This window comes from Solanum pennellii, chromosome 1 (genome assembly GCF_001406875.1).
Source record: "Solanum pennellii chromosome 1, SPENNV200".
In the NCBI taxonomy this organism is placed as follows: Eukaryota; Viridiplantae; Streptophyta; class Magnoliopsida; order Solanales; family Solanaceae; genus Solanum; species Solanum pennellii.
In genome coordinates, this window is record NC_028637.1 from 48,163,758 (window position 1) to 48,235,846 (window position 72,089).

General features: G+C 35.6%; 2 protein-coding genes across 2 annotated transcripts; both read right to left on the bottom strand.

Annotated features, from left to right (window-relative positions):
• Window positions 1-8,178: 8,178 nt before the first annotated feature.
• LOC107020879 lies at window positions 8,179-9,180 on the bottom strand. The gene has a single exon (XM_015221410.1). It carries the CDS (start codon window positions 9,178-9,180, stop codon window positions 8,179-8,181), a length of 1,002 nt encoding a protein of 333 aa, XP_015076896.1.
• Window positions 9,181-31,810: 22,630 nt separating this feature from the next.
• Window positions 31,811-43,922, bottom strand: LOC107007839 (TATA-box-binding protein). The gene is made up of 10 exons (XM_015206647.2): window positions 43,708-43,922; window positions 43,109-43,221; window positions 42,162-42,249; window positions 36,566-36,637; window positions 36,309-36,359; window positions 35,728-35,772; window positions 34,842-34,934; window positions 32,631-32,732; window positions 32,463-32,536; window positions 31,811-32,120 (listed from the first exon to the last, which is right to left on the bottom strand). Coding segments are annotated over exons 2-10 (603 nt in total). The 5' UTR covers window positions 43,186-43,221; window positions 43,708-43,922; the 3' UTR covers window positions 31,811-32,119.
• Window positions 43,923-72,089: the final 28,167 nt, after the last annotated feature.

The window sequence follows — 72,089 nt, forward strand, 5'->3', positions numbered from 1 at the left end:
CTCTAGTGGTTGATCTAAAGTCTAAGCAACATATTGATCCTATATTGATGGATTTGAAGGAATTGGGTCTTAGTAAGCATAATGAGTCATTCTCCCAAGGTAGGGGGGATGGTGTGCTTAGGTATCATGGTATGTTGTGTGTGCCGGATGTTGATGACTTGAGAAGGCAAATTTTGGAAGAGACTCATGGTTCCCAATATTCCATTCATCCGGGTGACACCAAAATATATCGTGATCTTCAAGAGGTCTATTTGGTGGAACGGTTTGAAGAAGGATATAGCGGAGTTTGTGGCTAAATGTCTGAATTGTCAACAAGTCAAAGTTGAACATCAAAGATTGAGAGGGTTAACTCAAGATATAGCCATTCCTACTTGGAAATGGGAAGATGTCAGTATGGATTTTGTTGTGTGTTTGCCTTGTACCAGGAGGCAAAATTACTCAATATCGATTATTGTGGATAGATTGACAAAATCTGCCCATTTTATCCCCATCAAAACCACTTATTCAGCGAAGGAATATGAATTGTATCTTAAGGAGATTGTGAGAATGCATGGAGTCCCGTTGTTGTCAAAACTGGAGTCTAGACCCTAGCCGAAACCAGCATCGTTGACCTCTAAGAGGTTGCAGACAAGCCTACATACGTCATCGTTACACCATCTAGGTTAATTTTAGCGGAAAATTTGAAACTTTTAGTTACTTGAAACTTTTAGTAGGATACTTTATACTCCTATAAGATTTATCTACATCAGTTCAGAATCATTCACAACAACCATCTAATACCAAGATACTCAACTGAATGAAATAGTCATATCTGCATAAAATATAAAGTTGCCAGAATGGCACCAATACAATGTCTGAAAATAATTGAGAAAGAAACTCTAGTGGAACATGCTCCACTAGATCTAGCCTACATCTAAGCTAGAATATAACGGCCAAGCGTCCTCGAAAGCATGAGGGCCTACCGTGTCCGGATAGCTTCAGCGTCATCTCGTAAACTCTAGCGTCTACCTGTGCCTGCACCTAAAACTAAAGAGTTGTATGTGATTCATTCATTCATACGTACTTCATTTCATTTCATTCATAGGCTAGTGTAAACATCAGCTATGCCTATAATGTAGTTTAAGACTCTCATTGGGTTCACTATGCAATGACTAAGAATGACCTAGTGTCATTACATAAGTCTAGTTCACCTCTTCATTATCCAAACCAAACACCTTTGTTATCGTTCATTTCATTGTGTGAATTACATGAGGCGGCCTCATTCTTTCTTTGAGAACTTTAACTTTAACCGACATAGATCATGTGAGCTCCATGAAATTCTGTGTTTACCCCACACCAATAAGAGGGTGGAATCACCGGCCAAAGTGAAACCAAAAACTTGCTAGCGTATATAGGGGATTGAACCCTGCTAGATCCCTATGTTAGCTGCATATGTTCAAAGACTAGGAGATATAAGGAGACTCATACCTGTCTGGATGGACAGTCTCATCTCATGAGAATTACACTAACCTCTGCCTTCCCAAAAGAAGAAATCGCCACTCATAGCTAGCCTATCGGTGCTCAGTATAAAGTACATTCATCTCATACATCATAGAAGGTGGCATCTAGCATGAGAACATCATTGCTCATTAGATGATTTCTCATCTGATCATTTGTATTAAGTATGCATTAACTTTAACACTTTCATTAGAGTGTTCATAGAGACTGTCTCTTTATTAACTTTACACTCTCATAGGTGAGTATATTTTGGTAACATTTACTTAGGCTTATTTGAGATTGCTCTCATATTTCATATTATCCTCTTATCATGTTGTCACCACATTCATTTGTCTTAGCACACTTGCCCTTCATAATTACTCACCCCTTTTTATGTGAATGTTCATTTCATCATATTGCAATGCACTTGGCCTTTTAGTGTATTTCACACTCTTACTTAACCCTTCTGGGGTCTCATCATTCATCACATAACATCTTAGGTTTAGTTACTTTATAAACGTATGCTGGACTTATGAGTACACACACACAAGCCATGAGGCTTCATTCACAGTTCATTTAAGTGATTCATATTGCCCAAGATTATGCGGTACAAGATTTATGCATCTTTTAAGTATGCCAAGGTCTCAATTTGATTCTTATAGCCAGCATTCATTAATAATTTAATCACGTAAGACTTATGTGTCAATACGGAATTGGGCAAGGGAACCCTATTTCAAATCCTTTGTATAAAACTTAGTTAATTATCTTTATGATTTTCGTTGTCATAAACTTCTTGGCTAGGGACCCGAGATCGATTCCCCAAGCTTACACTTTCTTTCCTTTTCTTTTTTTTTATTTTTGCCGTGAACATTTCGGCCTGGGGGACCCAACATTGAACCCCCACGCCCACATTCTTTTCTTTTTCCTTTATTTACTTGATTCATTCATATAGATTAAGAGGGTGTGGGATCGAACCCCCACACCTTTATCTTATTTTAATTGCATTTTCTCCTTACCTTCTCATTCTGCCAAGAGGTTGTGGGTTCGAATCCCATATACCTCATTTTTATTATTTTTTTATTTCATTTTTCTCATCTCTCGTTCATCCGTCCAAGAGGTTGTGGGTTCGAACCCCACACGCCTCACTTATTTTCTTTCATTTTTTCCTTAACTTTTCACTTGAGCTTTACCCCTTCTCGAATCCCCCTTACCACATTTTATTATTTATTTTTTTATAACATGTATATGGTGAGGTCTTGGGTTCCATCTCCACTGACCTCATGCATTTAAAAAAATATTTTTTAACGTGACTTTTTTACAGTAAGCTGCCAAAAACAAATTTCCAGAATGCTGGAAATTTGTTCACCCTCTTTGCAGTCCATTTTCTCAAATTTTAAGTGTTAGATTTAGGACAAATTTTCGTGTAGCATCTAGTTCATCTTTAGGTGAGTTTCCTTGTTACATTCGGGAATTTGATCACCTTTTTGCAGTCCATTTTCTCACCCTCTTTCACGTTAAACATTAAGATATTTCGAGTAGTTTTTAGGGAGATCTTTAGGTGCATTTTCAAGGTTACTTTCAATCAAGAATTATCATTAAATTCAGCAACTTTGAACTCATATGAACATCATGTTTTTAACATATTCATACACATAAAATACAACAATTTAACATGTCAAATTCCATGCTTCAAGTTGAGACCAAAATCGCAGTACACACGTGCACCCACAAGTTAACATATCACACATTTTCGGGAACACTTCTTTCATTTACATATAATTCCGAATACACATTCAAACACGTAATCACAACCAGCCCTAAAATCATGTACCACAAGTCATACCAACGCATACTTGAATCTTTCAAAGGATCTAATGACAGGGGCATGCAACGGGGACAACCTTAGTTTTTGATTGTGAATAATATGAACCTTAGGGGTCTCTTGGAAAGGGAACAAGAGGGAATAAAACCCATACCTAAAGTCATTCAAAGTGTTCTTACGTGCAACAAAAATCCCCCCACTAAGACAACATCTCACTACCGAAATCACAAGCACAATCCTTAGAGAACTTGGTTTTTGCTTTTCGTTTTGAAGCTTATTTTCTTTTTGAGTTTGAGCGTTCAAGTTCTTGATGAACTTTAGGACTTCTCTTAATTGAGTTAGCTTAGTATTAGGAGATTAGGTGGAGACTTTGTCAAATTAGGACTTCTCTTAATTGTTTAAAAATCTGATTTTTTTATGGGTAAGTGAAATTACCATCAAGCCCCTACAAAATCAGATTATAATCACCAATTAATCGACCTAAATGTTTCTTCCACCATGGTTCGAGCCTGGGTGAAGCCTTACATGCAAAAAAAGTCAATTTCGGCCAATCCCTACCCGAATTGCCCCTCCTCTTTAAATTAATTAATTAAATATTTAGGGTAATTACAATACTACCCCTAGCTTGGAAAAGATCATTTTAACCCTAGACCCTACAAACCTAAAATTACCTCTTTTAAGTCGGTAAATCTCATCCAGGTGAATCTCTTCAATTCTGGTGCCCTATGGTGGTTCTCACCTTGCCTAGATCAACTAACTCACCATGTTGGTTGGCTTGGATATTGAATAGGCTCTGAGGTCTGGTTCTACACGCAACAAGCCGTGTGAACTCGGTCTAATCCATCCATTCTAGGTACGTTTAAGCATTACTTAGCATAGTCATTTTCAGGTTGTTACGTTATCCCCCCCCCCCAGGAACATTCGTCCCCGAATGACACTTCTAATTATCTAGTACAATGCCAATCATCTATAGAACATATGCATACCTAACTAATTCAATGATTTTTATTGATGAAAATCTGATTCACATATTAGCAGGTTGGCGCACATCCTTGAAACCTACTAGAAGTTTCACACGAATAGACTAAGGAACTCTTTCCTAAACTAGTCTCATCAAAGCATACAACATAAATAAACACATAAGTAAGATAAATCAGCTACCAACATGATGACTCCAACACATGAACTTCATACTAGTGCATAAAACCATACACATGAAAAATGAATTAAGGCTACGCACCCGAGACATCACCATAGGTGTCTTCCCCTACACCCCTAGTCTAGAGTCCGAAGAATTGTTTCCTTTTTGGAGCCTCTTCACTTGGACCATTCGACTGAACTTTCTCCTTCCCTTTTTCTCGACCTCTCATATACGGACAATCCTTCATCATTTGACCCGATTTTCCATAACTGTAACAAGCGTTAGAAACCATCAAACACTCTCCTCCATGTAGTTTGCCACACTTCCTACAAGGTGGCCTCTACGAAGGTCTATCTACTTCATTGTTTCTCTTAACTCTGGGATCAGAATCTTTATCACAGCGACCCTTGGACTCCCCTTGGTGGGAGAGTCCCTTCTTAAACTTGGGCTTATTCCTCATTTCAGTACTTCTCTTCCTTGAAAAATTCTCCTCAGCTTGCCTTGACCTGTTCCCTGCCCTATGTTACGACCCGATTTCAAAAACTGAAGGGTTTCGAAGCCGATTTCGCAACTTTGGCCAATTTGTTATATTTTGAAAAAAAAAATTGTAATTTAGGGAGTCGCCACTTTGCGTATTGGAAAGTCTGGAAAAAAAGTTGTGAGTGAAAAATGTAACGCCTATACAAATATAATTTGTGCAAACCTGGTATAACATGTCATACTGAAGGAAATGACGATCCAATTATAATTTTAGTGTGTCATGTTGAACGAAGTGACGCTCCAATAATAATTTAACGTGTCACGTTGAAGGAAGTGACGCTCCAATAATAAATTAACATGTCACATTGAAGGAAGTGACTCTCCATTAATAACTTAACGTGTCACATTGAAGGAAGTGACTCTCCAATAATAATTTAACGTGTCACGTTGAAGGAAGTGACTCTCCAATAATAATTTAACTTGTCACGTTGAAGAAAGTGACTCTCCAATGATAATTTAACGGGTCACGTTGAAGGAAGTGACTATCCAATAATAATTCAACTTGTCACGTTGAAGTACGTGGCTCTCCAATAATAATTTAATGTGTCACGTTGAAGGAAGTGACTCTCCAATAATAATTTAATTTGTCACGTTGAAGGAAGTGACTCTCCATTAATAACTTAACGTGTCACGTTGAAGGATATGACGCTCCAATAATATAATGTGTCACGTTGAAGGAAGTGACGCTCCAAAATCAGAGAATCAGGTTGTGACAGAGTAATCTGAGCAACTTTTGTAGTTTGTGAAGTTGGTGATTTCTTTAGTTGTCATTACAAATCTGTTGTCGCTGCACTCATAAAAAATTATTAGACAAGAACAGGAAACTTAATAAATGTCAGGACTTTTGAATGAGTCACGGCAATCTGGCATCCATAGAGAACGCGAGATTCTGGAAGAACAAATCGAGAACTTTTAACTTTTGAAAGGAGACTTTAAATACCAACTAGGGATCTCAGGCGAGATGTGTCCCTACTTTGAATCTGGAATTTCGTGTAAAGAGAAGATTGGTTTGATAAAAGTCATCTTTGAAACTTGAAGTTGAACGAAGATTTGGATAACTTTAAACTATTTCAAAAAGTTGCCCCTGTTTCCAGTCCAAGAGTACTTAATTGAAAATTTTTTACGACACCAGAATGACTAATTCAAAAACATGCCTCAGTTTCCTCTGGGGCATGTAATTTGAAACATTAGGAAGACCGAATCCTTATATAGGATTGCCTACGTATCTTGCTGGAATAAGAAATCAGGTCTGACGTAGTTCGAACTTGAAACTTAAAGAAAACTTTTTTGAAAGAATGAAAATTTTGCCTTTAAAAGGGACGAGAGATTTGAAAAAAAAAACTCTTCAAATAAAATAGAGGATAAAAGTCAGTTTGGATTGGTTCCTTGGTGTCAGGAATCCTTCATAATAAAATTTTTGGATAAGGACTAGTGTGTGTCCTTTGTCTGGTGAATGTCTGGTTGAAAGGATCTCTTGAAATTTCGACTCCAATTTTGACGACACCTGCAAAGCTCAGATGTAATTAGTAGCAAAAATTATCAAAGTAAAAGATAAGTTTTCAAATGAAGTTTTTCATCTTATATTGATTTGAATAACGTTTTATGATCATCACCCTTGCGCCAAGCTATCCCATCTGGTAAAAATATAAAATGTGTAAGTCACAGTGAATTCAAATGAAAACTTTAAAATATGAGCAAGAGTAGAAATCATCTGAGTCATGATGAGGACACTGTGGGTCTAATGATATGTTGTAACTTTATAGTTCCTGCATCCAAAGAAAAATTCTTAGTTTTGAGAGACTGATCCGAGTTGGCTTTGTCTTGCCATCCTGATGCTCTTTTGCCTTCTGGATTACAAACTTGTTTGGCCTTGAAATGCCACTTGATGGAATTTTTTAGGACCTCCTCAAAAATTCTGTCACGGTTTAAAAGATAACATAAACTTTGAAATTCTATAGTTTTCAGTTGAATTTTTGAGTGAATCTCGAAAATTCTGCCCCAGTTGCAACTCTGAAGTGATCCTTGATTCTGGACTAAATAAATTTCTCTTTCTCATGAATTTTGAGATCCTCTCAAAATCTGCCCCAGTTTTCATTATAAAGGGAAATGAAAAATTTACGGGGAACAAGACCGAGCCGGCGCGACGCTTACGTATCCCGTTGAGCAGGAATCAGGCCAAACGTAGTTCCAACTCTCGAGGATTAACAGGATTAGAAAAATTTTAACTAAGAAAACGACCGAGGCCAACATAGGCCGCCTACGTATCTCATTCTTGAGAATTCAGGTCAGACGTAGTTCATGTACAAGAAAACATTAAAAAGGGATAAAGGGGTGACCGAAGCCGACATAGGCCGCCTAGTATCTCATTTTTGAGAATTCAGGTTAGACGTAGTTCATTACAAGTGAAAGATGCTTAAAAGGGAAATCAAAACCAAACAAAAGATTACAATGTAACAAAGCGATAAAAGTGTGATTATAGAGAAATAAAATAACAAACTCTAAATGCTAGACTAAAAGCTGACAAAAGTGCGACCTTCAGGAAACTTGCTTCTTCTTTGAAACTGGTCATGTTAACCACTACTCCTTATGCTTGGGTAACGTATTGGTATTCACATTCGGTGGAGCTTGAGCGAGTTTTACCACCTCATTATCAATTAGATCTTGAATTTTGTGTTTGAGAGTGATACACTTCTCGGTATCATGACCAACAACCCCTGAATGATAAGCACAACGCTTACTTGGGTCATACCACTCGGCTGAAGTATTCACGGTCTTGGCTTCCACTTGATGAAGTATTCCTGCCTTTCATTCTCTCAAAAAGTTGACTCCGTGTCTCGCTCAATTTAGAGAAGATACTAGCAGGTTTTTTCTCAAAATTAGGACGACGTGCATTGTTTCGAGAATTTTGCATCGGTCATGGAGAACGAAATGTTGCTTGATTGTTGCAAACATAGTATTGTGAATTAGGATAGCCTGGAGGTGGTTGACGGTTATATGATGAAGCTCCTCGGGTCGTTATCATCAGAACTTCTTTCTCCCTTTTCTTTCCAAAAGAACCAGTTTGATAGGTTCTATTAGAAAATTGAGATGAAGCGTAACTCATTATTCTTCCAGTTTTGAGACTGCCTTCAATCATTTCTCCAGCCTTAATAACTTCAGCAAATGCCTTTCCACCCATAGTCACCATTCACTCATAATATTATGATTCTTGAGCTTGAATGAAGTAGGTGATCATTTCTGATTCCTCCATAGGTGGGTGCACCCTAGCAGCCTCTTCTCTCCAACGAATGGCATATTCTCGAAAGCATTCAGTCGACTTGAGTTTCATCTTGGTAATAGAAATTCTATCGGGAGCAATTTCAATATGAAACTTGTAGTGATCCACAAAAGCATTCGCCAGATCATCCCAAGTACGCCATTTGGTCACATCTTGCTTAGAGTACCACTCCAATGCTTTTCTAGTTAGGCTTTGATTGAACAACTTGATTTCTATCCCTTCATTGTTTCCAATGCCAATCAACTTTTCACAGTAAATTTTCAAGTAAAAGAATGGATTTCCTGATCCACTAAACTTCTCAAACTTTGGAATCTTGTAATCGGGTGGCAACTCAACCTCAGAAAATGTGCACAATTCTTCGTATCTAACACTCTGGCTACTATCGGACCCACGAAAACCTCTCATAGCATCCTCCAAACTTTTCATCTTCTTATTCATCATTTCAGCATCAATTGATTTTCCATCCCCCTCAATTTTAACATAGTGATTTACATATGGGCGGTGAAACTCTGGAGTCTTGGTAACGGGTGGAGCAGTGACATAAGTGTACACTGGCGGAGTGTGATGTGTTACCGTTGGAGCTTTTGGAGGGGAAAATGTGTATACAAGAGGAGTATCCTGAGTTGAATTAGTGAGTGAGGCGCTTTGAGTTTGTTGAAAGGTGGCAAAGTGATCTCCTTGATGAAACTCAGTCGAAGTAGGATATACAGGTGGCATGGACCCCCTTGCGCGAGCATCAGGTGGTTGATTCGGAGAAGCAGCTTGGTATTGAGCTACCAGGAGATTCAATGTGCTAATTTGTCGCTCTAGACGAGCAATGACCTCCGTAGGTGATTCTGTCGCTAGTGAGGCACTAGGATTGGCCGCGATCGATGAAGTGGGGATCATTTCGGACGAAGCAACAGTGTGAATAGTGGGATCCATTTTTGAACGAGTCCTTTTAGTAGTCCAAGTAAGAAGTGAAGAGTCTGTAGAGATTCCCTTGACCTTAGACCGTGTAAAATATGAATGTTCTGCCAGCGGATACTTTGGTGAAGTGAGCAAGTTTGATTACCAACACAAATCAATTTCTCCTTCTGAAACAACTCAAAAATAAAAAAGTTAGTCCATTAATCATAATAATCAACCAAAGTAACATATAAAACAAATAACATGTGTTTTTTTTAAACAAACTAGTCCAAAATTCAAAGAAAAGGTGAGTTTCTAGAAAATGATCAAATGAAAAAGAAATGTTTATTGTGAACTGAAATTTTAACGAGAAAAAAGGGTTTGGTTCAATTGGAAATCTCTTTCGGAGAAACAAGCATCTTGATATTTGCTTGAAATTGGAGGAATGTTTAGTAACGCCTGCTAGTAGGTGTGGAAAATAATTTTCAAGAAATAACGAGGTCAACGTGAATTTGAATGATGACCTAATAATTTTTTAAAGTTCTGGAGTAATTTTGAACGTATTTTGGTAATGGAGTTATAGTATTTTGGAAGGTTTGAAAATTGGATTGATGTTCTAGAACATTGTAACAGAATAATGGACCAATTATGCTTAAAGCAAAAACATATGTATATAAACACATAGGCCAAACAAGCACGAATGAAACAAAATTTGTAACAATTAACACGCAAACAATATATAACACCTCCTAACATACATGTGACCTTTTAAGCCAAAGGTAAGCCTAACGTTTGAAGGATGTGTATATCATTTGTAAATCGTTCCATTGCCCAAAATATTTATACAAAACTTATGAATAAAATAAATAGGGATACACAATAGAGGAAAGGGAAATAAATATTAGTCCCACGTAGGGGTACAATGTTAACTAAGCTAAGCTTCCATATGAATCGTCATTACCGAACTTCTTGATGCATTTGAATTACTTCCTGATGAGGAGTATCTTCACTTGAATTAAACAAAGAAACTACCTAATAAAATAAAAAAAACCAACCCAAAAGGAAAATGGTACTTACAAATCAACATACATATCCTTCAAATTTAACAAATAGTTGGATGTTCGTCTTATATTGACCGAAGGTCAATTAAACACAAGGTGATCTTCTAATGGACCCAATACACCATGGGTATTGGATCATCTTAGGTAAATGAACCTATAAAAGGATTTTGGCTTAGAGCTAACTTAGTTGACTAAGAGTGAGCTTTCTTTATTGTGGATAGGTGACCCGAGCGGACTACTTGGGTTGGGACAATTAACGACCGTTGACTATACAGTAGTCAACTACATTCGCCAGGGTGCCCCTAGAAAAGTTTGGTTGACGAATGATGTGAACCCGCATAATCATCCTTTAAGTAAAAAATAAAAAGAAGTGTCGTTTGACGGAATAAATGTTATGCATGCAATGACAGTAATATTCAAAATTTAAACACATACTTGCATAAAGCAACATTTAATTCAAATAATGGTTAGCCAAACAATAAAATACTTTTGGTTAGAACCTAGATGAATCCCCAGCGGAGTCAGCATTTCTGTTACGACCCGATTTTGAAAACTGAATGGTTTCGAAGCCGATTTCGCAACTTTGGCCAAGTTGTTATATTTTGAAAAAAAATTGTAATTTAGGGAGTCGCCGCTTAATCTTTTAGGAAAAATTAAGAAAACCATAAAAATATTTTTTATAGAAAACATTTTCAAAAAAAAAAAACAAAAAAAAAACCAGAGTCGGGTAAGAGTTCAATTAATTCTATAAGGAAGGGTTTAGGCACCCTAGAGAACCCGCTAACACGCGGTTGACCGACGGATTTTAAAGTGGGCTAATTTTTTAAGAAAAACTTCAGAATAGTTGAAAAATCTTATTTATTTATTTATTTTACTATTATATATGAAAATGAGAAATCTTTTGATCCTTGTATATATCTGTATTATCCCAAACAATGAATAATCCAAATATTGAAGCGTCAAAAAATAAAATTCTAACTTAACAATTTATCCGAGTCGAGTTTTTGAGTTGAATAATCAACACAGTCACTTAGACGTGGATTTGAAAGCTAAATACTAACTATGAAAGAATATGGATAATTCTCAAGTTAATCTTGAATCTTAGGTTATGTAACTTAAAAGAGGTTTTGAAGATTTACATATTTAAATAAACAAACAACAAAATAGAAAAACCATAAAAAAAACCTCCAAGGATTCATCTAAGCTAAAAAAAAAAAAAGTTAACCACGAAAAAAAAGGGTTAGCATTCACAATGACCAAAATAATAACGAGGAAACAAACTTAAATAAAAAATTATAAAACTGAAATTTCCATCCCCTACTCGACCATTTCGGGGGCTGAAATGTCGATTTGTTACTTCGTCGATTTTGGATTTTAACCCCATTTCATGCTTCTTGCTTAGCTGCTGCCGGGATTACTATATAAATTGGACTTGTTAAAGTCCGAGAAATCATCAATTTGTGTCCCTTTGGGGACCTGTAGTTGCTGCTTCAGGTTTGGGGGTTTAAACCCAATTTTTGCTCTCCGTTTTAGCTCTTTGGAAGTGTTGTTGCTGCTGATTTTTGGGTGTTTAACCCAATAACATGACTCCCTTTCACGACTCCGAAGAAGGTTGACTCAAGAAGAGGAATAATGAAAGAGAAGGGAGTCCGGATGGACTCAAATAAGATAGAGGTACATGCACAGAATGAAATAAAAATTAGCAACTAATCGAGAAATTTTCAGAAATATTCTGCAAGTTATTTGGATGAAAAGAATAATCAAATCATCTACCTTAGTGACAATAATATGTCAAATCTCATAGGTGAACCACTTCAAATGGGCATGAAATTTTCAAAGGAAGATAAGCATGGATATGCCAAACCCCAAAACTTTAATCACACAAATCAAATAGACACATAATATCTAAAATTCAACCACAGAGCTTAAACCCACTCCTAATATAAGAGACAAATTGCTATGCATTAAGTTAAATATCTTAAGATATGCACTACGGAAGTGTATTATAACAGAGAATTGATAAGTAATGTTAGATTATTAGCATTTTAATATTAATATTTAACATATTAAATTGCTTTATTTTGGAGTTATAAGAATGACCATTGGTAGGCATTTGAGTTTTAAACTACCAATTTAATCATGCTATTCATCTTTGACTTGGTAGCCATGCAATGCCATTACTTTGGCTTTATTGGTTGAATTCATCGTAGAGATAAAAACATTCCAATAAACATTGGAATGGATAACTCTACATCATCCATTAGCATTGGTTGTCCATCACTTTATTTCATTCTTAATTCCTCCATTATTCTTTGTAACCTATGTAACTCCTATTGTAACCTATGTAACCTACGTAACTCCTATTGTAACCTATGAAACTCCTAAGGCCATCATCTTCACTATTTACTACCTCCATTATCTTCCTATTCATTGCTAGGAAGACTTCTTGTAGTATAGATAGTGGTGGTCTTCATTTGGTTTGTACACACAAAACACAAGAGAAAACAAAGAGTGAAAGAGTTAGTCTAAAAGAGAGTTCTTATTAGTTGAAGGGAGGTGTTCTTTTTTGTGGAGCTTTGGACTCAACTCTTGTCCAGAATTGTTGAGTTATACTTTGTGAAGGCTGTTGTATCCTAGAGGGGACAAGTCAAAGAGGACTACTGCTGGACCGGTGAAAACATTTGCTGCAGTGGGCTTGAATCTCCTTAAAGAGAGCGAGATATCCGCGCCTCAGCCTGAAGAAATTAATTTCTTCATTTTATTTTCAATTGTAATCTTGCAATTTTATTATCTTGTAAGTTTTTCACTAACAAGTAACAATACAAATATGCATTCTTGGTAAAAGAGCAACTAGTAATTTTAAAGGTACATGAATATTAACAAATAATCATCCTCATTGATATGAAATGATAAAGCATTAGCAGCAACACTAACGAGATTTATACAAAAAAAAAACAATTCCTATGTTCAAGGCTATAATCGGATATATATATATATATAAAGAAAAACTAGCTCAATAAATCCTAATTTATTACTAACTAGAAAGCTACACTTGATAAAGGAACACTAAAAAAAACGAAGAACGCAAAGGCATATGGAGTCATAAGGGTACTAGAAAACATCTTGGAAAATCAGTGAAGAGTCAAACCACAACTAATTCCATTATTTTTTTTGAAGCAACACTCCTTATGGATAAGCGAATTTTAGAGACGTCAATACAACAACTACGAAATCAGGGACTAGAGATTGGAAGGATCTAAACTGCTCATGGAATTAAGTTTAAACTAGAGCGAGCTCCCTTATGCTAAGGACGAAGCAGTAACCCGACTTAGATGAGAAGAAAATCAAGCTAAATGCGGACAATTACTAAAACGGACTAAAAAAAACTATATAAAAAGATCTTGAACAGTAACTATGAAGAACACGATCAAAAGAACCATCAAGCCACGAAATGTTAAAGAAAACATAACGCAAAACTAGAGGCTTTAGCAGTCAACCCAAACGAACAACGCTTAAGAAGTGCGTTTACTAAACTTTAATAAGCATTAGCTCGCTAGATCAAAACTAGATTAAATGACTATTAAGGAATAAACAACAATTAATCCTAAAATGTAAATTCGCCTGTCGATTTTAAAGTAAGAAACGAGCTTAGAGAGAAAAACAAATGTCGCAGTAACTCGAACAACAGAAGGTTAATGGCTACTTCTAATTTTAGATAAGACCATAGCTAAAATTCACTAAACAAGGCGAAAGAAAAGAAGTCACAATTAGTTGATCAATTCTATCACAGCTAAGAACCAAACAACACTATAATATTTAAGCTCGACTTAAACAACCATAATAAAATCTAACTATGCTAAACATATTACTACAAACTACTCTAAATAAAATTTATGAACACACATAATGGAAATTGTAGAAACAAAGAAATATTACCTGGTTTTGGGTAGCGAACCGGATGATGACTTTACGGAGACGATTACACCACCCCTCTAAACTCGAACAGTAACAAAAGCCACAAAATTTTAAACTATGGAATCAAGAATTCCCAAAATCTTTAGGGTACTCTTTTTTCCGCGAATCCCCCCTTGAACAGTGAATGGAGTGGATTGATATAGAAACCCAAAAATCCCAAAAAGGATGAAATATCGATGTGGGATTGCTGCCAATTGAAAATTTGCTTGAGAAGCGATGTGGGAGAGGCCGAATTCTCCAATTTTCGCAGAGAATAAAGTGTACGATCTAAAAAGAGCACACCGAACGGATCGATTTGCTGTCAGGTCGCGCTGTTTTGGGTAATACGCAAGTTTTCGGTCTCACATCTGATTCTCTCAACGAAGAGAAGTAACAGGGGTCGGTGGATCACTGCATTGCTGTTGGAAATGGGTAAATATGGAATAAAGTTGACTTGGGTTATTGAAAACTTACAGAAAGGTCTCAAAAAAAAATTTTATTTTATTTTTTTAAAAAAAAAATGGGTTAGGGTTAAAGTTAGATTTTTTAGATTTCAGAACTTAAGAAATATCAAAATTGAGTTAATTAACGGCTAAAACCCAAATAAGACGAATTAACGTTAATTAATTAACAAGTTTCCAAAACTTGACGAGATGAAATAATCAAGCTAATTATAAACTAAATAATTCAAATTTATAACCATAATCTAAACTACACTAATTTTAAAAAAATGCTTACTAAAAATTAAAAAAAATATATGATTTTTGAAATATTTATAAAATATGCTAATTTTATATACAAAATTATATAAAACTTATATAATTTTTAAAATTATAAAAATGTTAAAAACTTTTTAAAATATCTTTACAACATTTTGAATTTATAATACCAATTATTTCAAGTCGTTTGAAATTCTAGAAACCCAAAATTCAATTCCAAACATGCAGGGTCAAAATTGGGTGTCAACACCCTATTGTGCTTCCTCTTCCTACTTTCCTCCACTTGCTGGACATGGACCATAAGCCTGGAAAGGTCCATGCTGTCATGCAGCATAGCTGCCCTACACTCATCCTCCGAATCCTCTGAGATCCCTGTAAGGAACCTGCTCATCTCGTCCCTGCTGTTCGACACAAGGGAAGTGGCATGCCTGGACAACCTCACAAATTTCAAGGAATACTCCCTGACAAACATCGATCCCTGCTTAAGGTTGATGAACTCCTCAACCTTAGCCTCTTTCATCTCCCTAGGGAAGAATCTCTCAAGCAAGGTTGTCTTAAAAAGCTCCCATGTGACCGAACCTCCGCCAAAAGACCTGCTATCCTGCCACATCTTGCACCAAGCATGTGCAACATCCTTGAGATGATACGAGGCCAGCTCAGCTTTCTCAATTCCCGTGGCCCCCATCGCCACCAGAATCTTCTGGACCTTCTCCAAAAACTCCTGAGGATCCTCTGCAGTCTTAGATCCTGTAAATATTGGAGGATTCATCCTCGTAAAATCTCGCAACCTGTTTGCCATGTTGTGGGCTAGTGGGTTCTCCCGCTGAACCTCCTGCCTGTTGGCCAGGGCCGTCATATCTTGGGTGTCACAACCCGAAACCATACCCTAGAAATTAGGGTACAATCTCAGATTATAACCGGCTTACTCGACCTCCAGGAGGTCTTATATAATCCCTTACATATCATTCATTGCATCAATATAGTGAAAAGTAATGCAGAATTAAAACCTTTCACAAAACATAATATAGTCGTCAAAATATCTTTCATATAAAAGTAATAGGAAATACTAAGTCTCAATCTCATCATCTTATGACACTAGAATACTTGGTACACGGCCCATACATCAAAATACGAATATAAAAATACTTATTCTATTACAATACTTTGAATGAAAACATAAAAGACATATATGCCCTCGAGTCAAGTGAGGATATACTTCAACTTCTCTTGGACGATCTTCTAAGTCCAAGTATTAACTTTTCAAATCTCCTCACATACCAAGAACAATATAATAGATAAAAGTATGGAGTTAGTACAACCACATGTACTAAGTATGGCTTTATGCATAAAAATCATGAAAACGGACATTTATTGGAAATATGCATCTTTTTCTTCAAAAATCATATTTTAATCATAAGGACAATATTTAGCAACTTAGAAACACATAAGAAAACATTTAAACAACAAATCAGAATTTTTAACTCACATAACAGTGAGGTGCATTCATTGTACAGTGACTAAATTCACTGTTACAGAATTGCTTAAACCTCACTTTACACACCCTTTAGCATGTAATCTTCTCACTCAAAGCTATCCTAAAATTCACTTAAGTCACACAAAGAGAGACAGCCCATACACCCTCTCTAGATGTGCCTAAACGACCCTTAAGATTACTTATAATGAGTCACATACATACTTAGAAAGTATCATAAACATCAAGGTAAGATTCTTCTACCAAAGGTGAACTCTAAGTCTCACTTGAATGAGTTGGGAAGAGACGCCAATACAATCACTCTCACACACACTTAATAGTTCCTATAGACTCCCTAAGATAAAATCATGCTCACATAATACATCAACACATAGGTGATATGACATTCTCCTTCCAAAGTCTATCAAAACACCTACTTACGTATATCAAGAAGATAACGTCCATAGTGACCTCTTCGAGATTACCTAAATATTCCTTAAGACTACCTAACGCTTAGATCATTTCCACAAAATCAACCAACTTCCCTAACTAGAGTCATCCTAAAGACTTCCAAAGATATGACATAAAGAGATCATCCTTTATGCCCTCTTGATACTTAAGCTAAGGAATTCTTAAGTCACTTTAGATGAGGTACTCATTTATTTAAATACTCCTTAACATAAGTCATTAGTTCATTAGTTCATTCAGACTTATACATCACATAAAGGACATTCATGTAATGGTCTTAGACAAAACCTAGGAACTCCACATAACACCTTCAAATTCTATTGTGCAATGTCTAGATAGAGTCCAATACCACCACCTAAACTCCATTAAGTCCTACAATGCTAAAAGGTAATCCATATGATGAGAATAGGCAATACCCAACATAGACCATGATATCTAGACATGGAATCCGGAGTTCTATCCTACTCCGATAATGTTGTTCTACTTGCCGATGGTAGAACTTAGATACATCCCATGTAGGCACATGATTAAGGAATATGAAGGGCATACTTTGTAATCTAGTCTCATACTTAACTACAACTACTTTCCCTTACCATACTCACTCGGTGCTAAGCCTTCGTTCACATAGAGTAAATCATACAATAGGTTCACATAAAAGGGTTCCATAACAAGTTGATAGCCCAATCACATTTACCCTACAATGGAAGGTCCACTAGGGCTACCTCATAATGGCGACAAGAAGCTCATGATGACTTTCCTAAGGATTAATATGATTCCATTCCAGCAAACTAACCTAAGTCCATCATTCCTTTACTTTTGAAGGATACCATTACGGCTTACACTTCAACAATCTTAACCTTACCCTTAAGTCAAGGTTTTTACATAATAGACTCTCATATCATTATTTAAAGTCACATGTCATTCATATATTCAAGACTAAGAGTTCTAACATCCTAAATCAATACATCACTATTCATAATCATATATACATCAAGCAAGGGACACAAATCAACCAAGACAAGATACCACATACTTCACTTTTAACTCATAATGCAAGTCATTCTAGAAACACCTAGAAACAATCGAATATCTTCAATTCATCCTATATATCTTCATAACATCATTAATGTACTCCACATACACTCACAAATCCAAGTAGGAATAACCAAGACTTAACCCTAACACTATACTCATAATGTCAAAGTCATTGTCTGACATGATCACTTAAGGCAACATAAGTAGAAGAAAACAGATATGACTTTACATGTAGATAGATTATATCATTCTTCACATAATCAACTACACAAATCGCCACATTACTTCAAGTAGTTGCCAATAAGGCCATGCTCATCATATTGCATAAAGTAACACCGACAAAGCCACGTCTATTGCAAGTGAAACATTTAACACCACCACCATAAGTGGACCATACCAATCACAATAGAATTGAAATATAATTATCATCAAATTAAATAAAATGGGGCAGCATACCTTCAAACCCTCTTCCACACTTCAGTTCAATGCAAAATCAACCAATTCAACATCACAAGGCCCTTACCCATGGCCATGAACAATAATTCAAAGCAATAACCATAAAACTCAATGAATCTACATCAATTCAATCTAGGTTTAAGAATCTAAGATCAATTAGATATCAGTTGAATACAATTCTTATATCAGTAGAAAGCCCATAAGAAACTACATAACAATTCAACGATATTAGCTTAATATCAAGTGACCCAATAAGTAGTCAAACTAGGGTTCATCAATTTACATGGGTTCATAGGTTTTAGGTTGAAATCATAAATACAATATCAATTAGATCATAATGCAATGCTTAGATATCATTTATGCAAGAACCCATGGTACAATCCCAAAATTGGACAATTCACTTTAGAAAACTTTGAAAAACATCTTGAGAGTTGGGCTCCTTGATGAAACGAGTTTCAAGGATCAAAATCCATACCTCAAGGATGATACTCATTACTTTGATGAAGAATTTCCACTCAAAATATCACCTCCAAGCTTTTTCTTTAATTTGGACTTCAATGAGGTCTTTGGGATTTCTTAAGGGATTTGGGGTTTTCAATTCGGAAGATGAAGTCTTTAAGGTGTTTACCCTTTCTATACATAATTAAAATATCCAAACGACCCTTAATAAACCTTCAATGACTTAATTTAGAAGTGGGGTGAATTTACCAATTCACCCCTAACTTGGCAGCAGCCTGCGCAGGAAGACAGGTCGCTCGACGCCTGCCCTGATGGGGCGTCACCACCACGACGGGCCGTCACTGTCCACGTCGGTGGTTACAGTAGCCTGCCAAGGCTTAAATCTTCACCCATGTCAAATTCCCCCATGATGAAACCCTTCGACGGGGCGTCAACAGGCCTACGAGCCGTTGACTGCTTCGTCGTCTGGGCCTGCCTGGGACTGTTTTGGCAACAGTTTTGGATCCTTCCTCAAGGACCCTTAGATGGTCCTTGGGGATAATTTCCCGGACGTTTCTAATCCAATTAAAATTTTATATAAGTTTAACACCTCTCACTTGAATTTCATAAGAAAAGAACACATAAAACTAGACGAAACACGCCTAGACATACAAGGTCACTTCAATGTATATCTTTCGAACGTCACCAAACTTCATGAAACTTTAAACACTGACTATACATGCTATATTAACTCAATTAAGAACCTTAAAATATCATTAAACAAACATAATCACATAGAACCATATAAGAGACATTAAGGTGACTTAGTCGTCGAACGTCTTAGTCGTCCCTTGACGTTTGACTTCCAACTCACCTAATACTATAGCTACTGCCTCTATACCATATATTAGACATATTTAGGACCTTAGACCATCAATAGAAACATTGTAGGCTCTATTTAACCTAGGTCATCTTCAGGGTCTTACAATCTCCCCCACTTGGACAACGTTCATCCTCGAATGACACTTGCCACTCTCCGAACACTTCCATGATTAGAGACTCAACTAACAGCTAAGAACCATTCCATACAACACATATCCAAGAAGTAAACATCAACTTCACATAGTCAAGATATTCACAACACAAGAAGGAACTAGAAAAGAATTATATAACTCATTATGCTACTAAACTCACATTCTTCAATCCAAATAATAAAACTCATTTTATATTCAATACCATGCTTATATATATCAGTTCTAACCACATTACAACATTTTTAGACCAAAGAATCAAATAGTCATTTTTACAAAAATATTACAGTAAACTATTTCTACATGCTACAGTGATTTTATGCAATTTTCAAATATCCAAATTTTAGGCAATTCATTATATAAACATGCTAATATACAAAGTAACACCATATAAACACATCTTAAAAGATAATCAAGGCTTCATAAAACACACAATGCAAGAAGTTAATGAAATTTAATTTCAACCAAACTCCAAAACATCTTGCACAAGAAACAATTTCAAGGACTTCTACCCATGTACAAACCATACTCCACCACTTAGAAAGAATTCATATCACAACAAAAGAAAGAGAACTTACCAACATCATCATCGCTCTCCTTCTCATCCGGCTTCTCAACCCTAGAACGGAGTGCATAGAAACACCTCTTTGTTGAAGTATCATCCTTTGGATCACTAGGAGAAACATGCTTACCCTCTCTACCTCTAGAAGCAATCATAGGACAATCTCTCACTTTGTGCCCATCTTTACCACAACCAAAGCAACTCTTGGTACCCAATAGACACTCACCATAATGTTTCTTGCCAAAATTTGCACAAGTAGGCTTGCCATCCTTGGAACCACCTCCTTTCTCAACCTTGAACTTAGCACTCCTAGATTCTCCTTGATATTGAACCTTCTTCTTAAACCTAGTTTTCTCTTGATCACTAGCACCACTCCTTTTCAAACTTCTAGCCATCCTCCTAAGTTTAGAATCTTCAATTGATTGTGCATACACCATGAGTCTAGCTAAGGTCATATCATAATGCAACATAGTGGTACGACATTCTTCAACCACTAAGTCGGCTACCCCTGTCTTAAAACGACTCATTTCATCTCTTGGATTGGACATAGGAGAAGGGGAATACCTAGACAAAGTTGAGAATTTCAAAGAGTACTCCTCAACACTCATATTACCTTGCTTGAGATTGATAAACTCCTCCACCTTAATTTCTCTCCCCTCTCGGGGAAAGTTCATACCAAGAAAAGCTTCCTTAAATTCTTCCCATTCAATAGGACCCGATCCTTCCGGCCTATTATCCTTCGATTGAGTGTACCAAATTTGAGAAACATCCCCCAATTGGTACGAAGCCAACTCCGCCTTCTCCCTAGATGTAACCCCCATAGCACTCAAAACATTGTACACTTTATCAAGAAACTCTTGGGGATCCTCATTTAATTTAGAGCCAAGAAATATAGGAGGATTCATCCTCAAAAAATCTCTCAACCTAGATGTGATAGTTCTATCCACAACCCTAGGCATCATATTCAAATTAGCTCGCATAGTCACTACTCGGGCTATAACAATCAAAGCCTCTCTAATCTCCCTATTAGACATCTCCGAAACCTCAATACCTCCTTACACATTAGGAATAGGATCACCTTGGTGAGGCACTTGGGCATCTTAATCACCTTGAACTCCTTGCCCACCTTGAGGTACTTGCTCAACTTTCTCAACTTGAGGGGGAACCTCCTCATTCACCCTCTCCTCTTCAAACCTTCTAGAGGCAATCCTTCTAGTATTCATCCCCTAGAAAACACAAGGAAACTCATAAGAAGGATAATCATAACATTTACTCTACCGCACGATATAGGAGTAAAAAAGAAAGGAAACTCTATCGTCCTATAGCCTCTAGCCCATAGATGTGTCGCAACTCACACCGATGGTCAAGACTCTACTAGACGTGACTTGATGAGACTTCTTGATTCCTAATAATACTTTCACCAACCAATGCTCTGAGACCAAGATTTTCACATCCTAAAACCATACCCTAGAAGTTAGGGTACAATCTTGGATTGTAACCGGCATCGTCGAACTCTCGGAGTTCTTAGACAAGCCTCTTTCATATCATTCATCGCATATACATAGTGAAAAGTAGTGCAGAATTAAAACTTTTCACAAAACATAATATAGTCTTCCAAATCTCTTTCATATAAAAGTAATAGGAAATACAAAGTCTCAATCTCATCATCTTAAGAAACAAGAATACTTGGGACACGGCCCATACTTCAAAATACGAATATAGAAATACTTAGTCTATTACAATAGTTGAATAAAATCAATACTTTGAATAAAAACATTAAAGACATATATGCCCTCGAGTCAAGTGAGGAGATACTTCAAATTCTCTTGAACGATCTTCTAAGTCCAAGTCTTCACTTCTCAAAGCTCCTCACCTACCAAGAACTTTATAGATATATAAAAGCATGGAGTTAGTACAACCACATGTACTAAGTATGGCTTTATAAATAAAAATCATGAAAACAGACTTTATTGGAAATATGCATCTTTTCGTTTTTCAAAATATGTTTTAATCATAATAACATCATAAATCAATATAGAAACACATAAGATACTTTTAACATGTAATTTCCTCACTTATATTCATCTTAAGATTCACTTAAGTCTCACAAAGAGAGACCGCCCATACACCCTCTCTAGATGTGCCTAAACGACCCTCAAGATTACCTATAATGAGTCACATACATACTTACAAAACAATCATAAACATAAAGGTAAGATTCTTCTACCAAAAGTGAACTCTAAGTCTCAGTTGAGTGAGTTGTGAAGTGACCGCCCATACAATCCCTTACCACACACTTAAGAGATCCTGTAGACTCCCTAAGATAGAATCATTCTCACATAATACATCAACACATAGTTTACATGACATTATCCTTCCAAATGCTATCAAAAGACCTACTTAAGTAAATCAAGACGATAACGTCCATACTGACCTCTTTGAGATTACTTAAATAGTCCTTAAGACTACCTAAGGTTTCGATCATGTCCACAAAATCAACCATCTTCCCTAACTAGAGTCATTCTCAATACTTCCATAGATAAGACATGAAGAAATCATCCCTTATGCCCTCTTCACATTTTAGCTAAGGAATCCTTAAGTCACTTTAGATTAGGTACTCATTTATTTACATACTCCTCAACATAAGTCATTATTTCATTAGTTCATTAAGACTCATACATCACATAAAGGACATTCAAATAATGGTCTTGGACATGACCTAGGAACTCCACATAACACCTTCAATGTCTATGGTGCAATGTCTAGATAGCGTCCCATACCACCACCAAAACTTCATAAACTCATCTAATGCTAATAGGTATTCCATATGATGAGAATAGGCAATAACCGACATAGAACATCATAGCTAGACATGGAATCCGGAGTTTTATCCTACTCCGATGAGGTTGTTCTACTTGCCAATGGTAGAACTTGGACACATCCCATATAGGCACATGGTTAATGAATATGAAGGGCATACTTTGTAATATAGTCTCATACTTAACTTGAACTAATTTCCTTACCATACTCACTCAGTTCTAGACTTAGTTCTCATAGATCAATTCTCATTAAGGTTCATACAAATTGGTTCCATAACAAGCTCACAACCCAATCACATTTACCCTACCAAGGAAGGTCCACTAGAGCTACCTCATAATGGCGACAAGAAGATCATGATGACTTCCCTAAGTATTAATATGATGCCGTTCCATCCAACTAACCTTAATTCCATCATTCCTTTACTTTGAAGGATACCATTAGGGCTTACGCTTCAACAATCTTAACCTTACCCTTAAGTCACGTTTTCACATAATAGACTCTCATATCATCATTTAAAGTCACATGTCATTCATATATTTAATACTAAAAGTTCTAACATCTTAAATCAATACATCACATATTCATAATCATATATACATCAAGCAAGTGATACAAGTCAACCAAGACAAGATACCACATACTTCACTTTTAACTCATAATGCAACTCATTGTAGAAACACCTAGAAACAATCTAATATCTTCAAGTCATCCTATATATCATCATAACATCATTAATATACTCCACATAGACTCATAAAGTCAATTAGGAATAACCAAGATTTAACCTAACACTATACTCATAATGTCAAGTCCAAGTCAAACATGATCACTTAAGGCAACATAACTAGAAGAATACATATATGACTATATAACTTCACATGTAGATAGATAATGTCATGCTTCAGATAATAAAACTACACAAGTATCCACATAACTTCAAGTAGTTTCCAATAAGGTCATGCTCATAATATTGCATAAAGCCACGTCATTTGCAAGTAAAACACATAACACCGCCACCATAAGTGGACCATACCAATTACAATAGAATCGAAGTATAAATAATATCAAATTAAGGAAAACCGGTCAGCATACCTTTACTCCCTTATCCACACTTCAATTCAATGCTAAATCGACCATTTTATCATCACAAGGCCCTTACCATGGCCATAAACAACAATTCAAGCAATAATCATAAAATCCAATGAAATCTCTATCAATTCAATCTAGGTTTAAAAATCTAGGATCAATTAGATAACAATTTAATATAATTCTTATAAAGCCCATAAGAAACTACATAACAATTCAACAATATTAGCTTAATATCAAGTAACCCACATTATAGTCAAAAACTAAGGTTCATCAATTTACATATGTTCATAGGTAATTTAGATTGAAATCATCAATACAATCAATTATATCATAATTCAATGTTTAGAAATCATTTATGCAAGAACCCATGGTAGAATCATGAAATTGGACAATTCACTTTCGAAAACTTTGAAAAACATGTTGAGAATTGGGCTCCTTGATGAAACGAGTTTCAAGGATCAAAAATCATACCTCAAGGATGATAATTCTTCACTTTTATGAAGAATTTCGACACAAAAACCCCTCACCAATCTTCCTCTTCAAGTTGGACTTCAATGGAGGTTTTGGGATATTTTCTAAGTGTTTTGGGTTTATGATTTTGAAGAATGAAGTCTTCCATATGATTACCCTTTATATACTTAATTAAAATATCCAAAAGACCCTTAATAAACCGTCCAACACTTAATTCAGAAGTGGGGTGGATTTACAATTCACCCTTTGACATGGCAGCAGACCTGCGCAGGAGAACAGGTCGCGCGATGACTTGCCCTTGACGTGGCGTCACCACCTCGATGGGCCGTCACAGGCCTCCATCGGTTGCAACAGTGGCTGGCCAAACTTCCATTCTTCACACAAGGATAAGTACCTCACGACGGTACCCTTTTACGGGGCGTTAAAGCCATGAATGGCCGTTGACTGCTCCATTGCCAGGGTCTTCATGGGATAACATGCACACTGATTTTGGGTCCTTCCTCAAGGACCTTTAATGGTCCTTGGGGATAATTTACCGGACGTTTCCAACCCAAATATGATATCCTATAATTTTAACACCTCTCACATGAATTTCATACAAAACGAACATGTAAAACTCGACGAGACACGCCTAGACGTACAAGGTCGACTCAAGACATATCTTTTGAATACCTTGGACGTTCTTGGTCGTTTGACCTCCAAACTTCACAAAACTTTAACCACTGCCTATGCATGCTATATTAATTCTATTAATAATCTTAAAACACCATGAAACATACATAAACACATAGAACCACATTTTAGATATTTAGGTAACTTAGTCGTCAAACATCTTAGTCGTCCTTTGACGTTTGACTTCCAACATCTCTAATATTTTAGCTACTGCCTATATACCATATATTAGACATATTTATTACCTTAGAACATCAATACCAACATTTTAGGCTCTAGATAACCTAGGTCATTTTCGGGTTTTTACAAGAAATTTGTGGGTTAATTGTGACGAATTGTGATTACTTAGGGCTAACTAAGTACATATTGGTGGTTAATTGATGTTGCTAATTGATATTTCGTTTGATCAATATTCCTTTCCCAATTTTTCCCAAATCTTGGATCTTGCTTATGAATTGTTTGGGAGTGATGACTGTATTGATTGTTAGACTTGTGTTAACTATGTTATTCATGGACTGCCTATTGTCATGTATTGTTGGGTTTGGATCGACTTCTTGAATAATTCATGGATGTCTCCCTAACCCTAACCCTAAATATTGTTATTATGTTGGCTTATCATTGGTTATGTTGGTTAATTGGATTTGCATGATGAAGTTATGAAAGTATGAACATGTTATGAATGTAATGATTTGGGAGATGATGATAGGGGTGTTAATATGAGTAATTGAAGGTAATTCTCTTGTACACCTTAGTTACTATGTTATGAAGTTCTCACATGATGTTGGTTTTGATGAATGGATATTCTCATCACATACCCTATGAGCTATGTATATGCTATACAAGGGGTTAATCCCCTAGGACCTATCTTATGAACTAATGTTTAATAAAAACTTAACGGTCCTATAAAAAGGGAATATAGCTTAGCACTGAGTGAACATGACAATGTGAAGTGTTCCTTCACAAAGGAAGGGAGGTATACACTATTTTCTCTCATGAGGTGAAAACTACAATGCTATTTAGCATAATAAGGGTTTCTAGTAACAATCTCCTAGTTCCTTAACTATGTGTCCCCATAGGAAGACTAGCTAGTGGATGCACCTAGATGATATTATGATATATATGTCCTACCTTGGCAAGTATGATTCCCTCCTTTTGGTGTGAGAGGATAACACCGAATTCTATGTTTATCTCACATGGTATATTGTCGGTTATGGCAAAGTTTCGCGAAAGTAAATTGAATTGATAAATTATAATGCTAATATCAACACTAACTAGGACTACTTAAGGGGTATCACTTAGTGTAGGTAGGGGAATGGGACTTTATCTATACATTGCACAAGTGGACCTTGAAGGGAAATATAGGAAGGGTTCTTTATGTAAATATGATATATGTGATGTTGTTCTTACATGATGATGGTTTCACTTGTTATACATGATGGTCTAAATTGCTATATATGATGTTTGACTACACTTTTTTATGAGGTTATATGATGGAAATACAATGCTTATGTTCTCTTTTCTACTTGACTTGGTTTATGTGGGGTTATGGGGCTTCATATAGACATTGCACTAGTTGGGTTGGATTGAGATTGTAAGGTATTATGACATGGTGATGGAAGGTATTATAAATATGAATTGTGGATTATGGTTCCCTAATGATGTACTTTTGAACATGAATATTGGTATGGTTCATTGTTGTTGTGTTATGGACTTGAAAAGGCTTAAATGTGCATAAAGGCTTTTCAAAAGTGTATTTAGCATGTTTATACTAAAAGGTCCTTTTGTGCATATTTCCTAATGTTTTACTTGCATATATCCATACTTAGTACATATGGTTTGTACAAAACCATATTCTCTCTATTTCTACAATTATGTAGGTTCGGGCCATTGAAGAGTTTCAAGGCCAAGGTTCAAGAAACTTTAATAGATTCCGATGTTGGTGAGTCACCAAGTCCGAGGATGAAACCTACTATTCTAGTTTAGCTATTTGACTATGCCTAAGACAATGTTCTATTTTCTTAGTTTGAGACTTTACTATAAGTTTATGAGACATATTGTAATAGTGACTTTATTGTAAGTTCTATATGAGACATATTGTAATAGGGTAAGGGCTATGTCCCAAACATTGTATTTCCGATATTAGATGGTTATGTGTGAGACAATAGTAGACTATGTGGATGAATTTGACTAAGTTGATAAATGAGAAGTCTATTTAAACTTCATATCTAGATAAATGAGAAGTCTATGTATACATCATAAGTAAAGTTTTAATTTTTTCATGTTTTTTTACTTATGAAATGCGATGATGCATGATGTGGGATTGTCTAAGGCCTCTAAGAGGATGAATATGCTGGTTACAACTAGGGGGTGCTCCCCGATCGTGACAAACTTGGAATCAGAGCACGAGGTTGAATAATCTTAGGATTGATGTCTCACAAACCACATCTATGAAGAGTCTTGTTCATGATTGTGAAGCGCGCCACACTTATAAGCCTAGATAAAGTCATGCCACCATGGAGCATTGTCGTACGACACTCTTCCTTCACATCGGAAACAGCGGTCAAGAACCTACTCATCTCATCTCTAGGGTTAGCCACCAAAGATGGAGCATACTTAGATGATAGGGTAAATTTCAAGGAATAATCTTCAACACTCATGTTACCTTTCCTAAGGTTTATAAACTTCTCAACCTTAACCTCCCTCTTCTCACGGGGAAAGTATCTCCCTAAGAATGCTTCCTTAAACTCTTCTCATTCTATAGGACCCGATTCCACCGCCCTATTGTCTTTCCATTGAGTGTACCACACTTTGAGCGACATCTTTTAATTAATTTAAAACCAACTCTGCCTTCTCCCTAGAAGTCACCCCCATAGCATGCACTATCTTATACACCTCATCCAAGAAGCCTTGGGATCCTCTCCCACCTTAGAGCCAAGGAAGGTAGGCGGATTCATTCTAACAAAGTCCCTCAACCATAAGGTCATGGTACTCTCAAGATCATTCATCCTAGGCCCTATTTCTCTATTTGCTTGAGCCGTCATGGCTCGAGCTATGGTAACAAAGGCTCCTCTACCCTCCTCATCAGTCATGTTCGGGGGAACCACCGAAACCTCATTCCCTTAATTACCTATAGGGACTTGTTCACCTTGAGGAACTTGAACACCTTGTGGAACTTGTCCACCTTTGGGAGAAACTCCCTCATTCACCACTTCCTCATCCACTCTTCTTGCGGGCGTCCTTCTTGTATCCATATCCTATAAACACAAGAGAAGAGATTAGAAGAAGACATTTATAACCTCAACTCTATGGCATGACACAAGAGTAATGAAGACAATGAAAAATCTATCGTCCTATGGCCTCTTTCTCATAGATGTGTCGCGACTCACACTGAAGAACAAAGCTCTACTAGAGGTGGATTTTACTAGACTTTGAATCCTAAAGACTACTCCATAACCTTATGCTCTGACAACAAGTTTGTAATGACCCAAGGGTATATCCTAGAAGTTACATGGCGTATTCGACCTCTCGGAGGTCTTATACAAGACCTTAGACATCATTCATCGCATATATATGAAAAGTAGTTCGGAATTAGAACTTTTCACAACAATAGTCCAAATCTTTATAGAATATAAGAAACAACTAACTCTCAACATATCCATGTTAGACACATATAATATCTTAGGGTCACAGCCCTTATATCAATTTTGAAAAGAACCTATAGTATATTACGAAGTCTTTTAGAAAAAGAAATAAGTCTTGTCCTCGAACATATGAGGACATACCAATCTTGAGAAAATGTTATTTCCCAAGCTTCAAATTCTAAGAGAATCCTCACTTGACACCTACACTTATAGAAATAGAAACATATGGAATTAGCGCATTTAATGCACTAAGTATGATGAAGATGCAAGAAAACCATGCTAAAACGGACATTTACTTTATAACATACTTTTCATTCTCTTTTGGTAGAAACTTCATAAAATATATATAAGAACCATTTTCAAGTCAATATTCACATATAAGACATATTCAAGTGATTCATAAGAGACAACCATATTCATACACATAAACATTTAAACTACCTACCAAGAGTTATCCTAAGGCCCACCTAAGTAAGGTATGAAGAGACCGCCCATACAACCCCTTCACACCCTCCTAAGTGATTCTCAAGACTTCACAAAGTAAGATTATTACTTTTTTATCATTTAGACTCTCCATCTAAGGTTTCTCTAAGACTCACCTAAGTAAGACATGAAGAGACCGCCCATACACTCTTTCAAGCCTACCTAAGCAATCCTCAAAATTACCCTACATAAGAACCTTTCTATTCAACATGCATTGACTAAGTCAACCATATTCATTACGCCATTTAAGAGACCATCAAACGAATAGATGACTTCACATAATGATCTTGGAAGAGACCTAGGGAACTCATCCTAGCAACTTCAAGGCCTACTCGTGTCATGTATAGATATCGTCCTATTTCACTACCTACACATTGTAGAACCTATCAATACTAGAGTGTACATCCCATATGATGAGACTAGGAATTAACCGACATACATACTAGCTTGGTATGGAATTTGGTGTCATAAGAACCCCACATCGGGGTTCTTATTTATCTAATATATTTATGCATTTAAGATTTTTAGTCGATTAAATAATTTTTTTTGAATTTTTTTTATTTCATTTTAATAGTTCATATTTATTAGAATCTACAAATCCATTCATATGTTTATTTTGTTTGATTTTTAATACATTTATGTTTGTTTTTAGGGTTTTATGTTCGGGAAAAGCATTTTTATGTCTACAATGTCTTAATCCAGAATTTATTTGTGTATTCATTCTATCTATATATCAAAAAGTTCTATATTTTTTTCTTTTCACATTGTATTTCAATCTTAATTAGTACCAACATGTTTGCATTCATCCTAACTGTATGTTAACAATTTTGTATTTTATTAGGTATTCATTCGGTATTTCAATCTCAATTTATATATGAACAAGTTTGTATTTCTCTTTTATTTTGTATTCAACCTAATTTTATACCAACGGGTTTTGTTTTTATGTGCCTACTTTACCTTTCAAAGTCACTTTGTATTTCAAATGAAGAAAGTATTTCTTTTGTATTCACAATTTAATATTCAGTCTCACTTTGTATTTATAACTTTGTATTTTCATCTCACATTTGTATTCATATATTGTTGTATTCAACATATAGTTCATGATCGCTTAGTTTGTATTTATCTTTCAAAGTCACTTTGTATTTCAAATGAAGAAAGTATTTTTTTTATTATATTCAGTCTCACATTGTATTTATAATTTTATATTTTCTTCTCACTTTTGTATTCATATATTGTATTATTCAACATATAGCCAATGATCGTTTAGTTGCATTAACTTAATGGGATAATATTATTGTATGCATTCAAACAGAAAAAACAACTACTAAACTAAAAAAATAATTTCATTTGTTATACATCATAATTTGGATATAAAAAAAAACTATAAATCCCAATACATACAAATATTTCACTGTTTAACAACACTCTTACACTCGACAAATGCAAATATCTCATCCAAAAAAAAAAAGAATTGTTATTCTATTGTGCACTGGATGGGACAAATTTATAATCGTCAATTTTGAAAAATTCCGTTTCAAAAATATGTTGTATTCAAATTGAAAAAGCTTTTAAAGTTATCATATGAATGATTCAGAAGACAAACCAAATTATTTTTAAAAAATTTTTGTTGTTATTAAGAAGAAAGCAAAAAAAAAAAGCTCAACAGAAAGATGGCTATTTATGTTCTTTTCAAAAAGTAATTAATTTGTATTTAAAATCTTTTTTTGTTTCATGATTTTCTTATTAATTATTTGTATTCTTTCAAATTAAAATAAATACATAACTAATTCCTTAACAAACTAAAATAATGACATTTTAATAAATAATGAAAGAGTTGCTACTAAAAGGTAAAGTATTGTTATTTAGAAAAATTTTGTATAAATAAATGAAAAATCCGCAAGAAAACAATTTCCTTAGTAGCAAAGACACCCCAAATGTTATATATTATGCGGATGAAATTGATGAAGTAGTAATAATTTGATGTTAATCATCAAACCGGAGATGCCGCTTTGCTTTCGGAAGAATCTTTGGAAATGATCGAGGCAAGTGGTTCATGGGATATTGAAATGAAATGAAGCCTACTTGAAGTCTGATGACATAACTATGCAGCATCATAGAGGGGTTGAAATTAGCAAAGGAAATGAGATGCAAAGATCTGAAAGTAGTGGATACAAAACAACGTAGAACAAAACTCAACTTGTTCATACACCGAGAGATTCATATATCCTCGTTTCACAGATTTTGTAAACAAATCTGGCATGGTAAAACCTTCAGCATATAAGGCACAGGTTAAACTGAGGAGAAGTAAACCAAAAGGCCGCTATCAAGCATTATAGACTCAACAAGTACAATAAATTTGGAACCAATGGACCAGTTTGGCATTTTTCTTTTGGACCTAAATTTTGAAATTTTATGATATGCTACAGGTGAAGTATCCCTCCATCTTGCTAATCTATCAATTGTAACTTAAACAAACTTTCCACAAAAGCCGATGCCTGATTTTATAGAATATCTACAATTAAGAAAAAAACAAACAAGTCTCCAAATTTTGAACCACACCCTGCAGTTAGTCATAGCAGATGCTCCACAGTCCATCAAATCAATTCTGCAACCAACCAATAGTAATAATATATAAGGATTGAGGATTAGTTGTAGAAACAAACTACATTTACTTGTATAAAATAGCAATACGCCACGCTAAAACAAGAATATCCTGCCCCCTCATTTTTAAAACTGTTAATCATCTTCTTTCTCCCCACAAACTATTTTTCCTTTTCTTTCAAAGCTCTAAAAGTTTGACACAACACTAGCTTCAGTGTTGCATGAGTCTTCATGCATGTTAAGTAACCACCCACGAGTACTCATCCCTCTCCCAGGTTGATTAACGGACTAATATTTTTATCATGCCAAACAAAAAATTGCATATATAAACAACCCATCATCATACCATTGCTGATTCTTCCTGAACTCAGTAAGAACTGGGTATATGTTCTCAAAGGCAGTATATGTCTCATCTCTAACCTGAAATACAATAAAATCCCTAGTAAGATAAAATGGTAAATCGCCACATAATATACAGTAATTTAGTGAAGAATATTTAACAGGCAGATACTACCTTGGCTCCTGTGATGACAATTTTCCCAGAAACAAAAATAAGAAGCACTATTTTTGGTTGTTTCATGCGATATATTAATCCAGGAAATAGTTCTGGCTCGTACTGTACAAAGAAAATGAAAGATCATAAATACAAGGAAGAATATTAACAATCAAGTCAACATACTGGTTTTATCTGTCAGAAATCCCACTAAACAGTTCTTTTGATTTTCTATTTACGACGTCCTGATTCGAATGAACATATCACGGTACTGAAGCTCAAGCATCCCCACCTGGACCAATCACTTACCAGTTGCATTAGGGGGGAAATCATTTTAAATTACAAATCATAAATGAAGCACGGGGATTGGTTATACAATCATACCACTCTCCTATTACGGAACAACTTAACCCTACAAAACAATTATTCAATTTAATTTAGTACATGCTCACGATATTGCAAAAGGGTGGGGTGGACCGGGGGGGAATCAAAATGTCACAAGAACGATGCCTACAAGATTCTGACATAAGGCTGATATGCTGGAGTATGAAGCAGACCATGAGACACACTAAGAACTGCATGATTTGGCAAGAGTACTTTGACCACAAAGGATGAAGGGAAGCAAGTGTACTGAACGGCCAGAGTTGAGGCGCCAGATTTTATTTATCTTCTCGTATTTCACACTTTTTCTCACCCCCCCCCCAACCCCCCAAACCCACCAAGGTGGCCAGGAGGGAGATATTCAATCAGCGACAAGGTCATTCAACCAGGAAGGTTGTACACTTTTGATAGGTAACAAGTAATAACAGACTGCATGACAAGAAGATACAAAAAACATGCCGACAAGTTCTTTGTTCTTTGCCAGACACTGGTGTCACACATCACAATCTAAGTTGAGCCTTTGTCCATCTGTATCAAATTCAGTTAAATAATTGGTTTCTCTATAACTGAGTGATAATACGCATACCAAAATTTGTAATATTAAATTGACCTTAAAAATAATATTTTAGGAAAAACTTATTATAGTAGGTACAAGGAGAGGTAGACCGAAGAAATACTAGAGAGATGATTAGATAGGACATGACTAAAATTCAGGTTACCGAGGACATGACCTTAGATAGGAGAGCGTGGAAGACGCATATCGGGGTAGAAGGTCAGTAGATAGTGGAATGTTCTCTTGCTTTCCGAGGGTTTAGGCTTGTTGGTGTTTGTCGTGGTACTAGCTGTAATATTGTTGTTCTTGCTTTTGATATCTATAATAGTTTGTTGTGTATTGTGTTTCGAGTGTCGCACTATGTTGTTGTTCTTATTCCTTTCTTGCAGGATTTGCACTGATTCCCTTGTTCATTGCTATATTTTTTTCCTCACTGTTTCTTACTCATTGTACTTGGACTTGCTACAATTAAAGGGAGGTCTTTCGGAAAGAGCCTCTCTACCTCCACGAGGTAGTGGTAAGGTCTGCGTATACTCTACCTTCCTCATACCCCACTTGTGAAATTCCACCGGGTATGTTGTTTTTGTTGTATATTATAGTAGTAATTGATAAACAATAGTGATAAGGAACATCAAATCATGGTTTAAGTTTGAAGTGTTGATAAATATAAATAGTAGGTCTGAAGTACTACAGTGTGTTTAATATTTCAGACCAGTCAAAGCAGGAGATGTCAATTGGATAGGTAATCAAAAGTTCAACGAAAACCATGACCTAGTTGTTTCTCTGATTAATGGTCCAACCACTTTGAGGAAAAGATTTACATTTCCATGCTTGCTTATACTGTGCTACCAAAAGCTTCTGTTAACCACGCATAAGGTACCAGAGCCTACAAAGTTCTGTGTATTCCTAATAGACATCATGTGCAAGACAATTGACATAAAGGAAAACAGGTCAACAATATCTAATATCTAAAACCAACAACAAATCAATTTTGGAATTTTATCTGTTACTAATGAAGACTAATAAGTAGGAAGACGTAATGAGGAAAAAGGTGAATATTACCTCCAACAATATAATTCAAAAGGAATGATATATTGAAATTTTAAAATTTGTTCTGATATACATACAAATACAGGATTATACATATGAAGACTGAACAGAAAGAAGGCAAATAAATGCTGAATTTTGTTGGCCAGTAGCATAATCAAATAATCAAAATTCCATGAAGGGCTTATAGGTACAATAGACATCACAATTACAATATAAAATTATGGACACTGATATATGTCAATACTTACACTTGAGAAAGCACCGTGGGCATAAGCAAGGCCTTCAAGTCGAATAGGAAATTTAACATCACAAGAACCAACTATATTCTGGATCTTAAAATCCTGCAATGGAGCAAAATCCATATAAATAACTTAAACATATAGCAGAAACAACAAAAAGAACAAAGTTACAGACTAGGGATTGTTTGGAAACAAGTGTTCCTTTATTAGTGTATTGCTTCCACAATACTAGAACCAAATAAGAAAGGAATGTCTAAAAGAGTTCTAAATCATTTTGAAGCATTTCAAAACAAGTGCTAATTCTTGAAATAAAAGAAATATTTCTTCGCCGCGTCTGGAACATTGCAAAATGAGTACTGCATGCTTTCAATCACATCCCAGCACGGAAGCAGCTAGAGGGTTTCTTCTGCACAACTTGTTGATAGAGGTAGTGAGTTTACTTTTTTCCTTGATTCTAGGGAATACAAAGCACCAGAGCAGTTGCATCGGTCACCTCCTCCAGGCTCAAAGCAGTATTCTGGTTCGTCTTTTGTGCTGGAATCCTAATACTTGAAAGTCCTCTAATTTATTTATGCGCGGCTCAAGTGGAAATAGGTACCAGCATTGAACGGTTGGATCCAGATATAGTGGAATATATCCATTAGGTGTAGTTCTGAAGTAGAACCTTAGAAAAGGGTTTGCACTCATGGAAAAAACATCTAAAACTGTAAATAATGTAGTAATAAGGATGGGAACATAAAAAGTTCTTTTCTTCTCTTTCCAATTTTTTTGATGAAGAGGCAGGTTTCTTCTACCGATCTGTTATTTTCATTTCACATTCAGGATGAGGGAAGGGATGTGTCAATATTTGCCTATAAAATGTCAAGAAACTGAATAACTGAGCGATGGTGGTTACCTTAAACTTGGCTGGAAAACCAAGCTTTTGAATGATTCTAGCATACTGAAAAAGATTAGGAACATCAAAATAAGAAAGATAAGTACTTGAAAAATAAAAAGAAATTTGAGAACTTGACAATTTCTTAAAATAACCACTACTCCCTCCATTTTATTTTACTTGGACTCTCTACAAAAAAAAGATTGTTCTTTTTACTTGTCCAATTTAGCAAATCAAGAGAGTTGTACTATTTCTTTCCCATAACACCCTTAGTATTTAATAACAACATAAAGTAATAATAGTCAAATTTAGAGTTCCGTTCTCCGGTTTGCTTGTGCTATTTGCAAAGTATCACAAATAAAATTAGTTTAATGAAATATACCCTAACAAAAGTTTTCTTAAAGGTTGTGCTAAGTCAGCATGGGTCAAGTAATATGAAATGGAGGGAATATAAGACATTAAAAGCTCGTTGAACAGTCTGGACCTTTCAAGAAATATACTAGACTGATCCTTAATCCAAATTAGAATTATCTGATTCACCAAACATATATTAGGGTCTGGTATCACAGAGGATACAATACTAGCTATTAACTAGTACATACTTTCCGGGCTGCCAACTTTGACTGTTGTTCACTTTTGGCTCCAGTACAAACCTGAGACGGATAAACTAACAATTAAAAAGCAGATAACAGAAGTTTTTTATCACCAGCAGATAACAAAATGAATATTTACGGACAATGAAAAGTTCATCAAGGTTATGTAAGAATTTCCAGAATTATTCAAACTAATTAACAACTTGATCAAAAACAATGCCAATACTGGCTAAAATTAAGCCCATCAAAAGCCGTTTAGAACATACCATTTTCCCAGAAGCGAAAATCAATGCTGTAGTTTTTGGTTCTCTAATTCTCATGATCACTGCAGCAAAACGCTGAAAGCACAATAAATTGTTTAAGTAATATATACTTTCATCCTCAATTGCTTGACAAAGAAAAACTGCTGATACAACATAGAAACACAAATAGTCTGTTTCAGCAATCCTACTAGAATACAGTGATGAAACAAGTTATGAAGTATAACTTTAGAAACAAATATAAACAATTGCTACTTAGTTGCTTTATACACAAATTTATGTGTCAAAGTAAAATGTTTTACACATCTACCTTCTATTAATTATAGAATATACCTACTTTTGATGATTCATGGATTACTTTGTATGAAACTGCTGCAATTCTATTAATTTGTTAAATCTTAAAAAGGAACATAAAATATATCGTTTTAGAGCCTTGCCCAGATTTTCATAAACAAGAAGGTAAAAAAACAAACAGAGGAGACATAATTAAGTAGATATCCAATAACAATACTGACCAATTCCTAGCTAACATGGTCCTGTTGGTAAGCAATTAAGAGAGCTTATTTTGGATAAGTGAAAGAGGCTCACATTGAAGGCTAGATGATCAACTGATAAGACTTAATAATTAACTACGTTGTTAAGTGCCAAAAAGAATCAAACTGGGACTTGTGGTATGCAGATCGTAGTTGTGGAAACAAAAAATGGATGCAATCCACAAAAAAGAGAAATCAAATAAATGGAGAAGATTGGGCCGATAATGGATGCAAGCCACAAAGGCCCAGAATACTGACTTTTTGTAAAAGATCGAGCACCAGCCTTTTATCAAAATTCAAGCTGGATTATGATTTGACGTGCCACTTACAGACCAAGTTCAATAAGTCAACATTGCATGGCCATATACATGCATGTACAAATATATTAAAACCGTTGACAAGTTATGCTCAAACCCAAGCTCAGCAAGCTGATTATCCATATGTGTGTACATATAAGTAAGACGCCTAGCTGTTCTTTTACGCATTATGCAGAAAATGGAGAACAAAGGACCATTTCTCAGAGCTTTTCTGTATACTCAAATACAATGAGAATAATAGGTACATCAGTTTCAATGCCTTACAAGGCCAAAAAATCTATTATCACACCGGAAAGTACACACGGAGGTGGGTGGGCAAACATAGCCCACAAAATAGCAAGATTTATATATGAACCAGAAAGGGAGAAGCAGCCTCAAACGGTAACTGCGAGCAAACTAGAGATGTCCTTCAAAGAGGCTGCAACACTAATAGATGGGCAACAGCAGCTTCAAAGAAGGCGGAGATTCAAATAAATGATGCCAGCATTGTAATCACTGAAGACATGACAGCATTAGAAAAAGATCTTCTGGGAAGATGCTTAGTTGGTAAGTTCCAATCACAGGAACCTCCAACACTGAACGACGCAAGGGGATGAGCAAACAGCTCATGGAAATCAGCTGTGAGCGTCAATGTTCACGCGATGAATGACGGACTCTTTCTCTTCGAGTCACCATCAAGGAAAAGTGCATAACATGTGCTCAATGGGGTCTGGGAGTGGAGGAAGACGAGAATAGTGCTGGAATGGTGGACACCCACTTCAGGCTGCTGGCCAGCGGAAATAAATAGAGACTGGATATGGGTTAGAATTCTAGGGCTCCCACTAAATTTGTGGACTCAAACAGATTGAAGATCAGTGTGATGGATTCATAGAGACAGAGGAGGAAACAATGCTGAAAAATCATCTACAATGGGCTCGTATCAAAGTTAAAGGAGATGGCAAACTAGTTCCGACGGAGATAAAAGTAACCAGGGATGGACTTGTGTACAATTCCAATATGGGGGAGGCACCTGTCACTATCAGGGCTGACAGGGAGAAGAAAGAAGGATTAGGCCGAGGACCTAGGATAATCTGATACAGCAGTCTAAGTGGGACAGATACCCCATTTGGTGAAAGTCTTAGGAATCCACGAGGACAGTCACCTGGGTACATCAGAGGAAGGGGAGATTTTAAATTTAAAGACACATGGAATACAATTAAAAGAAAAGGGCCCTTTATGGACGATAGCAGGGCAAATTGGAAAAGTCTCAGAAGTGAGCTTTAATTTAAATAGCCCAATAACTTTAATTACCAGAATCCAATAAAAAGGCCCAACGGGAAGACATTACCATGGAAATTGAAATTCAAGCAAATGTTGCCAAGTCCCAAATAATCAACAGCCACAACAAGTCGCAGGCTACCCAGATTACGTCGAAAAGATCAAGCTCGTGCATCGAACAATTCCCAATGCCCCAAGACCCTCAGAAACAGTGCAAGCAAGTGGAAGCGAGTTGGTTTATATGCGATCAGAAGAGCAATTTCAGATTGTGAAGCGAATTGAGGAGGAAGCAGTGCCGACAAACATGAAGATGCCAACTGAAGGCAATGATCAGGAATTGAACACTTCCGAATGGGTCCAACAAAACATCACCAAATTAAGTGAAGAGCTTAGTATTGACTTCAAAGGTTGTAGGAGACAGCAAAGGAGTAGTTCAAAAAAATTGATAGCAATAAGCAGCAGAATGGTGAAAGACAAGTGACAGCCAAAAAGAAGGGGTCCAACAAGCTAAGGAGTTCAGAAATAGACAACAAGTTTTGGAGCTATGGGTCTAGAAGCAAGGGGGACATCTTCCAATCAAAGATCAATGAATTTGAAAATTGTTTCCTGGAATGTGAGGTGGTTGAATTGTGGGAGGAAGAGAGGGCTGGTTAGAATATCCTTTAGAACTTGGAAGGCAGATATTGTTTGTCTTCAAGAAACTAAGGTAAGGGGGGACATAGCAGAGCATGTGAAAGAAGTGTGGGGGAACAGGTGGGTCAATTTAGTTCAACTGGAGGCTAGTGGAACTAGGGGAGGAATTATCATTATGTGGGATAAGAGGGATCGGGAAGGAGTGGTTAGTAGTGTTGGCATGTACTCTGTGCCTTGCAGTTTTACTGGGAAAAAAAACAAGTGCTTGATTGGTATTTAACAGGGCTTTATGCTCCTAATGGGAGAGTGGAGAGGGAAGAGACAGGGGGAGTTAAAGGCTGCTAGGGGTCTAATGACAGGACCTAGGGTTCTGTATGGTGACTTCAACACAACCAGACACCCCTCAGAGAAGAAGAATTGCCACAGAATCAGTAAAGCAAAGACTGATTTGTCAAAGTCCATAGAAGACATGGAGCCTATGGATTTAGATCTAAAAGGGGGCAAGTATACTTGGGGAAAAGGGGATAGGCGTGATACAATTGCTATACTGGATAGGATTCTTATCTTAGAGGATCCAGATAGCTGTTTCTGACACTAGTAACATTGTATTTCAGTCAGTACTTAGGTAGTACTGAAAAACCATATTTACAAAAGGATCTAGATAGCTGTTTCAAGAACATAAAACAAAGTTTGCTTCAGAAAGTAACTTCAGACCACTCGCCTATTATGCTACAATATGGGGACTGGGAGAAGTCCAAATCCTATGTCAAATTTGAGAACTGATGATTGTAGACCGAGGGTTTCAAAGAGAAGACTTAGAAGTTAGAACTGGTGGGATTCTTTCAATAGTACTGGCAATCCAGATTCTGTTCTTATGACAAAGATGAAAGCTTTGAAGGCAAAACTCAAGGAATGGACAAGTCTGCAGGAGAATTTAGGAATACAAAGACAAAGTGTGTTGACACAACTAACAGCTTTAGATGGAATTCAGGAGCACAGAGCGTTACATGGGGAAGAAATAGCATTCAAATTGAGTCTCACCAATGAATTTGAAGAGCTCGCTAGGAAAGAGGAGATTGCTTGGAGACAAAAGTTGAGACTCACATGGTTAAAAGAGGGGTATAGAAACACCACTTTCTTTCATAGAACTGCTAATGCACACAGAAGGTTCTTATGTATTTTTTATTATAAATAGGGCAACCTCCACATACATACATATTTACTACATGCAAAGCTTCCTGTCAACAAGGGCCCAACAAAATCATACTAAATGTGGTCTTATGTACTTTTCGGCCTCAATTTATGTGACAGATTTTTCTTTGTAGTTATCCCAAAAGATGACATATTTTCTTATTTGACACGTGTTTGATAACTTTATCACATTTTGTCCATGTTGGGTCGTCGGCCTCCTTATTTGGGGAAGGAAATCTATTACTGATGTGGGACCAAACTATCAGCGGAAAAGCATATGTAAAGCACATTTAAAGCATAGACATCGAAATTCCTAAAACACCCTCGGTATGAAGTAGGCACGTCACCGAAGAGGCATTTTTTGTACAAATAATAATTATTGTATATATATCATTATAAAATTTGTGTATATAACTTATTAATTTGTTTTGATTTTTATTCAGTTTGTTTTTAGAAAAACCAAACCAAATATTATCGAATATTTAAAACATAAATCCAAACCAAAACCAAATAAAAATCTGATTATTTAATTAATTTTAACCAAACCATGAACACCGGTAGATATAAGAATACAAGATGAGCATGAGCAAGTTTTCACAGTTAAATATAATAACCCAGCTAGTAGCCATGTAACCAAATAAATAAGTCAGCCAATGGATGAAATAGTTAAATGGACCCAAAGCCTCATAAAAGTAGTACATTCTTTCAACTAAAAGGACGGAACTGCCCTCATGATTCTTGCTGAAGCACACATGTCGACAAAGACCAGTGTGCTATATATAGAATGATTCCTATAATAAAATAGAACCGCAAAAAGACATTCTGCCTGTCTCGGCTTCCACAAGAAAAAAATTTCATGTTATTATGTAGGAAAGAATGAAAAGAGGTTAAGGCCTTAACATCACACAAGTTGGTTGATGATTGAGCTGAATGATTTACTGGCAGTAATTTAATTTAACATATCGAATGACGTCGGGATTTAATTTTTGAGCCAAGAGAACTAGAGCATGAGCCTCGGTACTAGTTGTGACCAAACATTCAAAAAGTCAGACCACTTTGTTCATAGGTCCTTAATTATGGCCATTGTAACTCCCTTTACACTTCTTTTTGTGAGCATTAGCAATATGAGACAATAAAATTCATTCACAACTTAGGCTTTGTTTTTATAAACACAGTGTCCAGGCCAATGTGCACGAACCTCGACTCATTTTATGGGGTACAGTCCACCAAGGCTTGGACACATGGGAAGAAATCACACACTTAGACATTAAAAACAAATCATTTGGGGTGGAATCCTTATATAAAAACGTCATTTGGGAAACCACTAAAGGGAGAAAATTGACTCATGAGTTGTTGTCAGAAAAACAGTCACATGCTCAAATAAACATTTAGTTCCGCGGGAAACTTCTATTATCTCCCAAAATTCAGAACCACGAAAGCAACAACACTCTGTTTGTTTTTTTACTTTTCAAATTCATGAAGTTCAATACAAATCAAATGAAAGCAACAGGTAAGCAAAAATAGCAAATCTCCTACAGTCTCATAAGAAGATCTAATAGTACATAGCTCCATTCACATATCAGATAAAACACATCCTGAATGTGCATTCAAAGGATCTAGTATCTTATCAGTATCACCAACTACAATAACAACTACAACACAGAAATATACCTTCGGATTGTACTCTGCATTTCGAGCTTGAAGTGCAATAGCTTTCAGGTCCAACTTGCAGTCCAAATTAACCGTTGAGACAATATTCCTAGCAGATAAAAGAATGACAGATGCATATATCACTTAGTGAAAAATATACTTTTAACAGACACACTACTACCGCTTGCACCAATCACCTCACATATTAGAAGTAATTATATCACTCATTGAACTTATGTAAACAGAAATGACAAGTATGTTTAGGTGAAAATAAAGCATACAAAGAAAAATTGGTAGGTAATAGTGGAAGAGAATTATTGACTAATTACATATTTACACGTCTTTTAATGTTCTAAACCTGTTTGACAAGACCCAAATATTTGGCATCACAAAGTTCTTAACAGAAGTTACTGCCGGTTTGGATAGACTTATATCAAGTTCCTTTAAGCCAAATAGCTTTTAAGCACTTTGGTAGTATTAGAATGTAAAACAAAAAGGTGCTTTTAAGGCTTAAGCACTTGTTTTTAAGACAAAAATAAGCCAAAAGTCATAAGTTAACATTCCTAACTTATGTTTGGCTTATAAGGCAAAAGCTATAAGCCCATCCAAGCAGGCTCTTGCTTGTTGAAACTTCTCAAAGTTCTTGATCAAAAAATTATGACCCAAACTTCCTTTTCTAGAAATTTTCAGTTCCCCGCCTCCAATTTCTCTATTGTCTATGTTTTTCTTGATAACCAAGAAATCCCCGAGGGAGTGGTGGATATCAGTACTACTCACTACATTTTAATGCAATTGATAATATTTGTTCTCAAAAACAATAATTTGAGAATTTATTACACTACATTTTAAAAAATCAAATAAAACACTAAGTTTCTTAGACAAGAATAAATGATCAATGACATGTAAACAATTCACTTACTGGTTTTTATAAGTGATAAAGTTAGCAGAAGTGATAAGAATTAACTTACTGCAGAGTAGGGACTATTCCAGAAGGGTGCTTGGTAAGATCCACTGGCTGGCTCCCCTCTAATCCCTGATCTGCCATTCCTCTTTTGACCTAGTCCCTTCCGTACACAAAACTCTACAACAAGGGATTAGCAGATAGAATCAATTTCTGATTGATGAACAATACAACTAGTATGAACCAATGCCAATCTAGTTGGGTATGTTATATAAAACCCTCACTATCAATTTAGCTCTATTTTAGAGCTTTTCCAATTTAAAGTTGAGCTCCCTAACATTTATACAGAGTCAATATTTCTTCATCAATTATGAGAATAGTAATTCCTCCAAACCATAGAACACCAATCTCAACAGAAAAAAAATGTTTATTTTCTGTCCATCAAAACCGAAATTTATTTCTTTTTTGTTTCTCTTATCAATGGTTATTTTTCCATTAAACCCAACATGGAGAGAATCAGAACAAGTGTTGCTAAACCAAAAAATAATAATTTATATTCCTACAACACAAATTGGGTACAATTGAACTGATACACAAATTATTACAATAGAAGTCGAATATTTAACAAAACATGTGGCGATGATGAAAAAAGGGTCAGATCCAGACCTATAAAGTGAAAAAATCTAAAACTAGGGTTTGCTGAAATTCGAGGATTTTGTTTGTTGTTGTTGTTGTAGCGGGTAAAGAATTTGAAAGAAGGATTCTTTTATATGAAAGAAGATCTTTGTAGAGCGACAAGGAAGGATGAATATATATATAGAGAGAGAGAGAGAGGGGGGGTAAAGGGGAGGAAGAGTTGTGAGGAACAACGATCTAAAGAAAGACCTTATAGGCGTGTGGTAATTCGAGTATTTGTGTGATAACCTGTGCTATATCTAATTTACTATATTACCCCTCAGTTGACCATAACATATTTATGACCTTTCTCAATTCAGCCCCATATTATTAATGCCAAGTATATCAACACGTTTATACTCATATAATTGGCCATTTTGGATTGAAATACATTTTCACCCCTCTATTTTTACTTCTTCAATTTATACAATTTAAAAAAAAAAAAATTATACAATTAGAAAATAATTTATTATTCACGTGATAATTTTTTTGAGAAAAAATGATTAAATAACCCCTCCCAACTTATTATCAGATTTTCAATTATATATGTATTATTCGCGAGAATTCTATTAGCCCCATGAATAATTACTTTAAAATAGAATAAATAACCTTTGAAGGGCATAGAAAGGGTAAGTTGTCTTTTTTTTTTTTTAATTTCTTTCTTTTTCTAATTTTCTTTTCACTTTCTTCTTATTTATCTATACAACTATACTCTTGTTTGGTTTGAATACTAGTTGTGTTAGGATTAGCTATGTTGGAATAAGTTACGTTGGGATGAGTTTTTATTGCTTTTTTGTTTGTAATATTAAAACTATTTCTATAATTTTTTAGGATAAGTTGTTTGTTTACAAAAATACCCTCATCTTATTTTGTTTTTTTTACATTTTCTTTGCAAGCTTTAGTTATTCATTCTTAAAAATAAAATTTACATCTTATTTAGCTTAAATATTTTTGTGTGTGCATTTTGTTATTGTGTCGTATATTTTAAAATTTAAATGTTCATCTTATTTAACTTAAAATTAAGCTTTCATCTTATTTAGCATAAAAATAAAATGTGCATCTTATTTAGCTTAAAAATAAAATTTTCATCTTATTTAGCTTAAAAATAAAACTTTCATCTTATTTAGTTTACAAATAAAACTTTCATCTTATTTTGTAAGTTTATTAAAGTAAAAAAAAATTAATCATTAAACTTATCTACATTTTAATTATAGATAAAATATAATTTTTAAATGATACTATTTAGTGAAAAATATGTAATTTAGTAGTGGAGTGAACATTTTAAGAGAATCAAAATATAAATAAACACAATAATTACACAAATCAATTCAACTTATAATTATTCATAAATAAAAATTGTATTTATAAAATATAAATTTTTAATAGGAAAATATATTTATCATAAAAAATAACAAATAATTAAGGTTGTGAATGTTATTTTATAAATGTTGTTAAAAATTATGTTAATATTTAATGAATGTAAGAGTGGTGTATAAAAGAGAGTTTAAGGGTGATATTTTTGTTAATTTACACACTTTATTCCAGGATTACTTATCCTGGGATTACTATATCACCCCCAATTAAATTTCACTCAAAAGTTATCTCGAGATTAATTCATCTTATCCATCACACCAAATGACCCATTTTTCACAATTATCATTGTTGAAGCTTTTTTAATAGTGTTTGGTATAAAAATCATCAACAACGCATTTTATGAATAAATAATATTTCAATAAACTTATTTAGAACATATTTAACAAATTAAAATTTAATTAATTTTTTCTTAAAGTCATGGACTCAAGAATAACAAAATCAAAGTGAGGTAACTGTATAGCTTCAAACTTAATAAAAGAAACTAAAACAAAACAACTTCTTCTGCATTTTTAAAGAAGGATCCTACATTTTCTCCGAAAAATCATGAAGAATAAAAATCAAAAACTTAAATTATAAATTAATCTTGAAAATATTAGAGGGAGGAAGAATTAAGAATGAGAAAGAGAAAAGGTGAACTGAATTTCTTTCGTTTTTATAAATTGTTAGAGATATAGAAATTTATTGAGGTAAAAGAATAATGTTTATTATAGTTAGGGTTGAAAAAATGATTGGGAAAGAAAGGAAGAGAGGAAGGAGGAGTACTTTTTAAAAAACATTATTAAATGGTGAGATACATGTGTCAACTGCGTGTATTTCCTACAAGACACATGTCTCATAATGACATTTCAGGGAGGAAATAATTTCAGTTTAAAATAGCTTAGTGGGTAATAGAACCCCCGTGAAGTATAACTGTGTAGTTAAAAATTTGATGATAAATTGGGGGATCATTTGGTCATTTATCAATTTTTAATATTTAAATGCATTTTTGGAGTAATAAATAAGTGAAAACTATGAAAATTGACCACAAAAACTAAAATAATTACAATTTTACAGTTCAATTCAAACTAATTCACCAAATACTCATTCTATCAAAATAAATTATAGTTCATGTCCCCCTTTAATCTTATAGATTTTGAATATTTTAAATTTTTTATTTAAAATATTGAATTAATCTAATTTAATTTTGAAAATTAATCAAATTGAATTTCAAAAAGCACAACATGACATTTGAAAGTGGACGAAAGGAGTATTATTAATTATTTTGGTTGTTTTTTCTCTTTTATTGTTCTTGTGTTGTGATCTATTTCTTTTATTCTTTTTCATTTATAACTTTTATTTTCTCTTTTTTTCTTTACTCAGTTTTTTTATTTTATCTTTTATTAGAGATACCATTTGATAATATTTTTATTAATTCTACTTTTTTGTTAGTTTATATTCTTCTTTTTTATCTCTTTTTATAATTTTAACGTTTTTAAGAAAATAAAATAAATTACTTTTGTTTCTTTTTTATAAATTTACTATTTTTATTTTCTCATTTATCATTTTTATTTCTTTTTTCGAATTATCATTAATTAGAGATACAATTTGGTAACATTTTTGTATTATTATTAGTTGGATGCGATGTAACGTTAATACAATAATGATAGTTTCATCAAATGGAAATCGGTGTACGAATGAGTGTATATGTATTCATAATAATATTATTGACTAAAAAGTAAGGTGTGAATAAGAAATCATAATGATAACACACACACACACACATTTATGGTAAGTGAAAAAGTAAAATCTCGCCATGTATTACTCTTATATTAGAGAAGGCTTGTTTCTACAGGCATATATCATCACATTTGAGGATATTTTTTGGTATTTTTAATGTTCAAATATAGCTATGTGTTTTACTCATATGTCATCCAAAACAAACATGTAATGTTAAGCTCTAGCTTCACCTAAGTGATTTTCGGGTCTTACATTCTCCCCCACTTGGACAACATTCGTCCTCGAATGACACTTGCCACTCTCCGAACACTTCCAAATGTAGAGGCTCAATTAGCAACTCATGACCATACCATATAACACAGAATCACGAAGAAAACATCAATTTCACATAATTAAGAGAATCACAATACAACAAGAAACTAGAAAACAATTCTATAACTCATTATGCTACAAAACCTACATGCTTCATTCTAAATAGCAAAAAATCATTTTATATTCAATTCATACCTATATACATTAGTTCTAACCACATTACACAATTTTAGGCCAAAGAATCAATTAGTCAAATTTTGAAAATCGTCACAGTGAATAGACAATGCATTACAGTGAATTGAGCAACTTTTTTTTTTCTAAAATTGCATCTTTTAGCCAATTCATAATATAAACATGCTAATATGCAAAGTAACATCATATAAACACATCTTACAACATAATCAATGTCATAAAATCACTCAAAATTCACTATATGAAACAATTAGCAACCTACACTAGATGCACATGAATCATGAGGAAGATACCATACATGAAAACTCATTTTCTCATTCAACAAAAATTCAATCAAACATGCATATCATAAGGAGAACATTTGGAACTCATCTTCCACAAATGACTCCTACAAAACTCAAGTTACTAAGAACTCTTTGTTTCAGGCTTGAATAAACACATAAAGAAAAGTTAAGGGTACTCCACTCCCAACAACCATACCCTTCACCATACTCCCCCACTTAGGAGGAACCCATTCTAAGGTCAACATAACATTCACTACAAGGAACTCCCTCAAGGCACTTTAAACCATAATAATACTTTCTTACCAAGGTCTACCTCATAGAGGCTAAAGACTCTCAAAGGTCTCATGATCTAACCACTACATCCCCCTTACTAGGAGACTCACCTTTACTCTTTCAAATCCCATCACCTCCCTTCCTATGGTTGGGATCTTAAAAACATCAAACAATATTAACAACCACTCCTTCACATTCTCTAACAATATAACTTACCATCCTTTCCAACTAAACTACCCTTCAAATGTTAATCAGACCAATCTAAGGTTATCAACACCATCTATCACACCTCATCTAACAAGTCACGTCTTATCTTTTCTCTCCCTCAATCCAAACTTCATAATGTCACTCTCAAGGGACCAACACATAAGGGAAACAAGGGAAAGACACCATATACAAAGCTCTTAGGCACGATTAGATGAATGAAGAAGTGAAACTTTCCTAGTAAGCAATAGCCTCCTATTTATAATGTGGCGCGCTTCACATTATAAACAAGACTCTACTAGATGTGGTTCATAAGACAGCTAAGACACTTCCTAAACCTTATGCTCTGATACCAACTTTGTCACAACCCGCAAGTACACCCTAGAAGTTAGAGCATTTTTTTTTCATCACACGGCAAATGAGACTTCAAGAAGTTTCATCTAATCCTCTCGTATCATTCATTGCATAATAAACATACTAAAATAGGTAAGAATTTAAAACTTTCTTCACACACGAAGAACTCTTTCATAAACATTACACAAGCGGAAGATCTTCATTTAAAACATTAAACTTTTACAATAATCTACTTGAACCATCTAAACTTTGGAATTTACAACACTTGGAACTAAGCCCATACAAGACATAAAAGGGAAAGACTAAGATATATAGAACTTGTGGATATTGTCCTCGAATTGATGAGGACTCACCAATACATCATCTTCAAAGCCTTAGAAACCTATCCATACTCCATGGCACATCAAGACTTCTCCCTACACTTTATTCAAAAAGGGAAAAGAAGGGGTTATCACATTAGATGTACTAAGTATGGAAGTCATGCAAAAACCATGAAAAAGGAACATTTAGTAAGTAGCATGCTTTTCATGAATTTCGATTAAAACATGATAATATAAGCATGAGAATAACATTTAACAACTTAGAAACACATAAGAAATCATTTAAGAAAAAAGTCACATTTTAAGAAATATTACGGTCAATTCACTTCACTATACAGTGAACTCAATTCACTGATACAGTGAAGTTCCTTTACTTCACTTTAAACACACTTTAGCATGTAATCTTCTCACTCAAAGCTATCCTAAGATTCATTTAAGTCACACAAAGAGAGATAACCCATACACCCTCTCTAGATGTGCCTAAACGACCCTCAAGATTACTTATAATGAGTCACATACACACTTAAGAGACATTAACATAAAAACATGAGATTTTCCTACCAAAGGTGCTTCCAAGTCTCACTTGAGTGAGTTGTGACGCGATCACCCATATAATCCCTTACACACACACTCAAAGAGATCCTATAAACTTCCTAGGATATAATCATGCTCACAAAATACATCAACATATAGATGATATGACATTCTCCTTCTAAAGGTTATCAAAAGACCTACTTAAGTAAATCAAGTAGATAAAGTCCATAGTGACCTCTTCAAGATTACCTAAGTAATCCTTAAGATACCTAAGACTTAGATCATGTCCACATAATCAACCAACTTCCCTAACTAGAGTCATTCTTAAGACTTATCTAGGTAAGATAAGAAGTGACCATTCCTATGCCCCCTTCACACCTTAACTAGACAACCCTTAATTACTCTAGATAAGTACTACTTCATTTTAACATACTTTCTTAATTTAAGACATTACATTCACTAGTTCATTAAGAGGCATTCAACACATAAAGGACATTCAAGTAATGGTCTTGAACAAGACCTAGGGATTCTCACTAACACCTTCAAAGCCTATTATGCAATGTCTAGATAGCGTCCATACCACCACCTAAACTTCATATAACTTCTCTAATGCTAGTAGGCATCCCATATGATGAGAATAGGCAATAACCGACATAGACCGTAGTAGCAACTCATGGAATCCGGAGTTCTAACCTACTCCAATGAGGGTATTCTACTTGCCAAGGGTAGAACTAGGACACATCCCATGTAGGCATATGGTTAAGGAATATGAAGGGCATTCTTTGTAATATAGTCTCATACTTAACTATAACTACTCCCCTTACCATACTCACTCGGTGCTAGCCTTCTTTCTCATAGAGTAATTCACATAGTTCACATAAGAGGGTTCCATAACAAGTTCATAACCCAATCACATTTACCCTACCAAAGAAATGTCAACTAGGGCTACTTTACAATGGCGACAAGAAGCTCATGATGACTTTCCTAAGGATTAATATGATGCCATTCCATCCAATTAACCTTAAGTCCATCATTCCTTTACTTTGACGGATACCATTACGACTTACGACTTCAACATACATAATCTTACCATTAGATTCAGGGTTTCACATAAAGGACCCTCTTAACGTCATTCAAGGTCACATATCACTCATACATTCATGACTAAGAGAATTAAGCATCCTAAGTCAAGAAATCACATATTCATACTCATACAAGCATCAAGTAAGGGACACAAGTCAACCAATACAAGACACCACATACTTCACCTTAACACATGTTACTAGTCATTCTATAAGCACATAGGAATAACCATTATCATATTTAAGTCATCCTACACACTACCATATCATAATCAATATGGCTATTATAGACTCATATAGTCAAGTTGGAACAACCATGTATCGACCCTAAGACTACACATAGAAGCACATAGTCATAGTTGACATGATTTCCTAACATACATAGAAAGAACAAATACTTTCACATTGCTTCACATATAGATAGATATACTCATATTTCACATAAAACAACTATACAAAACATTATAGTACTTCAAGTAGTGCCAACAAGGCCATGATCATCATATTGCATAGTGTAATGCCAACAAGGACACATCAATTCACATAGCACCACCATCATAAGTGGACCATACCAATCAAAACATAATTGAAGTCTAATTAAGATGAAATAAAAGGAATTAGGGCAGCATTCCCCCACTCCATCTTACCACTTTGATTCCAAAACTAAATCATCCAATTCAATGTCATAAGGCCCTTACCCATGGCCATGAACATCAATTCAATACATAAACTATAATACTCAATGAAATCTAAGTCAATTCAATATAGATTTATCAATCTAAAACCAATTAGATATAAATTGAATACAATTATTACATCATTAGAAAGCCTATAGAAATCTACACTAGAATCCATAAGCATTAAGTCAATATCAATTCAATAAGCTTATCATGCAATAGATATAAGAGTATTCATTACTCAATTAATCAAATTGAAACAGACTATACACCATACATACATACTCTATACATGAATCAAAAGCCCATGACAATCTACACATGAATTCATGAATATCAAAGCATAATCACATAACCCATATTTTAGTCAAATTGAGAGATTTGTGAATGTCAAGGGTTCATGGAGAATTTCATTGGAAAACATCAATTAAATCATATATAAACGTTTGGAAACCATTTATGCAAGAACACAAGACTTAGAGTAGAAATTGGACTTTTTCATCTTTTTGAAATCTTTGAAGATCATCTTTGAAATTGTATCTAAGGTGATAGCAAGATTTATATGATAAACCACCATACCTTATTTGAAGAATCCAAAGATAATTGAATAAGAAACTCCATTGAAGACCCATCTTCAAGCTCCATCTTCACTTTGAACTCATATGGAGATTTTTGGAGGAACTTTTGGAGGGAATATGTTTTGATTTAGGTGTTAGGGTTATAATGAGAGTTTAATAACTTATATACTCTTAAAATACCCATAAACACTCAAAACAACTTTCTTCACATTTAATAAGACTTGGGGTGAATTTACAACGTCACCCTTTAAGTTAACAAAAAGATGGCAGAAAACAGGTAGCCCATCGACGGTCTATGGTCTCACCCACGTCCCGTCGATGGGGTCTAATAGGTTGCACCTACAACTCCCCAAACTGCAGGACAAGTGGCTCCATCAACGGGCCGTTGCCTGGTTGACTGGCCGTCGTTTGGGTTGTCGATTGCCATTGCCTAGCAGTGTTGAACTCCAATGTTGGTGTCCTCATTTAGGGCCCCTTGCGGGTCCTACATGGAGTCGTACTCGGACGTTTCCACCCCAAATATGTTCGTATAAGAGTTTAGGACCTACCACATAATTTTCATCCAAAACGAACATGTAAAACTTGACGAAACATACATAGACACAACCATGTTAAGATCTAGCTTCACCTAAGCCATTTTCGGGTTCTTACAAAGGTACACATATGCAATGCATAGACAAGGTCCCATACCCTTTACCATACTAGTACACCTATCAAGTCATCCTAGTTAAGGGATACATAACATACTTTCATGGACTTAAGGTTAGCATGCATAATAGTAGACATTAGTGAATATGAGAACTACCTTTCATTTAGACACCATGACCTAAACTACTTGTAAGCATGCATATAGAGTGAGAGTGTGTGCACTGGTCAACATGATCACATAATGGCTATCAACAACACATTGATGCATACACCCTCTTAGGACCACAATACACAACCAAGCATAGACCACACAACACATAATAGCATAGGAAACAAGCCAACTTCATATTACACTTATTACTCCTAACTTTTGCTATTCATGCATTCACACAGGGGTACATAGATAGTAGTCATCATTCCTTATTATTTCATTAATGGAATCACCTACACATAACCCTAACATAATCATTCTCATGCTCATAACAATAGTAACATAACCTAGATTCACAACTAGAGTAGAAGACTAGGCACAAGTTACACATAAAGTGATCATCATAACCACACATTCATACATTCATCAATTTGCCTTCAAGGACATGGTCAATACATATATAATGACAATAAAGTAAACACCACCACCATAAGTGGACCATACCACACAATATCATACAAGGCTTCATCAATGAACAATACATAGAAAAGCAAAGAAGTAGAAGAGTATAACAATTCTTACCAATCCTTTAGCGTTTGGTCATCATTGACCATTACTATTCTTTCATCAACAATTAAAGTATAACTCAGTAGCTAAAGTATAATAATCATATATGAAGTCATGTATAAGCTACTACAAGACTATGTCACAAACTAGTACAATACATCACCAACATACTAGAATGTAGAAGGACATAGACCATTAACCAATTTCACTTGCATGAATCATAAATCATATTTCATAAATAGTATCAATCTAGGGAAGTAGATAAATATATACTTAACATAACGAAATCATACTTAATTCCCTACAAGATCAAGATACCAACATAGGCACTAAACAATCAATTCAATAGAGAGTAGAGGAACGCAATACTACTAATTCCTTAACACCTTGATCATCAATCATCTTTTATCAATAATGTACATTCTAGGCAGTAGATAAAGATATCATTACTCAAAAGAAATCATGATTCATCTAACCTAAAGTCGAGATCACAACACATATATAGTATTATCAATCAATAGTCTAGAAGAACCTAGATCAATTCATGTCAATCCTTCTTTACTTTGACCATGCAAGATTTATACTCACAATTCAATCATGATATAGTTAGTACCTACAATCATCATAACATAATCTAATTCCACATTCATACATTATAAAGGCAATGTAATAGTGAACACATAGAGATCTAAGCTAGCTTTGTTCAAAACTTCACACATTGATCCACATGGATCATTCGTCAAAGATTCACCATCAATATACATAATAAACAATAGACATAAGAAATTCAATGTAATAGAATCACAATTTCACCAATAACAAGCCACGATCACAATGCCCATGCAAGGGCTAAATCGAGTTTGGGAAGGGACATGGGTTCACAATTCAATTAGATTGAAATTCACGTTAAAACCAATACATTATCATCAATTAATCATGATTAATCCTTTGAAAATGTTTTGAGAAAGAATCCATGACTAGATTGAAAAAGAAGATATTTGATCGTGAAACTTCTTTGAAAACTATGAAGAGGACTCTCTAGGTGAATGATTAACTAGAGAGGAAGGACCACCATACCTTAATGTGTAAGAAAACCTCTAAAACTTGATGAAGAATCCATGGGAATCCAAAATCCAAGCTTTTCTTAAGCTTCACTTTCAATGGAGGTTCTAGAGAGAATATTTTTGGAGGGAAAGTCTAATTTGTGTAGAATAAATTGGGAATGGGTTGATCACGTTTTTGATCATTTAAATACACCCAAAAATAACCAAATAAACCTAGTAGGGTTAGGTTAGGACGTGGGGTGAATTTCCCATTCACCCCTTAAATAAAACAGTCGTTAGGCAGCAATTGCAGGCTACCATCGATGGGCACAAACGACGCCCAGTAGGTCCATTGACTGATTCTACTGCAGCCGTCGTTTGGGCCTGAGGCTTAACAACAACCTTAAGCCTTCACCAGGATGATTGAACATCAACGACTTCACTATTGAATGACCATTTTTCAACAAATGGGGCGTCATTAGGTTTAGTCTATTGACACTGCCAAGACAGTGTCTGGACAGCCTTTGGGTCCTTCTTGAGGGCCTCTTGCGGGCCCTTGGGGAGTTGTACCCAGGAATTTCCAACGTAATTATACACATTTAACATGTTGAAGACCTTACACACAAGTTTCACCCAAAATGAACACGTAAAACACATCCAAACATGCAAGGCACTCTCAATACACACATGCATGTCTCAAGGGCTATCTTTCGAACGTCTTGGACGTTTGACCTATAAACTTCATGAAACTCCATACACTGCTTATAAACATAATTATTACTCATTTAGTGACCTCATAAGCTCATGACACACACATAAGCACATAAAAACTCATAAGGCCCCTTAGGTGACTAGTCGTCGAACGTCTTGGTTGTCCCTTAACGTTTGACTTCCAAATGACTTCAAATCACCCAATCATACTTTAAAACACTTAATTAACAAATTAAAAAGCTTATAGGTACAAGTGAGGCTCTAGACACCCTAAGTCATTTTGGGGGTCTTACAATAGAACTTCTCCAATACTAGTAGGTATCCCATATGATGAGAATAGGCAATAATCGACATAGACCATGGTATCAAAGCATGGAATCCAGAGTTGTAACCTACTCAAATGGAGGGTTTTCTAGTTTCCAATGGTAGACTTTGACACATCCCATGTAGGCACATGGTTAATGAAAATGAAAAGTTTCTTTGCCCTCTAACATCATTCTTTAACTAGAGCTAATTCCCTTACCGTACTCACTTGGTGCTAACCTTTGTTCTCATAGAGTAATTACATTAAAGGATCACATGAAGAGGTTCCATATCTAATTCATAATCCAATCACATTTACCCTACCAAAGAGGTCCCCTAGGGCTGACTTACAATGGCGACGAAGATAGCTTAATGACTTTCCTAAGGATGATATGATGCCGTTCCAGCCAACCAACCTTAAGTCCATCATTCATACAAGAGGGATACCATGACAACTTTCAACTTCAAGGTTCATAACCTTACCACTAGGTTTAAGATTTCATATAAAGGACCCTCTTAACATCATTCAAGGTCTCATGTCATTCATACATACAAGACTAAGAGGCTTTAGCATCCTAAAGTCAAGACATCTCATATTCACATTCATACATTTATCAAGTAAGGGACACAAGTCTTCTACACAAGACACACCAATACTTCACTTTAGCACATATTGCATATCATTTTGGAAGCACATAAGAATAACCCTTATCAATAAGTCATTCTACACACTACTATATCATTATCAATATAATCATCATAGACTCATATAGTCAAGTAGGAATAATCATGCATCAACTCTAAGACTACACACATAAGGACATAATTATAGTCTAACATGATCACCTAATAACAATAGAAGAAAGACATACTTTCACATTACTCACATGTAGATAGATATGATCATACTTCACATAATTCACTACACAAAGCATCATAATATCAAGTAATTTTCAGACAAGCCCATGATCATCATAATACATAAAGTAACACCGACAAAGGCCACATCATTCACATAGCACCGCCACCATAAGTGGACCGTACCGATCACAAAATAATTCAAAAGTTACATTACATAAAATAAGGAGAATTAGGGCAGTGTACCACCAATCCATTCTCACCACTTCAATCCATAGCTAAACCATCCGATTCAATACCAATAAACCCTTACCCATGGATATGAACATCAATTCAATACAAAAACTATAATACTCAATGAATCTAAGTCAATCCAATATAGATTTATCAATATAATACAACGTATATATCAATTGAATACAATTATTACATCATTCAATAGCCCATAGAAAAGTACACTAGAATTCATAGGCATTAAGTCAATATCAAGTCAACCATAAAGTAGTAAAAAACAAGGGTTCATCAATTACATGGTTTCATAGGTCAATTGAGTTAAAATCATCTAATTAAAATCAATATAATCAATATATAATTATTCAAAACCTTTAATTCAAGAACCCATGGATAGATCATAAAATTAGACAAGTTCATCTTTAGAAAACTTTAGAGAACTCTTTGAATTTTGGGCTCCTTGATGTATAAAGTTTCAAGGATAAAAAACCATACCTCAATGATGTTAATACACAAATTTGATGAAGAATAAACACTTAAATCTCCAATCCTAGCTCTTCCTTGAGTTTTGGCTTCAATGGAATTCTAGAGAATTTCTTAGAGATTTTGGGGTTTTGGTTTGGAAGAATGAATTCATCTAGATATTTAGGACTTATATATCCACTTAAAGTACCTAAAATACCCCTAAGTAACCGCCCAAATATTATTTGGACGTTGGGTGAATTTACCAATTCATCCTTGCAACTTACAGTGAAGTTGGCACTTGCATACTCACCAACGATTGGCCATGACGGACCATTTGTCCACAAATACACCGTCTTGTGTGACCGATGTTTAGTTCAGAGGCTGGACATTGGGAGATTGAGATACCTATGCTATGTATTGACCCATGAATCAAATCGACGGGGAGTGAACTGGCCAACGAGCCATCGTTTGCCTCCATCGTTTGGGACTGGCCTAGACAGCCTTTGGCTCTAGGAATGGTCCTTCCTCAAGGATCCTTGGTTGTTCCTTGGGGACTTTTGGCAGGACTTTTCAAACCCTAATATGTTCTTACACAATTTTAGGACCTCCCATATGAATTTCATCCAAAACAAACACATAAAACTCGATGAAAGATACTAAGACACACAAGGTCGTTCGTTTCAAGGCAAACCTTTCGAATGTCAGGGGCGTTCTTGGACATTTAACCTCCAAACTTCATGAAAATTGACAAACTGCCTATTAAAACTTTAATAACTCATATAAGGTCCTCCTTAACTCATGAAGCACACATATAGGCACATAACAACACATGAGGCCCATAGGTAACTAGTCGTCGAATGTCTTGGTCGTCCCTTGACGTTTCACTTTCAATGCACCTTAGTCTTTAGACACTGCCTCAATACCACATTATAAACCAATTTATAACATTATACCCTCATGACAAACATTTTAGTCTCTATCTTCACCATAGTTATTTTTCGTGGTGTCACATATTTTTTTTGAAGAACTCTTGCCCAAGAATTATATCAAAGAGGTCTAAGAGAGCGAAAGTAAATCAGGTTTTACCTTTCCATTCACCTAGCGTGATGTTTACTCCATGATCTACTCTGCACACGAGAGTCGTTGGTTCATCGACCATCCTGAGATAGGCGTTACTTGGACTGTAACTTAGCCCCAACCTTGTTCGTAGTTGCTTTATAATATTGATATCCATATTGGGTTTAATTGAATAATTGATATGGATGAATGGGTTTCCTAGACTTCCAATGTCGAATCAGGATCAACTAGGATAGAAATAAAGCAGTTCGATACCGCTTCTCGTCCTTGTAAATATCATCTCTTACCGCTTTTATGGATCAATCGGTCAACTGTTGGAAACTTTCCAATTGCTGTCAACTAGCATCGGTACAACCACGAATAACATGGATATTGTAACAGGAAAGTTCTATTAATGTGTGGGATTGATATCGAATTGCTATTGATTGTTGTGGTCCACTTATGGTGGTGTTTAATTGTTATAATGTTATGATCATGAACTTGTCAACATCATTATGTGAATTATAGTATTATCGTGTTATGGCTAATATGGGTGCAAAAAGTGCAGGATGATATGGTATATGTGAAGGTCTAATGTGAAGGTACTCATGTGATGTCTATATAGTCTTATATGGATGCTATCATGTAATGATTGAAAGTACTTCTTCTCTAATTGTTGATATATGATGATAATGGACTAAGAAGAGGCGTTATAGAAAGACGTTGTATCTTGTGTTGGTAGACATAGTTGTCTTCTGATATTTTTTTTTTATCAAAATAGCATGAAAATCATATTTCAATTAAAGTGTCCCTTTTTGCATGGTTTTCTTGCATGTTCACCATTCTTAATGCATCAATTGTGAGAATTTCATATGTTTCTCTATGTCTATAAGTGTAGGTGGTGACAAGTGAGGATTCCTAGAGTTGAAGCTTGGAAAGAAGATTTCTCTCAAAATTGGTATGCCCTCATATGTTCGAGGATATGGATTTTATGTCTAGTTTTATTTCATTAAAGATTTAGTATTAGACTATAAGTTTCAATTCAATGTAAGGGATGTGACTTGTCACATCACAAGACCACACCCTAGAAGTTAGGGTACAATCTCGGACTGTAACCGGCATACTTGACCTCTTGGAGGTCTTATACAAGCCCTTTCATATCAATCATCGCATAAACATAGTGAAAAGTAATGCGGAATTAAAACTTTCACAAAACATAATATAGTCTTCAAAACTCTTCCATATAAAAGTAATTGGAAATACTAAGTCTCAATCTCATCATCTTAAGACACAAGAATACTTGGTACACGTCCCATAATTCAAAATACGAATATAAAAATACTTAGTCTATTACAATACTTCGAATGAAAATATAAAAGATATATATGCCCTCGATTCAAGTGAGGACATACTTCAACTTCTCTTGAACGATCTTCTAAGTCCAAGTCTTCTTTCTCAAAGCTCCTCACCTACCAAGAACTATATAGATAGATAAAACCATGGAATTAGTACAACCACATGTACTAAGTATGGCTTTATGAATAAAAATCATGAAAACAGACTTTATTGGAAATATGCATCTTTTCATTTATAAATCATATTATAATCATAAGAACAACATGTAACAACTTAAGAACACATAAGAAAACAATTAAACCAATTAGCACATTTTTGGAGTCACTTTACAGTGAACTCAATTCACTGTATAGTGAATCAATTCACTATCACAGTGAAGTTCTTCCCTTTTGCTTTGGACATCTCCTAGAATTTAATTCTCCCACTTAAAGCTATCCTAAGAATCAATTAACATTAAGTCCATTTTTACTTTACTTTGAAGGATACCAATATGACTTACAACTTCAACAATCTTAACCTTACCATTAAGTCAAGTTTTTTCACATAAAAGACTCTCATAATATCATTTAAGGTCACATGTAATTCATACATTCAAGACTAAGAGTTCTATCACCCTAAATCAAGACTTCACATATTCATAACCATATATATCAAGAAACGGACACAAGTAAACAAAGACAAGACACCACACACTTCACTATTAACTCATAATGCAACTCATTCTAGAATTACATAGGAAACAACCTAACATCTTCAAGTCATCCTATATACTATCATAACATTATCCATATACTCCACATAGACTAATATTTCCAAGTAGGAATAACCAAAACTCAACCCTAACACTATACTCATAATGTCAAAGTCATAGTCTAACATGATCACCTAAGACAACATGAATAGAAGAATACATATATGACTTCACATGTAGATAGATATTGTCATTATTCACATAATCAAACTACACAATTAGTCATATTGCTTCAAGTATTTGTCAACAAGGACAAGATCATCATATTGCATAAAGTAACGCCGACAAGACCACATCAATTGCAAGTAAGCACATAAAGCCGCCACCATAAGTGGACCATACCAATCACAATAGAATTCAAGTATAAACTACATCTAAAATAAGTGAAATAGGGAATCATACCCCCACATCATCCTCAACACTTCAATTCAAAGTCAACTTACTCAATTCGATAACACAAGACCCTTACCTAAGGCCATAACCAACAATTCAACATAAAAACTACAATAATCAATGAACTAGGTCAATTAAATGTAAATTCATCAATATAATACAACCTATATATAAATTTACTAAAATTATTACATCAATGAATATCCCACATAAAACTACATAAGAATTCATCAACATTAGATCAATATCAAGTAACCCAAAACTTAGTCAAAATATAGGGTTCATCCAATTCATGGGTTCATAGGTAATTTAGATTGAAATCATAAATAAAATATAAATTAGATCATAATTCAATGTTTAGAAATGATTTATGCAAGAACCATGGTAGAATCATGAAGTTGGACAATTCAACTTTGAAAAACATCTTGAGAGTTGGGATCCTTGATGAAACAAGTTTCAAGGATCAAAAGCCATACCTCAAGGATGATAATTCTTCACTTTGATGAAGAATTTCCACTCAAAACGTCACCTCCAAGCAGTTCCTTGATTTGGACTTCAATGGAGACTTTGAGAGAATTCTAAGAGATTTTGGGGTTTTGATTTGGGTGAATGAAATATTCTGAAGTGTTAAAAACTTATATAATTGTTTAAAATACCTAATATACCGTTTATAAACAACCGATAAATCCATATATAAGTGGGGTGAATTTACATTTTCACCCCTAACTTGGCAGCGACCTGCGCATAAAAACAGCTACCACTGATGACTACCCTCGACGGGGCGTCACTCCACAGACGAGCCGTGCTAACAACCATCGGTGGGTTCAGAGACTTGCCAAGCCTCTCTTACTTCCCCCAGGCCAAGTAAACATCGACGACACCCATTGACGGGGTGTCAACAGGCCTACGAGCCGTCGATTGCTCTATCGTTTGGGGCCTGCCTGGGACAGTCTTGCCAACAGGTTTGGGTCCTTCTTCAAGGACCCTTGGATGGTGCTTGGGGATAATTTTCCCGGGCATTTCCAACCCAAATAAGATAGCATATAGTTTAGCATCTCTTACATAAATTTCATCAAAAACGAACACGTAAAACTCGATGACACACGCCTAGACGCACAAGGTCACTTCAAGGCACATCTTTCGAACATCATGGACGTTCTTGGACGTTTGACCTCCAAACATTACGAAACTTGACACACTGACTACACATGATATAATAACTCAATTAAGAATGTTAAAACCTCATGAAACACACATAATCACATAGAATCACATATGAGGCACATAGGTGACTTAGTCGTCGAACGTCTTAGTCGTCCCTTGACGTTTGACTTCTAACACACCTAATACTTTAGCTACTGACTCTATACCATATATTTGAAATATTTAGGACCTTATACTATCAATACCAACATTTTAGGCTCTAGTTAACCTAAGTTATTTTCTATGTCTTACAATGTTCTTCACTTGGACAACATTCGTCCTCGAATGACACTTGCCACTCTCTGAAACTTCCAAGATTAGAGACTCAACTAACAGCACATACCAAACCATACCACACTAAAACAAGAAGAAAACAGTAACTTCACAAAGTCAAGAGATTCACAACACCTCAAGAAACTAGAAGACAATTCTATAACTCATTATACTACAAAACTCACATGCTTCATTCCAAATAGTAAAAACTCATTTATATTCAATATCATACTTATATAAATCAGTTCTAACCATATTACAACAATTTTATATAAGAGAATCAAATAGTAATTTTTTACAAAATATTACAGTGAACTGTTTCAAAGGTCACAGTGATTTTACCAAAAAAAAATTTCACAAATCCAAATTTTAGGCAATTCATGATATAAACACGCTAATATGCAAAGTAACATCATATGAAAACATCTTAATACATAATCATGGCTTCATATGACACACAATGCAAGAAGTTAATGAAATTCAATTCCAACAAAACTCCTAAACATAATGCACAAGCAACAAATTCAAGGACTTCTATCCCATCTACAAACCATACTCCCCCACTAAGAAGGAACTCATATCAAAACAAAAGAAAGAGAACTTACCAACATCATCATCTCTCTCCTTCTCATCCGGCTTCTCCACTCTAGAACGGAGTGCATAGAAACGCCTCTTTGTTGGAGCATCATCCTTTGGAACACTAGGAACAACTTGCTTACCTTCTCTACCTCTAGTAGCAATCATAGGACAATCTCTCACTGTGTGTCCTTCCTTACCACAACCAAAGCAACTCCCGATACCCAAAAGATACTCACCATAATGTTTCTTGCCACAATTTTCACAAGTAGCTTGCCATCCTTGGAACCACCTCCTTTCTTAACCTTGAACTTAGCACTCCTAGATTCTCCTTGAGATTGAACCCTCTTCTTAAACCTAGTTTGCTCTTGATCATTAGCACCACTCCTTTTCAAACTTCTAGCCATCCTCCTAAGTTTAGACTCTTCAGTTGATTGTGCATACACCATGAGTCTAGATAGGGTCATATCATCATGCAACATAGAGGTACGACATTATTTCACCACTATGTCGGCTAACCCCGTCACAAAATGACTCATTTCATCTCTTGGATTTGACACAAGAGAAGGGGCATACCTAGACTATGTTAAGAATTTCAAAGAGTACTCCTCAACACTCATATTTCCTTGTTTGAGATTGATAAACTTTACCATCTTAATTTCTCTCCTCTCTCGGAGAAAGTACATACCAAGAAAAGCTTCCTTAAATTCTTCCCACTCAATAAGACCCGATTTTTCCGGCCTATTATCCTTCCATTGAGTGTACCATATTTGAGAAATATCCCTCAATTGGTACGAAGACAACTCTGCCTTCTCCCTAGATGTAACACCCATAGCACTCAACACCTTGTACACTCCATCAAGAAACTCTTGGGGATCCTTATTTTGCTTGAGCCAAGAAAGATAGTAGGATTCATCCTCACAAAATCTCTTAACCTAGAGGTCATAGTGCTCTCCACAAGCCTAGGCATCATTTTCAAATTAGATTGCATAGTCACGGCTCGGGCAATAGCAATCAATGCCTCTCTAATCTCCTTATTAGACATCTCCAAAACCTCAATACCTCCTTCCACTTTAGGAATAAGATCACCTTGGGAGGCACTTGGTCACCTTGGTCACCTTGGACTCCTTTACCATCTTGAGGAACTTCCTGAACTTGCTCAACTTGAGGAGGAATCTCCTCATTCACCCTATCCTCTTCCAACCTTCTAGAGTCCATCATTCTAGTATTCATCTCCTAGAAAACACATTAAGAAGGATACTCATAACATTTACTCTACCACACGACATAAAAGTAGAAAAGAAGGGAAACTCTATTGTCCTATAGCCTCTCGCCCGTAGATGTGTCGCAACTAAAACCGATGGTCAAGACTCTACTAGACGTGACTTGATGAGACTTTTAGATTCGTAATACTACTTCCACAACCTATGCTCTGATACCAAGCTTGTCACATCCCAAGACCACACCCTAGAAGTTAGGGTACAATCTCGGATTGTAACCGGCGTACTCGACCTCTTGGAGGTCTTATACAAGCCCTTTCATATCATTCATCACATATACATAGTGCAAAGTAGTGCGGAATAAAAACCTTTCACAAAACATAATATAGTCTTCAAAATCTCTTTCATATAAAAGTAATAGGAAATACTAAGTCTGAGTCTCATCATCTTAAGACACAAGAATACTTGGGACACGGCCCATACATTAAAACACGAATATAAAAATACTAGTCTATTACAATACTTTGAATGAAAACATAAAAGACATTTATGCCCTCGAGTCAAGTGAGGACATACTCCAACTTCTCTTGAACAATCTTCTAATTCCAAGTATTCACTTCTCAAAGCTCCTCACCTACCAAGAACTATATAAATAGATAAAAGCATGGAATTAGTACAACCACATGTACTAAGTATGACATAATGCATAAAAATCATGAAAACGGACATTTATTGGAAATATGCATCTTTTCATTTAAAAATCATATTATAATCATAAGAACAACATTTAACAACTTAAGAATACATAAGGAAACAATTAAACCAATTAGCACATTTTTAGAGTCACTTTACAATGAACTCACTTCACTGTAAAGTGAATCAATTCACTATCACAATGAAGTTCTTCCCTTTTGCTTTGGACATCTCCTAGAATGTAATTCTCCCACTTCAAGCTATACTAAGACTCAGTTAAGCAACACAAAAAGAGACCGCCCATACACCCTCTCTAGGCATAGCCTAAATGATCCTTAAGACTACTTATAATGAGTCACATACACACTTCAAGATATCAAACATATCAACATATAAATAATATGACATTCTCCTTCCAAAGGATATCAAAAGACCTACTTAAGTAAATCAAGAAGATAACATCCATAGTGACCTCTTCAAGATTACCTAAGTAGTCCTTAGGACTACCTAAGTCTTAGATCATGTCAACAAAATCAACCAACTTCCCTAACTAGAGTCATCCTCAAGACTTCCAAAGATAAGACATGAAGAGATCATCCTTTAAGCCCTCTTCAAACTTTAGCTAAGGAATGCTTAAGTCACTTTAGATTAGGTACTCATTTATTTACATAATTCATAACATAAGTCATTGGTTCATTAGTTCATTAAGACTCATACATCACATAAAGGATATTCAAATAATGGTCTTAGACAAGACCTAGGAACTCCACATAACACCTTCAAAGCTTATTGTGCAATGTCTAGATAGTGTCACATATCACAACCTAAACCTCATAAACTTCTCCTATGATAATAGGTATTCCACATGATGAGAATAGGCAATAACCGACATAGACCATAATAGCAAGACATGGTATCCGGAGTTCTATCCTACTCTGATGAGGTTGTTCTACTTGCCTATAGTAGAACTTGGACACATCCCATATAGGCACAGGCACATGGTTAGGGAATATGTAGGGCTTCTTTGTATTCTATTCTCATACTTAATTAGAACTAATTTTCCTTACCATGCTCACTCGGTGCTATCTTTTTTCTGATAGAGTAATTCATACATTAGGTTAACATAAAAGGGTTCCATAACAAGTTCATAACCCGATCACATTTACCCTACCAAAGAAGGTCCATTAGGGCTACATCACAATGGAGAGAAGAAGCTCATGATGACTTTAATAAGGATTAATTATGATGCAGTTCCAGCCAATTAACCTTAAGTCCATCATTCCTTTACTTTGAAAGATACCATTACGACTTACAACTTCAAAAATCTTAACCTTACCATTAAGTTAAGGTTTTTCACACAAAAGACTCTCATAATATCATTTAAGTTCACATGTCATTAATATATTCAAGACTAAGAGTTGTAACACCCTAAATCAAGACCTCACATATTCATAACCATATATATCAAGCAAGGGACACAAGTCAACCAAGACAAGACACCACATACTTCACTTTTAACTCATAATGCAAGTCATTTTAGAATTACAGAAGAAACAACCTAACATCTTCAAGTCATCCTATATACTATCATAACATCATCAATATACTCCGCATAGACTCATATAGCCAAGTAGGTATAACCAAGACTCAACCCTAACACTATACTCATAATGTCAAAGTCATGGTCTAACATGATCACCTAAGACAACATGAATAGAAGAACACATATATGACTTCACATGTAGATAGATATTGTCATGCTTAACAGAATCAAACTACACAATTAGTAATATTGCTTCAAGTAGTTGTCAAAAAGGACAAGATCATCATATTGCATAAAGTAACACCGACAAGGCTACATCAATTGTAAGTAAAGCACATAACACCGCCATCAACTACCACTGACGACTACCCTCGATGGGGCGTCACCCCACAGACGAGCCGTGCTGACAACCGTCGGTGGGTTCAGAGACTTGAAAAGCCTCTATTCCTTCCCCCAGGACAAATACCTATCGACGAAACCCATTGACAGGGCGTCAACATCCCTACGAGCCATCGACTGCCATGTCGTTTGTGGCCTGCCTGGGACAGTATGTCAAACAGGTTTGGGTCCTTCCTCAAGGACACTTGGATGGTCCTTGAAGACAATTTTCCCGGATGTTTCCAACCCAAATACAATCGTCTATGAGTTTACCACCTCTCACGTAAATTTCATCAAAAATGAACACATAAAACTCGACGAAACACGCCTAGACGCACAAGGTCACTTCAAGGCACATCTTTCGAATGTCATGGACGTTGTTGGACGTTTGACCTCCAAACTTTATGAAACTTGACACATTTCCTATACATGCTATACTAACTCAATTAATAACCTTAAAACCTCATCAAAGACACATAATCACATAGAATCACATATGAGGCAGATAGGTGATTTAGTCGTCGAACGTGTTAGTCGTCCCTTGACGTTTGACTTCCAACGCACCTAATACTTTAGCTACTGCCTCTATGCCATATATTAGAAATATTAAGGAACTTAGACCATCAATACCAACATGTTAGGATCTAGTTAACCTAAGTCATTTTCGGTGTCTTACATGACCCTATGATAATGATAAGTGTCTAAGATGGATTATGGTGAGACTTAGTTTTTCCTAAGTTTTATAAAAGATTTCATTATTGACTTTATTGCAAAAAATTTTAAATTATGCACTACTTTCAATACTTATGTAATGAATGAATGCTAACAGGATTGTATAAGACTTTCGATAGGTTGAGTACGCCGTCTAACGCATAGAGGGTGCTTGTTACAGTCAAATCACACACGCAAGTGCACGTGACCGTACAAGCAATTAAGTGGATCTTGTTAGAGAGACAGGTATCGTACCCACAGCGACTTAAGACTAGACTCTATCAATTTCTCTAACTCAGAAATTTCTAGATATTGTTAAGATTATTAACTATTTAATTCTATGTAAACTAAAATGTAACTATCGTGATTCAATTCCTTACATTTCAAAAAATGATGTGGGAAAGATCTAGGGTGGCATCTTTTACCAGGAATCCTGTAATCAATATCATTTAATAAAGGTTTTCCTGGAATTATCTCATCGCTGAACAACACGTCTGATGTATGATTATGATCTCTCGACCTCTAATCGCCTACAATAGATATCACCCTAACTATATCGTCGAGCGGGGATAAAATGAATAAAAATTGAGCATTAAGATATCTTCCTGTATGGTGGTCCAAGCAAGGTTTCTAGGTATATCTGTATCATAGAAACGAGTCAACCCTAGCTATTTAGAGTTAAACAAACTTCTTAAGTTCCATGTTTTATCCTCTTATTCCTCTCTCGAGTTCAATTCAGACAATATATTTATTTCTATGGTGATCAAGCATGAAATACTAAGAGCAAGAACATAAGAATGATTCATTGATAATTTATAATAAACCCTTATCAAAGTCAACAAATTCTATTCATCCTAGAGCCACAACCCTAGAACTAGGGTATTTAGCTACTCATAATCATCCAATCAATCTTATAATGTTTATGAATCATTAAAAGATGATTGAAAGATAAAGAGAAAGATTATAACCCTACAAACTTCAAAGTTTCGTTCTTCCCGTCTTCACATTCGAAAATTAAAAAAGAGAATAGTAATAAAAACTAAAATAAAACCCTATTTATAATAAAGTCGACGTGACCAATTCTAGGCTTCAGGCTTTCGATGCGAGGACAACGTTTAAATCTTGTTTCAAAAGCAGGAACCTTGTTGTGCGATGTGGAGGCTTCACGAGGTGTTCTGCCTCAAAATTAATTTGTGACTTTATATTGTGCTTCCATCTGCATGACTGATACGCTCAAACTTATTTCTCAAATAAGAAGTAAAGCGGTCGTATCTAGTAAAGAACCCAACTAATGAGGTTGGGATCGATCCCACGTGGATAATAGTTCAGACTCAACTATTTTTCTAGAAAACAAAAGACAAAAAAAGGGGGTTTTTATTTCTAAATTAATGAAAATAATTAACTAAATTAATGTAAACAACTAACAAATACAAATGTCGGAGCTTAATCAATTAATAAAAGTAACTAGGGCTTAAGTGTTCCCCACAAGTTCCTAACTTGATAATTCTAACTATAACAATTCTTTCCTAGTATCTTGCATGTAAAGTGATAAGTTATGTATCTCTAAATCCTTGGTCTGGAATCTAGAGAATTTCACTCCGCACCTTGGTCCGTCTACTTGTGTTGCTATACTAACCCTTACCTTTACCTCATATTAAGCATTGTATTCGATATTTGACTAAGTTATTACCTCGTACAAACCGACACTAGCCTATTAGATAGTGTACACTAAATCTATGTTGATAATTCTTTTCCTAATATCTACCTCCTTGGTCCATCAAGTAGCATTAAGGCGTATTCTAACATTGGCCATCCGTTAAAAGACTTCGAAACGAAAGAATTATCAATACATGCAAGACACTATTCTAGAATTGTTATTTTAGTTAGATTTTACCTCATTATTCACCCATGGTTCCCACAACCCTAGTTATGGAGTTTAGTTACCCATGTTCATAATCACACTATTCATATATTTAATATAAGAATTCATGCACTTACTTTAATGAGAAAGAATAAAATCCAGAAATTCACTTGATTAATCAACAAAAGCACCAACAATCCTTTCCAGAAAAAGTGTATCAATTACTGAAATTAATCCTTCAATACTTGAACAAGAGAATTAAAGATTATCGAAAAGTCTAACACCAAAAACGAGGTTTTTTGAATTATTTATAATAATAACAAAAACCTAATAAAAGAAGGATTCTAATTACTGAAAATCTGTCCAAACGCGTCTGAGTTAACGGACCTCGTGACGGACCGTAGTGGTCACGATGGGCCGTCATGGCCTCCGTCGTCCCATACTTCACAAATTCTTCTGCTGCTTTCTTCATTACCCTCAACGAACAGGTATGACGGACCGTTCCAAGCACGACGGTCCGTCGAGGGTCTCCGTTCTTTAATACTTTAACTTCTTGGAAGTTGGGTACTGGGACTACTCTCTCATCATTACGACGAACCAGCAGGACGGACCGTCGTGGCTATGACGGTCCATCATGGACTTCCGTAATCCCACACTAGGTCAGACTTCCCCATCTTCATTCAGCAGCTTCTCTCCTCACTACAATGCTACCTACGGACCGTCACAGACTTGACGGACCGTCATAAGCTCCGTAGGTGGTCTCTTCTTCATTTCTCGCTCAAAAACTACCGCGTTCATCTTTGGACAGATTTACTGCAAAAAAGGAGAAACTTACATAAAAATCAATACAAAAAGGCTTTTGGACACGCACTAAACTTAAGGAAAAAGCATTAAATTACCTTGAAACCATGGTACATCAACACCCTCAACTTAAATTCATTGTTTGTCCTCAAGTGACGCACTATGACTCACTACAAAATCTTCGTACAATAGTATCCATATTTTAGCTCTCGCAATCATTTGGCTATCAATCCCGATAATTCTCATCATGTTTATGCATGTTATCACTATTAGTCTTGAATTATGTGGAACCAGATCACGACACAGACTCACCACGCACTGACACCTATCCTCTTCAATTTCTCACCGAGGTGCTAATATTTCCGGTATTGCAACTAGTGTCCTCACTTCAAAACAACATCCCCATTTTTCACACAATGATTTCAATTTGAGTATAAGGATTACTTTTCAACACTCACTCTCAGAACAAATTCACAACTCATTCATACATTTTGCCATAAGCTTGCCCTTATTTTCACTGCTTTAAGTTTGCCATACAACTCTTAGGATCACGATAGGACTTTCTTAGCTTGTAACATAGTCTCAGGGTCAGGTAGGGTATATTTAGGTATACTTTAGTGACTTGTTGCCCTCCTTAACATATTGGCTAAACGTACCACCTTTTTATCATTTTATTTCGCCCAATTTCTCAATTTTCTTTTTATCTTGCTATTTTCCCTTTCTTACGTAAGTGATTTTTTTTTCTTTTTTTTAGTCACTTCTGTTTTGTTCTTTCTTTCTCTTCTTTCTTTCAACCCCACTTTCCGGAGTATTCCTTATAATAACCACCCTCAACTCATGACTTTGCCATGAGACAAGGTTCACAATACCCACGGTTGGGTCAGGTCCACGACAAGGCTGTTTTCTGCATTAGCCACCCTCAACTTATGCTTTTGGCATAAACTGAGATGCACATGTCCAAGGAGGGACCAGGGCCAACACATTGTTCCTAGAGAAGATCAGTTGGGGTGAAAAAGAAAGATCTGTTTTTAGGCTCAAATCATTTGGATCAATACGGGATTAACTTCATTTGTTTTTTTAATTTGGGATCAAGATTGACTATTTCGAACAAAGGCCTATGATCCTTTCCTAATTATTCATTTTGGCTTACTTTTAGCAAGACTAACCAGACAAGTTCCAGCTCAGTCTCAATGGTGGATCCTTCGAATTTTACTCACACTCACTTGACATTCATTACATTCCCAGATTATTAGACACCTACTTCGAGTCTTAGATTCAAGGTCATGCAGTAGTGTATCTCTATGTCATGTTTTGAGCCACACAATTATCAATTACTATGCCTATTCATGCATCATTTTCATATAGGGATATCATATTTGTTTTAGCCATCATGCTTAAGAGTTATACTATGTACACAAGATATAACATGCCGGTTCAACAATAAAAGTAATCAGTCTTTTGGGGAAAAAAAAGAACACAGGCAAGAAAACCCCAAAAGAGGATCGTGAATTGGGCTACCTAGACTTCACCCTAGCACTCACTTTCCATTGACCCCACCCCCAACAAAAAGATATGCAATTGTCCCCAATGCATGAAAAAAACTGAAATGCAAGAGTGGTAGGTGAAGCAAACCTGAGGCGCAAAGCGCCGGCGATCAGCAAGCTGGTGGGTCCGATTCCCTAGAACCCACTACCTATGTAGTCTGGACACCCTCAGTAGTGTCCTCATCAGCAACAACACTATTAGTCGTGCCTCTCGTTGTCTCCACATCTCTGGAGCTAAATGCCCCGACAGCTGACTCTACAGCCCTAATCTTACGCGCCTCCTCATCAGCAATCAAGTCTCTCCTTGCAGCCTCCATCTCACGACACTCCTTCTTCCTTTCCCTAGCCTTATGCTCATTCTCTCGAGGGGGAGGTGGTGGAATCTCAGAAGTGGCAAATAAAGCAGCCAACACTGTGTCCTCAGCAGGCTCTGCAGAAGGGGCCTCAGACTCAGGCACCCTAGCCTCTAGGATCATATCAAGATCTGCTCGCAAGCTCTCAACCGAAGCCTGAAGGGTCGAGACGTACACCGGAGGGGCTGGCCGGGCTAGCACCCGAAACTCAAAAGCATCTAAGCGCTGATGAACCTTCGCGATCTTCCTCTCTGTGTGCTGTGCCATCTTACGCTCCAAGCGCTCCTCCTCCTTAGCAATGGAACTTTGCATCCAAGTATGGATGTGATGCAGAAGTGTGGCCATCTGAGCCTCTAGTTTCTGGACCATAGCAAGCGGGACCAGAGTGGGGGAAGGGGTTGAGCGAGAGGAGCTTGGGGCAGTTCTACTACCCGGGATAGACTCGACTGGGGTAGTGTTAGTGGGTGCTGAAGTATCCTGCATAGCCGTTCAATCATGCGCTACAATATCAGCCAGATCCTCACCAAGTAGATTCACCTCTGGACGGGGACCTCTGCGTGGAGCCAACTCTTTGGCCTCATCCCTGATAAGGCCGATATCAACATAGCCCTGTGGAGTCTTGAGCTGATAAATGTTCCAGATGGGCACACCTGCGGACCTGCATAATGAAAATACCATGCACGGAAAAGGGTAAGTAGTGGTGACCTTGAAAGCCATCTCGTGCATGACCCCCTGAAGAAGCCAAGCGATGTCAACCTCAAACCCGGCCATCATCATTTCATCA

What these genes read in the sequence shown, in the direction of transcription:
- LOC107007839 (XM_015206647.2), bottom strand. Translation starts at nt 43,185, where the DNA reads ATGGCAGATCAGGGATTAGAGGGGAGCCAGCCAGTGGATCTTACCAAG. An exon ending in TTTTCGCTTCTGGGAAAATG is followed by an intron (nt 36,360 to 36,565) that starts GTATGTTCTAAA and finishes TATCCGTCTCAG; the next exon opens with GTTTGTACTGGAGCCAAAAG. An exon ending in CAAAGTTGGCAGCCCGGAAA is followed by an intron (nt 35,773 to 36,308) that starts GTATGTACTAGT and finishes AATCTTTTTCAG; the next exon opens with TATGCTAGAATCATTCAAAA.
- LOC107020879 (XM_015221410.1), bottom strand. Translation starts at nt 9,180, where the DNA reads ATGGATCCCACTATTCACACTGTTGCTTCGTCCGAAATGATCCCCACT.